This window comes from Acinonyx jubatus, chromosome A2 (assembly GCF_027475565.1).
Source record: "Acinonyx jubatus isolate Ajub_Pintada_27869175 chromosome A2, VMU_Ajub_asm_v1.0, whole genome shotgun sequence".
Taxonomy (NCBI): Eukaryota; Metazoa; Chordata; class Mammalia; order Carnivora; family Felidae; genus Acinonyx; species Acinonyx jubatus.
In genome coordinates, this window is record NC_069383.1 from 116458732 (window position 1) to 116512596 (window position 53865).

The window sequence follows — 53865 nt, forward strand, 5'->3', positions numbered from 1 at the left end:
AGCACTGAGGAGAAGAGATTGAACAGTGAAGTCCCTCCTGTTTTAACAGACATTACCAGTAAACACTGCCATCCTTGCCTCTTATGGATCCCTCCGGTGGGGAACTTAGTAGATGAGCATGGTCCTAATTATCAACTCATTCTCCCTGCCTCCTTTCATCCCTGCCCCTCCTTCACTCCTTTTTTCCTTCACCCCCTTTTCCTCTCTTCATCTTCCCTCTCTTCCAATGGCTTTCCCTCCTTGATTTATTTTTCTTTCTTCCTCTTCTCCCTGCCCCCACCTCTTTCTGTTGTGGCAACTGAAATGCACCCATACCGGAGTGATTGCAGTCAGCTTCTTACCCTTTTGACAAGAAACATTACAGAGAATTGACACAAAAGACCCCTTACAACTGGACATTAAAGCAGAATATCTGCAGAAAAATGGTGGACAGTGGGGTGGGTGTAGATGGCAGGGACCCTGTGTGAGGGCTGTTCTTAAAGAAGGCACTTGTAAAGGTAGGGTCGTAGGTGCTAGATGCTAGAGAGAGTACAAGCTCAGTGTTTTTGTGATCCTCTTCCAGAGAAGACTTGCAGGAATCCAAAGATGTCTTTCTTGAGGAATGTTCAAGAGTCAAATGGATGTTGATGTAATAACCAGCCCAGGTTGTCTTCTGGATGCTTTAATCTGCTGCTCTGTGAAATGGGAACAGTGGTCTTGGCTCCTTTCCATATGTTAGAAATATTATGAGGGCTGATGGCATGGGAGGTCTAGGAGAGCATCATGGTGTGGAGGCCAGAGGCCTGGGCTGAGGAGCCAGAACACTTGGGTTTTAGTTCCAGCTCTGCTATTTCTTGGTTTGTCATTATCAGTATGCAAATAGCTTCTGAAGATCTCCATTTCCTCATTTGTGAAATGGGAAAGCTGGGTGTCTCAAAATGGGATGCATTCCCTCAATTCAAAGCTACCTCACCCCCACCCCACTGGCACTCTTGGCTATGTGTTTCTCAAAAGCAGGGCCTACCATAGAATCTGGCAAGAAGCAGTTACTTGGAAATGTTGTTGAATGAAGGGATGAATAGTCACAGTTGGGGACCCCAAGTATGGTTGTACACAGGTCCAAGGGTAGGGGGACACCACTCATGAAGGCTATGATGAGAATCATGTCCCTGCAGTTGGGCAACATGGTGGCCTGCTTCCAGTGGACAAGCATTCAGTGACTGGAGTTGCCAAGAAGAGTGTGAGGCTCTTGGAAGATGTAATGTACCTTATGCCCCTGTGCCTAGTTTCATTTCCTGGGAGCTGCAAAACAACCCACGTGGGTCTTCATCTCTCTCACCTTACAGAAGCACAGGCCCGTGAACGCCTTCTGGGATAGCAGCAGTCATGGGACTCCATGACCTACAAAGAGCCTCCGGCAGGACAGCCAAATGAGCAGACCACTTTTATTGATAAGCCAGAAGAGTTTATGAAGTAATCCGACTCTTCAGTTCCTTCGGTTAGAAGCTGTATTTTGGAAGTTAAAGGGTCAAAGAATCCCTCACTTTCTAACCAAGGAAAAAATTAACAGCCTCGTCAGAAAGCAAATCCTTTTTTTTTTTTTTTTACCGAGTGCATTTAGAAGAAAACTCAATTTTCTTAGAAAATACATAATAATTAATTTTAATTAAATGTTTCAATGTTTATAATTTAGTTTTGAGAAAGAGGCAGAGTGTGACTGGGGGAGGGGCAGAGAGAGAGGGAGTCACAGATTCTGAAAGCAGGCTCCAGGCTCTGAGCTGTCAGCATGTAGCCCAATGCGGGGCTCAAACTCACAAACTGCAAGATAATGACCTGAACCGAAGTTGGACACTTAACCGACTGAGCCACCCAGGCGTCCCAGTAATTAATTTTTCTATAAGTTAATCTCTGTGTCTTTTCCATAAGTTCATCTGGGTCCATCGGTGTGGTACCCATGGAAGCCTCTCTCTGGGAAACCCTCTTAAAGCAAGGCCTCCTGCAGAATTTTGTATTGAGGCTTAGTTGATCAGTTAACAAATTCATAGCGCCCCCTGGTGGAAGTCGCTGCTCTAATTGACCATGGAATTCTTGGATTTGGCTGAATGGGAACTAGAGCATTCCCAGTCACACTGCTGTGGTTCCCGCTCCACCTCCGCCCCCACCTTCTTAATTTTCTCTGCATTTTTACGTCCTTTTTGTGTTCGTTTCTCACAAAGTCACGGTGATGCTATCAGAGAACAAAGGATAGGGGTACAGAGGCCTGGACCCAGAATTAGCATTCATTGAAGGTACTTTCTGGGACTCGGCATGTGCCATTGCTATTCTGAGGCCTTCCATTCCTCTGTCAAACATGAGGGAGAAGGTGATTTCCAAGGCTCTTTGTAGCAGTGTAATGCAGTTTGTTAAAGCTTGGGCTTTGGGGTCAGGCTGGTCTGGGTTTTTGGCTGAGCTTGGAACTTGAGGCAAATTACTTCATCTCCATGACCTTTAGCTTCTGATTTGTACAGTGGAGCTGATGATAATGGCAGTCTTGGGGGTTATGTTGAGCGTCAAACAGGAGCATCTTTGCGGAGGCCTGGCTCAGGGCCTGGCATGTTCATTAGCACACTCAGTGGCTATCTTCATTAATGCCCTCGTGATCCTCCAAAGGTTTGGTCCATGGGATGGCTACGGAAGGGAGCAGATCAATCTCTAAGTGAGAGCTGAAATAGTGGCATGGATGTTGTCTCAGTACGCATTTTGCATTTGGAAAGATTCCAAAATGATTTTGTTTATACCTGTTTTTCAGTGGGCAATAATTGGTCCCAAGCCAGCACCCCCAGAGCCTGGGGCCATCCTCAGCCACGTGGATTTCATCAAGTCCTGTCTGTGAATGAAAAGGCAGGACGGAGACCAGAGTCAATGGTGGAGGAAATTATATCCTGCCTGAGTGCATAGTCGGAGCTTGGGGAAGGGAGGTGGGTGGGTAATGATGTTTTCTCCTTTCACAGCCATGATTCTGCTCCCTGTTCAGGAGCTGGGCCAGGCCATTCTGGTCCATGTGCTCAGCCTTCTCCTTGTGCACACCTGTTCCTTTTTCCTTCTTTCTTTTTTACTAATACATGGAGCACTTACTGTGTGTCAGCCTGAGTACCTCACAGGAATGTATTCGTTTCATCCTCCCAGCTGCCCTGTGAGCTAGTTACTGTTACTAAGCCCCTTTTACAGATGGGGAAAGTGAGGCTCAAAAGTGAATTCCATGACTTGCCATGGCCAACCAGCTGGTAAGAGGCAAGGTTGGACCAGAGCAGGCTTCTCTGGGTCTTCACGCTCTACTGCTTTTTCTTGATCCTGTCTCCACCTCCTGTGTGTGGCTGAGGGCCAGACCAGTCAGATTCTTTATTACCTGGAAACTCTCCCCCAGTATGGATTATAATATCACCATGAATCCTGGCATCCACTGGAAGAGAACCACCAAGAGGGACCAGGTTGGGGCTCTGACTGGATACTCAGCCGTGATGTTTGTTATTAGGAGGGCAGAATGAGACCAAAGATGTGTGTGTCATATTCATTGGGTACTCGCCAGGTTCTGTTGTGGGCCAGTTCTCCATGGGCCTCTGGTGTTTCTGCATGGTTGCCAGCAGAAGCCCTGTTTGTGCTTTATTCAGAAGTATCTTTTCCAGGATGTTTGTACAGTAGACATCCTTGAGAGACAGAGCTAGTGTCTTCCTCTGGAACAGATTACTTACTAGCCACTATAAAATATTTGGGTTTCTTAAGCATGGTGGTGCTCTCCTGTAATGCAACCCATGGCATGAATGGGGGTTACCTGGCCCTCTTTATGTGGTCCTGTGGGAATTGGAGCTCTGGGAACTGGGGCAAAAATGCTGATTGTCTGGCTACCACTATTTGTGGAAGTAATAAAGTCCTTTGTCTCTGATCCAGGAATCTTGTGTCTTCTGCCAGCAGCCATGAAACTGGCATGCTAATTGAGGCACCTGGGTGGCTCAGTCTGTTAAGTGTCCGACTTCTGCTCAGGTCATGATTTCGCAGTTCATGAGTTTGAACCCCAAATTGGGCTCTCTTCTGACAGCTCAGAGCCTGCAGCCTGCTTTGGATTCTGTGTCTCCCCCTGTCTCTTTCCCTCTCCTGCTTGCTCTCTCTCTCTCTCTCTTGAAGATAAAAAAAAACTGGTATGCTAACCTGTCAGCTTGCAGGTAGGGTATACTTCACAGTTCTTGAGAGATTCTAGGTTCATTAGTTGGAGGAGGCAAAGATTTAGGGTTTCAAAGATGAGTCAGCCACAGCCTCTGTCCTTAAAGAGGTGGAGAGTAAAAGACACATGAGAGAATGATACGGGTCCTAGAAGGTGAACACTTTCTGAGTAGAGAAGGGAAAGACTCTTGGGGACACCGCCTGTGAGTGTGGCCTGAAGGAGGCGTGGGATTTTGATGGGTTCAGAAGCTGGGCAAGGGAGTTCCAGGCAGAGGGAACAGAAGGAGCAAAGGCACAGAGGTGTGAAGGCCAAGGGTGGGTTCAGGGGATAGCAATCATTCCAAGTGTGCTTGAGGCAGGGATGCTGGGCTGGATGCTTTGTCGGTCCCTCTGGAGTCACCTCCACCCTCTCTCCCTGGCTGTCTGCTCTGGCTGGGTTGGTCCATGGGAGGTACCAGCAGAAAATCAGCAGGTAGAAGAAATGTGAGGTCAGGGTGTGGCTCCTATTTGCTCCCTGCCTGTGAGGTTACCTTGGGCCGCTCGTGCCCATCGACAAGGTTGCTGTTCCTCTTTGGGGCCTTTACCCAAGTCTCTGCTTCTAGATTTTTACAGATTTTCCCTGTCCTCACCCTTTCAGGTCTAGTGGGTTGTGATAGCTCTGTTACCACTAGCCAGGTGACCACACGGAAACTACCTGCCTCTTTCTGTGTGCTTGTCCCTATTAAAATAAACACTTGTTGCATGATTCTGACTCAAGTGAGCCAGGCTGCCCTGTTGGGACCTGACTAATACAGTGGCTGACAGGGGCTGAGATGTGGGGTTAGCCTCTGGAAGGAGTACCGAAAACCTGTAAGATTGGTCTAATGTCACCTAATAAGCCTGCTCCATTCTTCTTGTGAGACCCAACTCAGGTGTCCCGTCCCTGGCAAGACTCCCAGGATCTCCATGCCTCCCCTTCCAGGGCACTGACTGACTAACTCTGTTTCACTTTCCTGTCTCTATCCCCTCTGACTGTGGGTATCTAACTGACTTCTGTGTCATTCATTCAGTGAATGAATAAATATGTGGGTGGATGATGCCTGGAGAGAGGGATGAATATGATCCTGTGCCATTGAAGGTTTGGGGACCAGGGAGTGATGTGAGCAGCCAGAAGCACAGACATAGCCCCTGCCCTCCAACAGCTTCTAGCCCAAAAGGTGAAATACAGCATGGATGTGTGAAGTCTCTAATGTTAAAAGGCCACATCTGCAGAGGTACTCCAGGCACTCATACAGTGGGATAGGAGGTCAGACAGGAGGGAGCTCACTCTGCTCTGGGCAGGGAGATCAGGAAAGGCTGCCTGGAGGAGATGAGGTGGAGCTGGGCACCAAAAAATGGTGTCTCAGTCTGCTCAGGCTGCTATAACAAAAACATAGACTGGGTGGCTTAAACAACTGATATTTATTTCTCACAGTTCTGGACGGTGAAAAGTCCAAGATCAAGGCACTTGCAGATCTGGTGAGACCCATGGCAGAGAGCAGAGAGAGGAAGTTGTGGTGTCTCTTATAAGGGCATTAATACCATGGCCGAATCAGTTTCCAAAGGCCCTACCTCCTAACACCATGTTGTTGGGGGTTAGGATTTTAACCTGTGAATTTTGGAGAGATACAAACTAGGTAGGAGGGGCCAGACTTCAAGTGGCCTTGAAGGCCACACTAAGGAGTTTGGAATTTACCTTGAAGGTGCCAGAAAGCCAGTGAAAATACCCCAGTGGGGTTTCTTACTTAAAACAAAAGGGAAAACCAATGAAAGAATCATGCTTTCTTTTAGTAAGGCATCAAGAGAAGTGTCTGGAGGAAAGAACATAGATTTCAGAGTCAGGTAGACCTGGGCTTGAATCCCAGCCTCCCTGCTTGCTACCTGTGTGACTGTTTTTTTTTTTAATATATGAAATTTATTGTCAAATTGGTTTCCATACAACACCCAGTGCTCATCCCAAAAAAATGCCCTCTTCAATACCCATCACCTCCCCTCCCCTCCCTCCCACCCCCCATCAACCCTCAGTTTGTTCTCAGTTTTTAAGAGTCTCTTATGCTTTGTCTCTCTCCCACTCTAACCTCTTTTTTTTTCCTTCCCCTCCCCCATGGGTTTCTTTTGTTTCTCAGGATCCACATAAGAGTGAAAACATATGGTATCTGTCTTTCTCTGTATGGCTTATTTCACTTAGCATCACACTCTCCAGTTCCATCCACGTTGCTACAAAAGGGCATATTTCATTCTTTCTCATTGCCACGTAGTACCCCATTGTATATATAAACCACAATTTCTTTATCCATTCATCAGTTGTTGGACATTTAGGCTCGTTCCACAATTTGGCTATTGTTGAAAGTGCTGCTATAAACACTGGGGTACAAGTGCCCCTATCCATCAGTACTCCTGTATCCCTTGGGTAAATTCCTAGCAGTGCTACTGCTGGGTCATAGGATAGGTCTATTTTTAATTTTTTGAGGAACCTCCACACTGTTTTCCAGAGTGGCTGCACCAGCTTGCATTCCGACCAACAGTGCAAGAGGGTTCCCACTTCTCCACATCCTCGCCAGCATCTATAGTCTCCTGATTTGTTCATTTTGGCCACTCTGACTGGCGTGAGGTGGTATCTGAGTGTGGTTTTGGTTTGTATTTCCCTGATGAGGAGCAACATTGAGCATCTTTTCATATGCCTGTTGGCCATCTGGATGTTTTCTTTAGAGAAGTGTCTATTCATGTTTTCTGCCCATTTCTTCACTGGATTATTTGTTTTTCGGGTGTGGAGTTTGGTGACCTCTTTATAGATTTTGGATACTAGCCCTTTGTCCGATATGTCATTTGCAAATATCTTTTCCCATTCCGTTGGTTGCCTTTTAGTTTTGTTGACTGTTTCCTTTGCTGTGCAGAAACTTTTTATCTTCATGAGGTCCCAATAGTTCATTTTTGCTACCTGTGTGACTTTGGACAAGTTACTTCACCTCTCTGAGCCTCAATTTCCTTTTCTAGAGAATGGGGCTTGTAATAGGTACCTCCTAGGGCTGCTGTGAATCGATGATCAAATGAAGGCAGCATGACTGTCCTACTGCTTTTTGTATGGTAAGTGCTCTAATATTATCGTCATTATTTTTTTTTTTTAATTTTTTTTTCTCAACGTTTTTATTTATTTTTGGGACAGAGAGAGACAAAGCATGAACGGGGGAGGGGCAGAGAGAGAGGGAGACACCGAATCAGAAACAGGCTCCGGGCTGAGCCATCAGCCCAGAGCCTGACGCGGGGCTCGAACTCACGGACCGCGAGATCATGACCTGGCTGAAGTCGGACGCTTAACCGACTGCGCCACCCAGGTGCCCCTATTATCGTCATTATTAATTAGTATTCCTACTGCAGCCTTTTGGGTTTTTTGTTTGACAGAACTTGGCCTTGAGGGTCATGTGCATTGTCTGTGGTGGTGTTGGCAGCTGTGTTTGTGGGTAACAGAAGGAGGAATCATGCAGCCACGGAGCTTTTTTTTTTCTTTTTTCTTTTTTTTTCTTTTTGGCCTGAAAGAATGAGATAGTGGAATATTAATACCGCTATCTGGGGGCTTGACGCTGGGGCCTGGCGGGGGCTTGTTTTTACAGCCTGAAATAGTCTGGCATTTGCCTTTCCAGCCGGCAGGCTGCCAGGCCCAGGAGTGTGTAACCACCCAGCCTAACAAAGCAAAACTATTTTTACCTTGGGGGGGCCCAAGAATGCAGCCCCACCCCGCCCGGCGGCCTGAGTCAGTCGCCAGCAAAGGCTGGTCTCCTGTAGGCGGCAAAGGCAAGCAAACAGCTGGGTCCCTGGGGGACCAGTGTCCCTGGCAGGCAGGCCAGGTGTCCCAGAGAGTCCTGGAGTGCCCCGCCCCCCGCCTTCTTCTCTCAGCTGGGAACTAGGAGACCAGAATTCTCAGAGAGTTTCTGAAGTCATCGCACAAGAAGCAATAGGGTTTAGTTTAATCCTCTACTACGATCTGCATAAAAGCAGTACTGCTAACAGTAATGACCCACTGTCTGAGATTCTACTGGATGTCGGGCACTGTGCTGCCTACTTTACATGCACCATCTCCTAACGTCGTACCTCTGTGAGGAATGGCCCCATTTTTCAGATGTGGAAACTGAGGCTCAGGGAGGTTAAGTGACTTGCTCAGGGTTAACCAGCTGGGAAGTGGTTTGGCCTCAGACTTATTGGCTGTACCTCAGATGCCCCTGTGACCCGGCTCGTTGCCTGTCCAGGCAGGAGAACAAGAACAGGGAGGAGTCAGGGGGCCTGCCTTAGTCCTGATGTTACCCTTGACCTGGACAGTGAATCTGTGGCTTCTTCATGCCTTGGAGTTCCTATGGGGGTAATCATGCCTGTGCTCCTGGCCATGAAAACAAGGAGGATGGAAACAAGGCCTATGAAAACAAGGAGGATGGAAAGAGACTTTGGAGAGCCACAACAGCATATTAATGCCAGCCCATGATGCCCACACACTCGAGGTTGAGTTGTCACCACACCAATTCTCCCCTGAGTAAGGGGGAGGTGAAGGGTCAGAATCCTGCAGAGCTGAATCCTCCGCAGGTTACCTTAGAGGAAGCTTATGTTCCCTGCTTCTCTCCCTGCCCCTGTCCCCACCTCTCTCTGTCTAATTCTCCTCTCTCTCTTCCTTCCTTCTGTACTCACCTCTTGGTAGGATGTAGCAGAAAGAGCCTGGTCGATGTAGCAGAAAGAGCCTGGTCTTTGGAGTCCACCTTTGTTCCCTCCTCTTCTCCATCTGTCTAACTCTCCCTGTCCTCCAGTGTCCAGCTCCAGCCCCACCTACTCCAGGAAGCCTTCCCTGACTTCCTTTGCTGCCCAGAGCAGTGTGAGGGTACTTTTCATCTGACCTCCTGTCTCACCTCCTCTATCTGTAAATACGGGGTCTCTTGGGCGAATTGGATTGTCAATGTTAGAGACATTTCAAGGGTCCAAGCCAAGCCTTCCCAACTGGATCAAAAACTTCTTGAGGGTAGGGGCTGAATCTTGTGCTTGTCTACATCACTTTCTATCCCTCCCCTGCCCTCAGATCTTCAGTGACATCCTCCTGCACACAGGATCCAGTATCCATCCACCCACCCATTCAGCAAATACTCAAGTGCAATGTTAGGGGTATGGCGACACAGTGGCCAGGACCCAGAAGTCTGGCTAAGGAGGGAAGCAGTCACAGCTACCATAGGATGTAAATCCTATGAAGGAGGAGGCAGGAAGGTTTGGAGCACCAGAGAAATCCATAGTCAGGTCATGGCTCTGCCACTTCCCAGCTGGGGGAGCTTGGGTCAAGTCTGATCCCTCCCTGTGCCTCAGTTTCCCTATCTACAAAGTGGAGATAGTCATAATTCGCGGTCACAAGGTTGTAGTGAGGACTAGATGAGACGGTGTGTATCAGGCACCCGGCCCTTTCCCCCTTTCTATCACACTTCTACTTGGGCGGGGGGCGACTTTGTGGAAAGGCTGTTTCTGCACCTCTGGGTACCTGTTGCTGGGTACCTGTTGCTGGGTACCTCCAAGCTGGAGCTTGGAGCCTGGGAGTTGAAATGATCAGGTTGTGTACTAGTTTGGTCTTAAATATGCTCTGAATCACCCTTCCAATCAGTCGACCCTTTTCGTTTCTCTCCTGCCTCTGGTCTGTACCGTACGTTTTGGTAAGGGGGCAGTTTCTAGCAGTCTGCCTTCCCTGGTCCAGCCTCCAGCCTCACCCCGCGAGCAGACAAACCACAGCCCAGAGAAGGGGCACAGAGCCAGCCAGGTCACATTTAACGTTCGGATCCAAACTCTGGTTCAACTGATTGCTTTTGTTCTCCTGATGGCAAGATTGCATGGGGCCTGACTGCTCGTATCCCCTGACCGCCCCCCCCACCCTCCCCCCCAGATTTCCAAAGGACCCCCACCCCTCCCCTGGCCTGTACACACTATTCCAAGAGGTCTCATTTCCCATGTGTTGTCGGAATACAAATACTAGAACTTGTCCTGGGCCAGACCTTTTGTTCCCTTTCCTGCAGACTTGTTGACGGGAAAATTAGCTGTTTAGTAGGAGACAAAAAAAGAGGGAGGGTGTGTTGCCAGATTTGGGGTTTCTCGGTCCTGAGCCTAAATACGAAGCTTTTTGAGTTGTGTGTTCTGCTTGCACTCTGTCTTTCTTGTAAAATCTTATTTCCTTGACCATTGTTGAAGTGGGACACACATTATGATTAAAAACAAAAATAAAACCTTGTTTTCATAGCAGCAAAGGCTTATATTTAGTTAGAAAAATATCCTTTTGAAATTCAATTTCCCCTGCTCCCCGGTGGTGCAAGGGGAAGGAAAAAAGTGGAGAAGTCCGAAACATTTCCCCAGTGTCCTGAACTTGAAAAAGAGCAGAGTGGGCTTTCCAAATCGAGGTCTGTGTCTGTTTCCCTCCCCCGGCCCCAACGTGCGCCCGAGATCCGGGTCTTCAGCTTCAGAAACCATCAAGTGTTACCTCGGAAAAACACTGTGTGGTTCTGAGGCTGTATGAGTAGGCTGCCTGATTTGCTGTGAACAAAAAAATGGGCAGTGTTTTCTCTCCATGCAGTCAGCTTGAAATGTCAGTCAGGAAACCTGCCTGAGGCGTGTTGGGGATTCTAAGGAGTTTGCATGTATAACTAACTCCAAGGGAATATTTTCAATGTAGAGACAGGTAGTGTGGACTGATGGGGCAGGTGGGGCAAGTCAGGGGAGCGTGTCCCTGGCACTACCTCTGCTACCCACTCACTGTGACCTTGAGGTGGACACTCAGTGTGACCTTGAAGAGAGCATTCACTTAGTGTGACCTTGGGAAGCCCATTCATTGTGACCGTCAGAGACCGTTCACTGTTAACTTGGGGAGACCATTCAGTGTAACATTGGAGGGACCACTCACTGTGACTTTGGGGAGACCATTCATTCATGTCACCCACTGTGAACCTGGGGAAGTCCTGGACTGAAACACTGAGGTGTTCACATTTTCCCCTGAGCCCGGCATCTGTCCGTAAAATAAGGCAGTTACAGCACTTCTGTTTTTCCTAATCTACCCTGTGGAAACATGCACACATGTGCAGGCATGTGTCAAGGACTTTTTTTTTTTGTAAATCACGATGCTTTTTGTAATTGCAAAAAATAGGAAACAATTTGGGAGTCCATCAAGAGAAGCGTGGTTGTTGGGGCGCCTGGGTGGCTCAGTTGGTTAAGCGTCCGACTTCAGCTCAGGTCATGATCTCGCGGTCTGTGAGTTTGAGCCCCGCGTCGGGCTCTGGGCTGATGGCTCAGAGCCTGGAGCCTGCTGCCGATTCTGTGTCTCCCTCTCTCTCTGCCCCTCCCCCGTTCATGCTCTGTCTCTCTCTCTGTCTCAAAAATAAATAAACGTTAAAAAAAAAGAATTAAAAAAAAAAAAAAGAGAAGTGTGGTTGAATACATCACAGCACATTCCTACCATGGAAAGCTGTGACATATTGGAAATGGATTGGGCTGGGATGCCATGGGCAATTCCCACAAATGTAATGTTGAATGAAAGAAGCCAGGCACAAGAGAGGCTTGCCGTGCTCTATGCTATAGCTGCCCCCCTGTCGTGCCCTCCCCCCTTCCCCCCCCCTCCCCGCCTCAAATCCAGCCACTAAAGCCTTAACTGGGGCTTGGTATAATGCCATGGTAGTTGGGGGTGGTGCCTTGAGGAGGTGATTAGCATTAGATGAGGTCATAAGGGTGGGGCCCCCCATCATGGGATTAGTGCCCTTATAAGACCAGAGAGCACCCTTGCACTTGCTCTCCGTGCCCCCGCCCCTCACCATGTGAAGACACAGTGAGTAGCTGGCTGTCTGCAAGCCAAGCAAAGCACTCTCCCAGAGCCCACCATGCTGGCGCCCTGATCTCAGACTTTCAGCCTCCAGAAGGGTGAGCAAATACACTTCTCTTGTTTAAGCCACCTGTCTATTGTCATGGCAACGCCAGCTGGCTAATGTAAGTACCTAGTATAAGAAGTTCAACAACTTCCAAGTATATCAAGCTTAACAACACACAAAACCAAGCTGTGGCCAAGTTAGGGGAGCGGTTACCCTTGGGGCAGGGGCAGGGCCAGGGGCAGGGGGGTGAGTACTGGAGAGAGGCTTTGGGATCTGGTCGTGTTCTGTCCTTGATCTTACTGTTGATCACACGAGTGCCTTTACCTTGTGAAAATTTATCATTCATGCTTGATATTTGTGCATTTTTATGATATGTGTTATATTTTGGTAAAATTTACAAGAGAAAAGAACTCATCCAAAAAAAAAAAAGAATGATTATCAATAAAAAGAAAGGCTCATGACTCATATTTCAGTCATTCTCTGTGATTGGTATCTACCCCAGTGCCTGGACTCATAAGTGTACAGTAAAAGAAAAATTTGTTACAAAATTTACAAAAATGAACAGAGTAAAAACAGAAAGCTATGTGATACATTTTGTGTTTACTAAAAGGTATGAAGTAATATTTATAATATAATCTCATTTATGGTTTAAAAAATTCTAAGTGTATGTACAGAGATGTGCAGATCTAGATATAAATTTTTACATGGACATTTTAGGAGGGGAGTCACTAATTTTTAACTTTTAATCTTTTGTGGGTTTGATTTTTTTCACAGCATTAAGGTATTTCTTTTGTAGATATAAAAAAGAATAGTGACAAGAAATAAAAGGGGAAAGGAAGTGAACAGTTTGGAGCAGATGATGTCTGAGGTCCCCTCTTCACGCTTTGGGGTCTATGATTAATGTACACCTTTGCACCCAGCAATATTGATGGTTTCCGTTGTGTGGCACTGAATCTCCATTTATGTGTGTGTGCATGTGTGTGTGTGTGTGTAATCTAGATCCAAGGCATTCAGCCTTGTCCATTCATGTAGGTGTTCTGCGTTTTTGCTGTACATTCTTTCTGTAAGTCAAGTTTGACATCTGGAAGCAAGGTGTAATGGATGTGCCATAGGATGGCCATTCAGGGAGCAATTCCCAGCCCGCGCCCCTCACACCTCAGGAGATGCCAGTCACAAGCTCATATCCATCAATATGCTCATATCCATATCCACCCTGTGGAGAGTGGTGTGGAAGTATGGGGGAGAGAACAATTGGTTCTGCCCAGGGAAATCAGGGAGGGCCTCCCGCAGGAGAGGGCATCTGGAAGTGGTCCTTGGAGGATAAGTAGGAGTTTGACAGCAGATAATTGAGGAGGAGGATGTTCCAAGTGGAGGGTACGGCACACGCAAAGGCTTGGGGTCATGATGGCTTGGATGTTGGGGTCAGGTAGGAGGGTAGTGTGACCAAGAACTCATGACATGGGTCAGTAGAAAGTGTGAGGGTTAAGGCTGGAAAAGCTGTTTGGAGCCACACCGAAGATTTGGACTTCATGGTGATGATAATAGGGAGCCATAGATGGTCTGAAGCAGAAGATTTATGCACATTGAACTGAGGCAGGAGGGAGCTTTTGATCCTTCTGTTCTTTTCTCTCTCTTACCCTCCCTTCTAGAGAGGGAGCCTCTGACCAGTAGGAATAAAGACAGTCTTGGTAGACATTATAAGTTGGCAGGATTATGTTGGGAGAGGCAGTTGACACAAAGGTTTGCCGCCTTGTGGATGTTTTATGTGGAGGAATGGAGGGCCGGTGAAGCCACGCACATTCTGAGTCCAGAAGCTACGCCTGTGACTCAGGGAGACCTTGAGACCCTGGGGTGAGTGTGAACAGGTGGAGCAGAGGCAGGAGAGCAGAGAGAAGGGGCCCACGTGGGCTCCGTATGGTGAAGACTCACCGGGAGAAAAGAGTGTCCCCTTGTAGCATCCTGTGGACCCTGAGTGTGCTCATGCTTGGCTGGTCATCGATTCCCCCCACTGTGACCTGGCCGTGGCTGGTCCCCACAGAGCACGTGCTCCTGAGTTAGAGCTCCTCCCCCTGGGCACTGACGCTGCGCAGCAGGTGAGAGGAGGCGGGGCACAGCATGGGGGCTGGTGGGGGAGGGACAGAACCGGGAAGTCCCTGCAAAGATTCCGGAGGAGAGATCGGCAGGAGGCATCCACGGTGAGGAGAGGCAGGAATTGAGGATAACTAGAGGGTTCCAGTTTGTGGCTGGCGGCGGTTGTGCGGTGGGCCAAACAGAGGCCAAGGAAGGGAGGGGCTGGCCGGGGAGGAAGGTAATTAATCAGAGTCATGGCAGCACATCTAGCTTAGGGCTGTGTCTCCAACTGACAAAAGACAGGAGGCCCAACATCAGGGCAGAGAGGAGAAATCATTTCCGCCATTTTTGCCTTCACTGGGAGCCCCCTTAATGGGGCTATGTCTGTTATCACTTGTGGCTCCAGTACCCATCAAGGTCTCTACAGGGAGTTAAATCTTGTTGATGATGATGATGAGTGAAAAAATGCCCAGTTCCTAGTCCCAATCAGCTCCTAGCTCCCTGTGTGGCCTTCAGAAGTCACTTCACATCTGGGGACCTCAGTGCAAAGCATGAAGCACATCTTTCCTAGAAGAAATCCTAGACTATGACTTGCCGTTCACTGCCATGTGACCGTGGGCAAATCCCTTCCCTTAGCGTGGCCTCAGTTTCCCCATGTGTTCAGTGAGGAGGTAGGGCAAGGGGATTTCAGAGGTGCCAGCACAAGTTCATGACCCATGATAATCACCCTCTCCTGGCTGCTTCCCTTCCTTGCTGGGTGGTGGAGGGAGGCACAGGCTGGACCCTGAAGCACTGATGACAGAAGCATCCCTCTGTGTCCTAGTGCTGGGGATTAGTGCTGTCCCCAGACCTGGGAAGGCTGGTGGTGCCTCACAAAGCAAACTGAATTTGTGGTTGAAAATTTAAGTGACCAAGAGGACTGACCTTTTCAAATTCCAAATTGGGTTTGGAGACCAACAGATTGGATTAGTAGGAAGGGATGGAGAAATGGACAGATAGCTCCACATGTGTGGACTAGCTGGCGGGCAGCCTTGCTCAGAATGAGATGAGCATTTCTGACTTTTGCTGAAAACAGACCACTCTGTTCTCCTTGCCTGCCAGGAACCAGGAATGAAAACCTCCCCCAGTTTTTAGCCCAGATAGGACAACAGCCAGGCCACAGAAACTGGTCCTCGGCTGTATCTGAAGCAGTCTGGCTGGTCATCACCTTGGTCCTGCTCAAGAGCCCTGTGAGTTACGTCTTTTAGAGTCATGCCACAGACTGGATCTTGAGCTGTCATCAGCCAGTTTTCCGGCCCCATGGGGACAGAGCTTTCCTTATTTCCAGCTTCTGGAAGCCTTAGTTCAGCATTTGAGCCTCAGGGTCAAGTGAATTCTCTCCTGCCGTCCCTTAATGAGGTGCTCAGAGACTGGGCTCTTCTGTTGTTGAAAATGTGAAAGTCTAAAAACAGAAACTGATATTTAAAAAAAATTTTTTTTAGTTTATTTTTGAGAGAAAGAGAGAGAACAGGGGAGGGGCAGAGAGAAAGAGGGAGAGAGAGAATCTCAAGCAGGCTCTGCTGTGTCAGCACAGAGCCCCACATGGGGCCTGAACTCATGAACCGTGAGATCATGACCTGAGCAGAAATCAAGAGTCAGATGCTCAACTGACTGAGACACCAGGGTGCCTCTGATATTTAAAAATTATTCATGGCTTGCTCTCTCACTCTCTCTCTCTCTCTCTCCCTTTCTCCCTCCCCAGATGATGGAACAAACTCATCTTTGGAGAAATCTGCTCAGAAGTCCAGAAATAGGATGATAAAGTCCCTTCATGATAATGGAGACTATGATTTCCCCAGCTGGGTTCTGGGAAGTCAGTCTGCCTGGTTCTAGAGACCTACAGACAGGGCCTTGCTAATGTCCATGAGGGGAGGGGTGAGGAGCCGAGGCCTAGAGGAGGTGAAGGAAGGGGAGAGCATCAGACCAGGGTGGCACAAGTGTGTACCCAGCATATTAGTGCAATGGTGAGCATTCCTTGGCCACTTCCAGAAAGACCTGGGCGGGATGCTTGTTGAAGTGTGACTTTCCTGTTGTCAAGGTGACAGAGGTTCAGACGATTATCACTCAGCCAGAAAAGGGCAGGGTGGAAGGGTGACCTTCTAGAAGGCTGAAGAATTGCAGGAATTGCTCCTCCATTGTTTTCCTAGTCAGAGAAGAACACCAGGTAGCCAGACTTCCAGGGACCAAGCTGTTTTCTGATGGGAAGACCACGTCACGGTGGTCACCTTCCCCCCAGCTTCTTACAGTGACACATCACAATGCGCACAAGTGTTCGTAGTTTCTACCTTAGGGCCTTAGTGCCAACAGATCTTGCTCGAATCCTGGGTTTGCTGCATGTGAGCTGTGTGACCTTAGTTAAGTCACTCACCTTCTCTGAGTCCCTTTTTTTTTTTTTTATCTATAAAGAGAATATTATCTACTTTATGGGTTGTTGTGAGGGTTTAGGTGGGAAAGCACCCATGAAAGCATACCCCTTCATCGCTGGCATTTGGGAGGCATCAGAAGACCTCAGTGTCACTGTCTCTGCAGTCAGGTGCCTGTGACTTGAACCCAAAAGGATGTGCCAGCTTCCCTGGCTCTCAGGGAGAGGGGGGTGTTTGGGTGCAGCGTTCCAGGAACCTCCCGCTTGGGCAGACTTCTTATTTGTGTCAAGACCATTCTCTTCCACTCCATCCTTGGTTCCGGCCATGGGCACTGCTGGTCTCCATCCAGCCAGCCTGCAGATAAGCCAGGAACAATGTTATCGCAGCTGCCAGGCCCTTTGGGCAGAATTCCTTTGTTGGGCAGTCTTGGCTCCTGCGGGGGGTTCTGGGTGGATCCGGGTTTAGACAAAGTGCTGAGAGGGTCTGGGGCAGGGCCTGGCTCCTAGTAGATGCTCAGTGAGTGTTCACTGGATGACTAAGTGATGGAGAGCCCTATCAGATGGGGGGCGAGACCTTCATCTGGAAAGGGCAAGACTGGTTTTGGAACCAGTGCTCGCGTGTCACCGCGTGGCAGGGGGGCAAGGCAGGACGGGAGTTAGGAGGCCCCAGGCTGCCTCCTGACTTTGTGGTCCTGGACAGCGCACTTCATCTCTTCAAGCCTTTTGAAAACATAAATAAGATGTTTTCTTATTATGTTAACATAAATCTGCTTCTGGGCATATACCCAAAAGGTCTGAAGGCAGGGTCTTGAAGAGATATTTGCACACCACCCCTGTTCACAGCAGCGTGATTCACAGTAGCCCAGAGGTAGAAGCAACCCGGATGTCTGTCAGTGGGTGAACGGATAAAGAAAACGTGGTCTGTACATACAAAGGAACATTATTCAGCCTTAAAAAGGCAGAAAACTCTACTATGTGCTACCGTGTAGATGAACCTTGGTGAAATGAGTCAGGCACAAGAGGACAAATACTTTATGATTCCACCCTATATCTGACGTACTGGGGTCCTCAAATTCCTAGAGACAGAAAGTAGAACGGTGGTCGCCAGGGGTTGGCGCAGAGGGGAATGAGGAGTTGGTGTTCGAAGGGGACAGAATTTCAGCTGAACATGAAGGAAAAGTTCTCAATATGGCTGGTGGTGATGGTTGTAGAGTGTGAATATACTTCATGGCACTGAACCATACACTTAAAAATGGTAAATGGGGTAGATTCCCTGTTACGAGAAGTTTTCCACAATAACCTTTTTAAAGTGCTTTACAACCATCACCACCATTGTGACAATACCTTGTCTTGACTGGAGTTGAGCCTTTGTGCTTGCCTACCTGTAAAAAATGGCCGAATCCTGAATAATTTAAAATTCTGGGTGAACTCCTGATGCCATCAACTCGTCAGCAGATGGTTACGCATCTGTATTTGAGTGTCCTAGGGTTACTCAGCCTGGGGCTGCCACCAACTGAGGCAACAGCTGTAACTCTAAAATGCTTTCCCAATTCTCATCGTGGTTATTGCTCTCACCCCCATAGGACTGGTGCCCTTGAAGGAGGAAAATGAAAACCCATGGGTTGATAAGAGAATGACCCCTCTACAGTACCTAGCTCACTCTTATGTCTTCATCTTGAGCCCAAGAAAGTGTCCCATTCCCCCCATGAAAAGAAAAATCTAAGACAGATGGTGAGGTAATCACATTAAACATCTAGTGGTTGTATCTTAAAATGACTCTTGTATGAAAGAAGTTGGAATGCTGGATTTACCCTGAGTGGGTTCCTTATGTCGGTGTTTTTAAAAATGTAGGCAACCTGAATTGGACTTACTTGGGGCTCTGGTAAAAAGAGACACGCAATCCAGGGTTCTACCTCACACATACTTGATGCGGATTTCTGGGGGTGGAGCCTGGGAATTTATATTATTTACAGACCACTTCCTACCGACTAAACTAAGAAACAAGAGCCCAGGGCCAGCCCAAGTGAGTTTATTAGGAAGCCTGGGAGACACAGCAGAGACCCCATTTTGGTGGGAGAAAAACAGTGGTGGCCAGCAGGGGCCTGAGGTTTAGTAGTAGGGAATTGGCAAGCAGGGGGCTTGGCTAACCGATAGTTTCTGATAATTTCTTTAGTCTCAGAAGACGCAGCTTCTGCTCCCTTTTTGTTAGAATCTACAGATGGTAGTTTCTTTCTCTCTCTCTCTCTTTTTTTTTTTAAATTTTGAGAGAGAGAAAAAAAAAACAGAGTGTGACTGGGGGAGGGGCAGAGAGAGAGAGGGAGACACAGAATCCAAAGCAGGCTCCAGGCTCCAAGCTGTCAGCAGCACAGAATCCGATGAGGGGCTTGAACTCACAAACCGGGAGACCATGACCTCAACTGAAGTCGGACCCTTAACCAAGTGAGCCACCCAGGCCCCCAGAGATGGTAGTTTCAATAGACGTATTGTATGCTGGAAAGGCAAATCTGTATTCAGAGTATCTGTTTCAGAAGAACAAAGTGCTACTCTTCCATGATGGAAGTGGTTAAATGTAATCAACTGGCCACCAGCCAGCTGGCTAATCACCTCAGAGAGTGGTGCCATATTGGGACCAGTGTTGCTCTTTGCTGCTGGCAGACTGAGCATTTAGCTGTAGCCAGGCCAGCACTGCTGAGTGGAAGCCCACGCACAACCTCCAACCCTGTCACTCTGACCCTCCAGGCAATGACAGCAGTGGCTGGTGCCCACAATTGGGTCATGTCATCAACTTGATTACTGAAGTCCCCCTCTGCTGAAGTTGGTGAGCAGCAACATGGGACATGGGATATAAATCTCTTCATATTCCTTATGCATTCAGAGAAATCTATCAGTATACCTCTTCCTCAAACCTCCTGTCACCAATTTTCCGGTGATGTTCCTCCCAGAGTTCCTGACCATCCCGTTAAACCCTTTTCCATAGCCCCTTGGTGTAGACCCTTCCCTTGTGGCCCTTTCTTCTTGCAGGCAAAATGCACAGCCAGGTGCATTGTTAACAGTTCTTCCCTGTCACCTGTCCACAGAATTTCCCATCACCTGTCCTCCAGGGATGCTCCAAAAAGGGTCATTTGGGCTTTGAACAGTTACACCAGCTCTGAAGCCATTTCTGTTAACATTGTATTACTGCCCACTTTGTGTAACTGTCATGCTTCTGCTTGAATCTTCAGAGAGGCTCAATCAAACAGAAGGAAGCTTTACAGTTTACTCACTAGACAGATACTCCTTTTGGTAAGTTGCAGATGGTCCCCCATTGTGGACCAGCTCTCAGCACGCCTGCTCATCAGTGAATATCCTGAGAGTCAATTCTGCCACCTTCTCCCCCATGACAGCTGTTTAAACACTCGAAGGTATTTGTTAAACCCTTCTATTTCTCTTGCCATCATATTCAACTGCAGTCACACAAGGTGACTTCTTGACTTCCTTCTAAAGCCTCTACCGCCCTGACATGTTTCCCTGAGCCACAACATACCCTCCAGACCCAGAGACCATCCAGTAAGGTTACATAGACTTTGTTTCCAAGAATAAACAAGGTTCACAGTCAGAAATGAATGGGTGGAGTCAACTCTTGGACAGCTCTGTTCGTCCAGCGAATGTTTCATGAGTACTTACCATGAGTAGAAGGGACAGTGATGGATCATACCCATGGACCGCTGAGGACTGGTTCAGGAAGAAGAGCTCTAAGGAACCCACTTCCTGACATCAATGGCAGTGCTACAGAATGACTGTAAGAAGCCTGTCTTCATGCACACAGTTCATGCCTGTCTTCTCCTACCCAAAGCCCCTTTGATACAAGCAGGAGGTGGGAACCAGTATTAGCTTTATGCTGGCCTGGGTCCTAGAATTAGTGAAGCCTGTTCCCGCTGACACCACGAATACTAGGTGGCAATGGGTATATTATTTGCCGTCAGTCACTCTAGCACATGGTTACAGACAGCTTTCCTGCCTTGATGGTTAAGCAAGATTAGAAAGGTCTAGTAGTTGCTTTATTCATCTTCCATGTATTTTAAGAGATGTTTATTAACATGTGCAGCAAGGGACTATCACCCTCTTTGGTCTGCACTCTCATTCTTAAGATACAGCTCATGGTTATCTGCATTTCTGCAGGCTCCAGATTTCTGGTGTCTTTAATACTCAACTCTATTTAACATTCTGTTCCTTCTGTTTGCCATTTAAATAATTTCCTATAGTTTCTTTCAAATGCTGCAGAGGGATTTAGGCAAGCATATTTTGTTGCTTATAAAGTACTTGAGGTGTAATAGTGGTATATTATTTTAGTTAAGCCATGAGTAGTCTGTCTATCTATCTATCTATCTATCTATCTATCTATCTATCTATCTATCTACTTATCCATCCATCCATCCATCCATCCATCCATTCATCCATCTATCCATGTATCCATCATCTATCTATTGTGTTTAGGCTCAAATACACACACACACACACACACACACACACACACACACATACAGACACAGACACAGACATAGATACACATACACAATATGTTTAGAGTAAAATATATGCACGCCCAGGCACACACATTCATGGTAATCCTGTTACTATGGAGTCAGTTCTACAAGCACTTAAAAACTGCTTACTGTATAAAGGTATTAAAAGACTATATCCAGTAGGGCACATACAGTGTCCATAAAAAAAAAAGACTATATTTATTTTTCAGGATCTGGGTCTTTCTCATGCACATGCAGTAATGAAACTTACATAACTCTCAAATTTAAGAAATTCAGTGCCCCTGCCAACCATAAAAACCTATTTGAGTCATCTGCCTGTGTTTAAGAAGCATTTGCCAAGTTGTTGCTACTGCTTCTTTACTTTTATTACCGCCACTAGCATTCTGTTGGTGGTAGGCAGTGCGTGATGAGGGTGAAAGAGGCACAGAAAGAGACCAAAGGTATTTTGTGGGGTCCCTTTAAGCCATCAGTGTGTACATTGTGGCCATCCAAGACAGGCCGTTGACAAGTTGGTGACAGTGCATCCCTTGGTGAATGCAGTAGTCAGTCTTCACTGAGGAGAATCATGGTACAACCCCACAGCTGTTGCTGGCCTGGGCAAGCGGGGTATGGGGTGCTTGCTTTGCCCTACGGAACAAGGCTTCCCTGGCCAGAGGTGTGGGGGGTCATTGCCAAGGATGTGGGGCAGGTGGCTCCAGCTTACAGCTGTCTGCTTCTACCTCCAGGAGACCCAGTCTAGGTGTTCATTGTTTAGACTCATCCAGAAGAGAGGAGTGATCCTCTAAGCATTGGGTTGAAGCGGTTTCAAACTCCAGTGCAAAAGGCTCTGGAAGAGACTTTGAAAAACCCACAGATACTTCACAGGGGGCTAGGCTGGTGTGGTGAGAGCTTTGGCCATGCAGCCTGGGTTGGAAGCTGGCTCTGTCTGCTACGTACTGCATGGCTCCACCTCATGATCCGAGCCTCACTGCTTCCCCAGTGAGAGGAGGAGGTCAGAGCTGGAGACTTCAGAGACCCCACCTGTATCTTCTCTCCCCCTAGGGGAGGTAACCTCTGTGTGCTCTTACATTTCTCTGTATCCCTTCCCCTGTCACCCCACGACACTTAGAAGCCTGCCTCCAACACATGAGTAAGCTAGCAGAGTGGTCAAGAGCTCCGACTTGAGAGTCACACAGATGAGGGTTTGAATCCCAGCTCAGAAAAATGGGCACCAGTGGCTAGAGGCACTGCATAAGAGCCTGGCAAGTAGAAGTTCTTGTGAGTAGGAGCTGCAAGGACCCCTGCAGATTGGGTCCAGAGCAGCAGCTCTGAGGGACACTGTGCTTCCCCGAGATGTTTCCCTCTGTTGTATTCAAATCGGGTAACAATGGGCCCGGCATTCTGGGAGGGCCCGAAGGTGGTCCCTCAGATCCCAGCGGCCTGAGCCCACTGGGAGGGCAGACACCTCCTTGGCTGGACATCTGCACCATGGACAGGGATCTGAGTGAGGACGACAGTAAGTACAGCCGGGAGACCTGGGGCGCCAACTTCTGTGGCCAGCGCTGACCAAAACTTTCCCTCTGGCCTCCGTGCTGTGTCGGGTTCTGGGTCTGTGTTGCTGAGGGCATCCTTCCTTCCTTCCTTTTGCTTGTAAAGCTTATTTGCAGCCTGTTGGCTGTTCTTCCATTATGTGCCTCTCTCTGGACAGTGGGGGAGGATGGTAACAACCAGGAGAACTCTTCTCCCTGATCGCGGTCCAAGTCTCATGTTCTTCAATCTTCCTTTCTCTGGCTGACAGGCCCCCCACCCCCGCCCCCAGCTACATGTAAGCCAGAATACCTCACTTGGGCTCCGTTCTGAGATGAAGTTAATTTTAAAGAAATGTCATGGATTGTCTTTACTTGTGATCTTCCTCTAGCAAAGAGCTGCTTATTCATTACTGCTTGAGGAACACAGTCCTCGTGACCCCAAGGCTGTCATTCCTGGGACAGAAACACAATGCAATCTAAGGACTATTTAAATAGATGAAGAAGGAAATGGCATTTTAGGAAGAAATGTGGTGTGTTTTAAAAATAAGAGGTTTTTGCTCCTGATCTGGAAGGAGCAGTGTGGTAGAGTACCAGATTGGGGGTTGGGAAGGTAGGGTTCAGGTCCTGACTCTGCTGTGTGATCTCAGGCAAGTCATCTAGCCTCAGTTTCCCCATCTATAAAAGGAGATGGGTCAGGAGTTCTTAATTTGAGGAACATGAAGGTGAGGGCAAAATGTTGTATGAATGTACTTTTCTGGGGGTGGAAAAGTATTCTCACAATTCATTTGAATCCTCGAGAGGCCTGTGACACTAGTAAGTACGTTTCACAGTTCCTGAACTTGCTGACTTTGAATGTCCTGCACAGGTCCAACACTGCTGTCTTTAATGTAGGCACCTCAAAGCTTTAAGTTTCAGAGCTGAGGCGAGATATGAAATAAACCCATGTGAAATCTTAGAATTTAAATTTTTGTTGGAATCCCTTTTCACATTGAAGTTGGAGACTGTACAGAGATGTTTTAGCATGTATTTGAGCAGGATCTGATCTCTGATATATTGGAAATCGTGTATCCATAGTCTTATAAGCTTCTACTAATATTAAAATGCAATTTTTCCTCTTTAAAACACTGCTCATTAGCAGTCTTGCAATTTATAATCAGAGTTTCTCTTAGTAGCAGTGGGCTTGGTCAGATCTGGATTCACATCCAAGCTCTGCCTCCTGATTGCTGGCTGATTTTGCTCAAGTCACTTAACCTCTCTGAGCTACATTTCCCACAATAAAAATGGAGATCATGTCATCTTGAAGAATTGTAGAAGATTAATTGGATGAAAAGTGCCTACAACATTGCTCAGAATAGAGTAGGCATGGAATAAATGTTGACTCTAGAAAAATTATCAGATTATGTGTCCCAGGGCTTTAAAATTAAACTTGCTATTAATGAAAAATATTATCATCTGTAGTGTTTCTGTTCTGGCATCATGACTTTTGGCAAGCCAGGTGAGAGTAGGGTAAACTCTTCAGTTCCCTTAAAATTCTAAACACTCTGATTCTGTCGTAGGGTCCAAACCTCCATGCTGGTTTCCAATATAATTGAAACTTTAGGTCTACTGCAAGGTATGGGATTATCCAGAAAAGTTTTTATTTTTTAATTTTGAAATGTTTATTTATTTTTGAGAGAGAGAGAGCGAGAGAGAGAGAGCAAGTGCTCAAGTGGGGTAGGGGCAGAGAGAGAGGGAGACACAATCAGAAGCAGGCTCCAGGCTCTGAGCCATCAGCACAGAGCCAGATGCGGGGCTTAAACTCATGAACTGTGAGATCATCACCTGAGCCAAAGTCAGATGCTTAATCAGCTGAGCCACGCAGGTGCCCCCAGAAAAGTTTTTAGAAGCAACACTGATGAAATCTGAAACTAGGTCAATATTTGCCCAGGTTTCAGAAAGGGAGACTGCTATGGGACTTATGTAATTTAAATGTCCCTTCTTAGGTAAGAGACGGCTGCCCATTTATCCCAATTGAGTTTCCCTCCCCAGTCATGAAAATGTTGTCCCCTCAGTTTTTGAGTCTGTAATGTGGGCAGCTTCAGAGAGAGAATATCTTCTAACAGTGACACACTTTGGGACCAAAGTGGGCATGGATAGAGACGTTCTGGGATGTGGCACCCATGTGGCAGTCACCATGAAGACCTCTTAGCACTGCCACCGTTGGCTGCTGAGACACCTCTGACAGCATTCTTGGCTGGAGGCAGCACCTCCTACCACTGGTTGGGACACCTCCAGTGATGGGCTGGTCCCCCTTCCATTGCCGAGGCCATCATGAATTCTTTCGTACATTGAGTTGACATCTCTTTCCTTGTAACTTTTACTCTTTGGTCTGGATTCTACCCCCCAAGGCTACTTAGAACATGTCTCTTCCCTGTTTAAAATAAGAAGTCTTCAGAGTCTTTTCTTTTCTAGCCTGACCAGGTCCTGTTTTTCCAATGGTCCCAGATGTAATTGTGGTTTCAATCTCTCTTCTCTTAGAGGGAGACATCCTAGCCCTTCCCTTATTCTAAAAACCGTATCTCTTATAATAGAACTTATTTTATTACATACCGAGCTCCCTCCCAGATTTGGTGTGCAAGAGCCTCTTCAAGTAAGATAAGGTCCCCATAATTTGAGGAGGGGACTGCTGTGATTCTGGACAATAGGACCTAGGTGGCACCTCCTTTCTTCTGGGCACTGATAGCTGGGGAGTGCTCGGAGCAGTGATCTGAGGCCATCAGTGGCCCACTTCCCTTGGTACCCAGGCCAGCTCTGCTCCCCAAAGGCTTATTCCTTAGTGTTCCCCCCACCCCAGCTCTGAGTTGGAGACTAGAGACTGTGTTAAGCTCTCAGGATATCTTGGTGGGAAAGATGCTGGACTCCTGGCAGGGGCCCAGCTTCTAGGAGCTTTGGTGACTGACTGTGGGGCCTTAGCGTATGTCACCCATCCCTTAGGATGGAGGCACGGCCACCAGGATGCAGGTGCTCCCTGCCAAGTTGGCCCTGTCCTCACAGGGCCCATCTGGTCTTTCTTGTAGGCTGTCCTGTTTCTGGAAGGGGCTTGTGGTTCCCGCAACTCCTAATGGAAAGATAGGGTGTCCCCTTTGGGGAACAAGGAATAAAAATCTTTAATGAAATCATACTGCAGCTGAGAAAGGGTCCCAAGGACCCTCCCAAATCATTGGCAGAGCCTTCTCTTATCCATCTTCCCAAGTGCTCCTGTCAGCAACCAGATTCCCTGAACCCTCTTGTAGGGAAAGAAGACCAGGGCCATAAAAAATAAAGTGACTTCCCCCCCAGACCACACAGTAGGCTAGCTATTTGTTGCTGTGCTCATGGCTGGGGGAATAAGGATGATTCATTGATTTGCCTTCCAAGTGTTTAAAGCCTCGTGGAGGAGGCAGACCCCAGATGGACGTTCTGCAAATAACTCTTGGAAAGCCATTTGGCAGAAACAATGGTAGAGAGTGGAACAGAGTACTGAGGGGCATGGGGAGGGGGAATCACACCCGGGCAGGCTTTGCAGGAGGTCAGGTCTGGGCTGAGCCCAGCCAAAGGGGGTGAGGGGTGTGTGTGTCATGGGCAGGAACAGCCAGAACAAGAGCTGGGAGAAATGGCATGCTGCCTGTGCCAGGGGGGAATGCACACATCAGTGTCCCCAGGGGACGAGGCCGCACTTACAATCCCACCCCCACGTGGCCCTATCTTGGCATGATGACACTTCGACAAAGCAAGAGTTCCACATCCCAACTAATCGAAAATTCGTTGTAACATTTGCCGGGGTCTCTCCTGACGCACCAGAGGGCCCTGCAGAACACCAAGGAAAATTTCTCCCGGCCTTCTCCCTGTTTCTCTCGATGCTGGCCTCGCTCCCATGGTGGGCTCTGTGTTTGATCTCCCAAATGTGTTCTCAGTGGCTCCCACCTCAAAGCTCCCACACCCCTGACTCCTCTCTGGAGCCCCAAGCAGGCTCTTCTTTTCGCTTCCCCTTTCTGCTCTGTTCTTTATCCCCACCCTCTCCCCTTCCGCAGCAACTGTTTTCCTTCCTCTCACCCTGCTCTGGGCTGTGTGGGGAGGCTTTTCCCCTCAGGACTGAGGAGACTAGAATCTTTTCTTCCTGTCCCGTGGGTACTCTAGGGCCATTTAACACAGGACCTTCTCTGCTAAAGGCAGGAGCTTAGACATTAGCTGTGGGCAGTAGTGAGCCACTGCGGTGTTTAAGAGATGGCATGGCCCAGTCAGGCCCTCCAGTCTTGCTACAAAGACTTTTATTTTTTATTTTTTTATTAAATATTTTTTTAAGTTATTTATTTGAGAGAGAGACAAAGTTGTGTGTGTGTGTGTGTGTGTGTGTGTATGTGAGAGAGAGAGAGAGAGAGAGAGAGAGAGAGAGAGAGAGAGAGACCCAAGCAGGTTCCACGCTGTCAGCACAGAGCCCAATTCGGGGCCCAAACCCACAAACCGTGAGATCATGACCTGAGCTGAAACCAAGAGTCGGATGCTTAACCGACTGAGCCACCTGGGCACCCCCACTATGAAGACTTTTAAATAATAGAGCCAAGTATTTGTTCTTCTTGGCAAAGCAGGATTTTTTTTTCTGTCCTTTCTCTTGTGATCACCTCACTCTCCTGTTTTTATTATTTTCAATTGTGATAAAATACACATCACATGAAAGTTGCCATCCTAAGCATCTTTAATTGTGCTGTCCAGCGACATTAAATACAGTCCCATTCTTGTGGGAATATGATCACCACCATGCATCTCTCAAGTCCTTTCATCTCTAACCCCTTTAAACAACAGTCCCCCACATACCTCTCCTTTTTGCTGCCAGCCAACCCCATTCCATTTCATGTCTGTGTGGATTTGACCACCTGAGTCTCTCTTGTCCCATCTTAAGTGTACAGATCACAGTGCAATTTTGTGCATCGACTGTATACAGGAAGGGGGGCGTTCCCTGTCTTAAAGGGTCTCCCGCCCCTGTTGGAGGCGGCAAGGGCCGAAACAAACTAAAGCAAGTTTGCAATGGGGAGGCGTGTGAGTGGAGACATGGCATGATTTCAGTGCTTTTAAGATGATTAGTACTGGAATCTAAGGCAGAAGATGTGGACTCCTTTTTTCCTCTGGAATAAAGGGAATGGCATTTTACAAAGTGGAAGTTAAAGAGGTTGTCCACTAATTATACCTTGCTCCACAAGAAAAATTCCTTTTGACACAAAAGAAAAATAACTGGCGGCTGGTGAGCACTACCTTAGAGATGCTTTGCAAAGCTTTCTCAGCAACCACTTGATGACATTTGCACAGAGCAATAGGGTGTTCAGCTAGGTGGAAAGGACATTGGCTTAGCATTAGGATCTAAGTTTTTGTTTTTAATTTTTTTAACATTTATTTATTTTTCAGAGATAGAGTGTGAGTGGGGGAGGGGCAGAGAGAAGGAGACACAGAATCAGAAGCAGGCTCCAGGCCCTGAGCTGTCAGCCACAAAGCCTGACATGGGGCTCAAACTCACAAACTGTGAGATCATGACCTGAGCTGAAGTCAGACACTTAACTGATTGAGCCACCCAGGTACCCCAATGGTTGTTTATTTTTGAGAGAGAGAAAGAGAATGAGCGGGGAAGGGTCAGAGAGAGAGGGAGACCCAGGATCCGAAGCAGGCTCCAGGCCCTGAGCTGTCAGCACAGAGCCTGACGCGGGGCTCGAACTCAAAAATTGTGAGATCATGACCTGAGCTGAGGTCGGAGGCTTAATTGAGCCACCCAGGCACCCAGGATCTGAGTTTTAAGTACTCTTTATTTCTGGCTCTGCTATGAGTGTGTGAGCTTGTTGCCCCATAATCACATCTCTGAGTCTCACCTCGGTCTTCTATGAAGCAGGGAAAACAGTGGTTGTCATGAAATGCAAAAGAGATCATGCCCGCACCATCCCTTTGTGAGCCACGGGACACAATGCATGTATTAGGGTGGGGTGGCCGCGCTGGAACTCGACCCTGACCCCATGGAAACAGTGACACGGCTGGGGACCCCCTTCGAAGTGCCCCACACTGGGCGTCACACAATGACCTGTGACGTCCACGTTCCTGTTGTGCCCTTTGAGATCTGCACAGGAAATGACGCATCTGCCTGTAGGTCAGCCGGAGTCCTTTATTTTTGTACATAACATAATGGTGAGATTAATTTAGCTCTGACGAATTACTACTGCCCTGAGAGGTCAGGGTGGCTCCTGGTTGATGGATGGAGCTGTGAGTTTCCCACCTCTCATTCTTCCCCTCTTCCTGCCTCTTTGTTTGGTTCCAGCTGGACATAGCAGCCATATGGCATTTTTCTGTCTTCTAGCACTGGAGAGTATGGATGCCCCAGCAGACCCCAGACTTCCGGGTGGGCGGGGGGCCTTCCCCGGGGAGAGAGCTATGAAGGTCTTGCCTTTCTTTCTGTGCTCGACATTTTCACCTCTTGTCCCCTGGCTTAAAGGAGCACAAAGAAAGAGGAAGACTCGCCCTCCTCAGGTCCAAGGCATTGACGAAGCATTTATTAAATCCAGGCTCCGGGCCATGAGCTGTGTGCATGCTGTCTCATTAGATGGGCACTAATATCGTCTGCCCTGGTTCACAGCCAGGGTTGGGGGGGGGGGTTGATTTCTGCAAGGATGGGTGGCTGGCACAGAGTCACGTAGTGCATGACTCAGACATATCAGAGCCCAGGTGTCCAACCACCAATTCTGACTCCAGACACTCTTGGCTACAGTCCAACCCTGACATTCACCCTTAATTCTGATAACTGGGCTCACAGGAGCTGCAATGACATGCGTGGGCCCTGACGCCAGACAGGTTCAAATTCCAGCCTCCTTCTTTCTGACCCCCTCCAACATACCCACACAGGTGAGTGTCAAGGGCAGCTCAAGGGCCAAGTCTGACCCGCTGCCTGTTTTTGTAAAGTTTTGTTGGAACAAAGCCATGCTTACTCAATTGTGCATTATCTATGGCTGCTTTCGCCTGAGTTGAGTAATTGAAACAGGCCGTATGGCCCACAAAATCTATAGTATTTACTCCCCGGCTGTTTGCAGAAAATATTCGCAGATCCCTGGTGGCGAAAATAGCTTAAAATGCTAATAAAGTTAGTAGGAGCAAATACTGAGAACCAAGGTATGAATAATAGTTCCTGATGAATTTTCATGTTGGGGATTTCAGGACACGTTGGCATACACCATTGTGCAGGCCTGGGATGGTGTCTCCTTGCGTCACACCCAAAACTGTCCAAGGTCTCTCACTGGTTCCTGCGCAGAATCATTTGCTTACAAAGTTTAGCTTTCTTGCTCAGAAAGACACTCTCCGTATCTGGAAACACTCTCCTCTCTCAGCTTCCTTTGTAAATTTCCTGCAAGGAGAAACCTTACAGATGCATATGCATTTCTTTTTGTCAGAGGGCTGAGACGTACTCTGAGGGGAGTGGTAGAATGAGATGCTTCATTTGTCTTAATGACACCCCTCCTCCCTCCATTGTTCTCAGCCCACTTCCAAATAGCCTCCCCTGCTCCAATTTACAAGATCTGTTTCTTCTTCTGGACTCTGTTTTTATTAAACTTGAAAGGACAGGACATATTATTTTTATTTTTGTAGAGGGAAAGAGCTATTAGGCTTTCAAGAGCTGGAAAAAAAAAAAAGGAGGGATCTAGGGGGTAAAACAGATCAGCTGTTGACCTGAGTGTGTTCAGTGACTTCATGCAGAGCAAATTTCTTTCCACAGACCACTTATCAACTTGCCCTTTTAAAGTCAACTTCCCGTAATCAAATTGGCCACTGGAAAGACAGAGCTGAGTCTCAGGTTCTTGTCCCCCAGCATGAGAGCTTCAGGGAATACGTTTGAGGGGTGGCCAGGTGTGCTGGAGCTGGAGCAAGGAGCATTTATCCTGCTCTGATTTCACTGCTGTGTATCCTACGAATACTGGAGTAACCTCTCTGAGCCTCAGACTCCTCATGTGAAATGGAGTTAGAAGTCCTGCCTTCTGTATCTCCAGGTGAGAGAGTGGGTGTAGCAACAGGTATGGGGAGGTGCTTTCTGAGTTGTCTAGCATTTCTTGGAGTCAGTGCTTATATTATGCTTTCTTCTGTGCAGTCTCAGGACTATGTGTGTGTCTGCCATAGCCTGGCAGATCAAGCTGAGGTGTTTGGTTTGTTTTTTTTTGTTTGTTTTTTTGTTTTTTTTAGTTTACTTAAATTTAAATTGGGGCACCTGCATGGCTCAGGTGGTTAAGTGTCAGACTCTTGATTAAGTGTCAGACTCTTGATCTCAGCTCAGGTCATATCTCACGGTTTCTAAGACTGAGCCCCGCATCGGGCTCTGTGCCGACAGTGTGGAGCTTGCTTGGGATTCTCTCTGCCTCTCAGCCCCCACCTCAAAATAAATAACTAAATATTAACAAAATAAATTTAAATTTAAATTTTGAGAATTGAAATGCCATTAACATACAGTGTTACATTAGTTTCAGGTATATAAGGTGAGGTTTTAAAAGCAGATATATAGTGAGTGATTCTTCCACAGGGGTTGCCTCATGGGAAGTAGGTGGGAAGGACGTGGGCTTTGGAGAGCAACGAGCCTTGGTTTGAATCCAGCTGCATCACTCACTGGCTGTGTGATCTGAGGCGAGCCACAGCCTTTCTAAGTCCATTTCCTCATTGGGAGAATGGATAATATTCTGTGTTGGTTTGGGTCATTCAAGAAGCAGATACTAAGATGGCAGGTCCCTGGGAAACGTATGTGGAAGGAAAAGAGGAGAGGAGAGAGCAGGTGTGGGCAGGGACCGTCTGCAGGCTAACCGCAGGTTGGACCCCTGTGAGAGGAGAGAGGAGGGAAGGAAGGAGCCTCAGACCATGGTGTGGCTCTCGGAAAGTTTTGCCAGGTTTGTGGGGAATCCCAGATTGCCTGATGTGGGAAAAAAAAGGCAGAAGGAAGCCGTTGTGGGAAAAAAAGGCAGAAGGAAATGGCAGGTAAAATTGAATTTCCTGATAATCTGCAGCCCATTGATGAGTACTTGAGGCAGGCAGAATATGGCATTTCTCTAGGAACTCCCTACTGTCTTGGTGTTGATGCTTTGCTAGCGGGGAAAACAACCTTGGCCTGGAGGTAGTTAGACCTCCCACACTTCTGTGAGTCTTCTTTGGCATGTGAAAATTCTTTTCGAAATTCCCCTTTGACTTTACCTTTCCCAACTCCCAAGTATGTGATCAGTCTCTCCACCATCCCGGGGCAGCTCTTCCTGCCCATGGGTCCTGTCCCCATGCTTTAATAAAATCACCTTTTTCACCGAAGACATCCCAAGAATTCTTTCTTGGCTGTTGGCTCTGGACCCCACCATGACTCCACTGCCCATTACAGGAAGCTGCACAAAAAACAAGTCCAGACCCCAGCGCCTTAAAACAACAACGATGTTATTATAGTTCATGATTTTGTGGGTCAGGAATTTGGGCAGAGTCAGCTGGCTGATTCATCTCCTCCTTGTATCATCCATTAGGGTCAGTTTAGGCTGCTGTGACAAAACACCATAGACTTCCTGGCTTAAACAACATGTATTTCTCTAGTTCTGGAAGCTGGGAACTCTAAGACCAAGGCACCCTTAGACCCGGTGTCTGGTGAGAGTCCACTTCTGGCTTGTAAACAGCCACCTTCTCACTGCATGCTCACTGGGGAGAGAAAGAAAGATCCTTGGCCTCTGGGCTCTGTCTTTTCCTGGCAGGGCACTAATCCCACCACATGACCTCATCTCAACCTTATCACTTCCCAAGGGCCCTACCTTGTAATACCATTCAGGGTTTCAACATATGAATTGGGGGGACATGCAATCCATGACAGGGTCACTCAGTGGTATTCAGCAGGAAGCTGGTCTGGCCTGGTGGGTCTGTGGTGGCTTTGCTTGGATGCCTGGTGGCTTGGTAGGATGGTGGAGTGGCTGGCAGGCTGGGCTCCACTGGGCCCCTCTGCGTGTAGGCTTATAGTCTGCCTGTAGTCCATGTGGTCTCCCCAGGAGGGTAGCTGATATATACACGGAAGTTCAGGGCTCATGAGGGAGTGCTCCAAGAGGGATGCTCCAAGAGAGTGCTCCAGGAGGGAGTGCTCCAGGAGGGAGTGCTCCAAGAGGGAGTGCTCCAAGAGAGTGCTCCAAGAGGGCGTGCTCCAAGAGGGAGTGCTCCAAGAGAGTGCTCCAATAGGGAGTGCTCCAAGAGGGATTGCTCCAAGAGGGAGTGCTCCAAGAGGGAGTACCCCAAGAGAGTGCTCTGAGAGGGGGTGCTCCAAGAGAGTGCTCCAAGAGGGAGTGCTCCAAGAGGGATTGCTCCAAGAGGGAGTGCTCTGAGAGGGAGTGCTCCAAGAGAGAGTGCTCCAAGAGGGAGTGCTCCAAGAAGGAGTGCCCCAAGAGAGTGCTCTGAGAGGGGGTGCTCCAAGAGAGTGCTCCAAGAGGGAGTGCTCTGAGAGGGGGTGCTCTGAGAGGGAGTGCTCCAAGAGAGAGTGCTCCAAGAGGGCGTGCTCCAAGAGGGAGTGCTCCAAGAGAGTGCTCCAAGAGGGAGTGCTCCAAGAGGGATTGCTCCAAGGGGGAGTGCTCTGAGAGGGAGTGCTCCAAGAGAGAGTGCTCCAAGAGGGAGTGCTCCAAGAAGGAGTGCCCCAAGAGAGTGCTCTGAGAGGGGGTGCTCTGAGAGGGAGTGCTCCAAGAGAGAGTGCTCCGAGAGGGAGTGCTCTGAGAGGGAGTGCTCCGAGAGGGAGTGCTCCGAGAGAGAGTGCTCCAAGAGGGAGTGCTCCAAGAAGGAGTGCCCCAAGAGAGTGCTCTGAGAGGGGGTGCTCCGAGAGGGAGTGCTCCGAGAGTGCTCCAAGAGGGAGTGCTCCAAGAAGGAGTGCCCCAAGAGAGTGCTCTGAGAGGGGGTGCTCCAAGAGAGAGTGCTCCAAGAGGGAGTGCTCTGAGAGGGGGTGCTCCGAGAGGGAGTGCTCCAAGAGAGAGTGCTCCAAGAGGGCGTGCTCCAAGAGGGAGTGCTCCAAGAGAGTGCTCCAAGAGGGAGTGCTCCAAGAGGGATTGCTCCAAGAGGGAGTGCTCCAAGAGGGAGTACCCCAAGAGAGTGCTCTGAGAGGGGGTGCTCCAAGAGAGTGCTCCAAGAGGGAGTGCTCCAAGAGGGATTGCTCCAAGGGGGAGTGCTCTGAGAGGGAGTGCTCCAAGAGAGAGTGCTCCAAGAGGGAGTGCTCCAAGAAGGAGTGCCCCAAGAGAGTGCTCTGAGAGGGGGTGCTCCAAGAGAGTGCTCCAAGAGGGAGTGCTCCAAGAGGGAGTGCTCTGAGAGGGGGTGCTCTGAGAGGGAGTGCTCCAAGAGAGAGTGCTCCAAGAGGGAGTGCTCTGAGAGGGAGTGCTCCGAGAGGGAGTGCTCCGAGAGTGAGTGCTCCAAGAGACAAGAAGTAGAAGCTGTGGTCTCTTCATGTTTCCCCCAAGTTCCCTTGCTTGAAGCAGCCTCAAGCCTGTGAAGGTTCAAGGGGAGGAGATAACAGATACACCACATGAAGACAGAAGCAACAAAGAAGTGTGGCCATCTCTAATTCAGTACCTGTCTCCTAGGGTCGTGGAATATGATCATGTTTCTATATGATCATCTGTCATGGGGGACTGGCACAGAGTAGGTACCCAGCAAACAGGAGCTGCCATTCTGAACGCTTTTCTCATCATTATTATTATCGCTGCTACTATCACACCCCCACCCCATCCCCGCCTGCCCTACAGATGTGTTGTGTGTCCCATGGTGCCAGAGTGAGATTGGCTTGTTAAACTGTCAGCTTTTTTGTAACACACCCACCCTGGCTTGTCAGCTTCCAGTGAAGTCACCACTGACTCCCCTCCTCCCAGAAGCTCAGGACTGCCTTACTTCCACAGGTGTGGTGGACCTCAGTTTTGAGGCCGAGAGTCCTTTGGCGCCGCCAGCTGAACTCCTGGAGAGACTGCCCAGCTATGACTGGCTTTTTCAAAGAGGTGGTAAGTCTGGCGGGTCTTGGTTCCTACAGCCTCTTCCTGGGGCTTATGCTGGTTGCGGAGACCTATCTGGAACAGGCCAGCGCTGGGATACCGCCCCTTTCTCCTGGGGGGCCCTGGGAAGCCTCTTATCACCATTGGGAGGGACAAGGAGCACATAGGGACATCAGCCCTGTGTCCACAAACATTCCATGACCATATCCACAGGTATTTAAGACTGGAATCATGCTGGTTTGAGAACCACTCTTCTTGCATTAGATACATTAGCATTTCCCTTTGTCTCATTCAACCTCCCTTTCAACCAGTCTATTCTTCCTTCACCCTGCAAATACCTGTGCCTTTGAGCTAGGCTGTGGAGCCCCTGACTCCTCCCCTCTCCTCCAGGACAGCAGATAATGTTCCCACCTTTGGAGGCTCCAGGGAGACCCCTGGAGCAAAGGTGCTGGTCCTCGTTCCTGGAGCACAGGTGAGCTGTGGTGCCATCACACAGGATCACGTGCAGTGACCCTCACATCACCCCCACCCCCACTGTGCCAAGAGCCCTCCTCGCGGATTTTAGGGTCTACAGATCTCAACCCTGACAGTGCATCAGGATCCCAGACCTACTGGATCAGATCCTCCAGGGACAGAGGCTGGGAATGTGTACTTGACCAAGCAAGCTCTTCAGGCTGTTTGGCTACCAAGCTGTGGTCGAGAAGCACAGTGTTGACCAGGGGTTGGGAACTGCAGCTCCCTGGGCCAAATCCAGCCGCTGCTTGCTTTTGTAAATCAAGTCTTATTGGAGCAGAGCCATGCCATTTATTCACATACTGTCCGTGGCTGCTTTTGTTCTACAACAGCACAGGTGAGTGATTGAGGCAGACTGTATGGTCCATGAAGCCTAAACTATTTAGTCTCTAGTCCTTTGCAGAAGGAGTTTGCTGACTCCCTGGACCCAAGACTCTGGACAGAGCTCTGGCTTTCCAGCCAGCTTTGTGCAGAGAGAAGGTGGAACCCCCTGCTTTCTGGGTCTGGCCACTTGGCTGGGTGGCTCCTGGGAATCTCCTGCCTTCAGGGAATCTCCTGGGTTCTCCTGGCTGCACTGCTGCCTAGAGTGCCTCCCCTTCCCCTCCCTGGCCGCCCACCTTCCATGCCCAGGGCAGACCCCGCTTCCTCAATGGAGTGCTCTTGGCCATTCTGGGCCCCACACCTCCTGCATGTGCGCAGGCCCCTCTGTGCACCAGACCAGAGGCACTGGAGACATCACTGTGCATGAGACGGGCTTACTGTTTAGAGTCAGGCTGCTGTGGAGAAGTAAATGAAGATATGAGGGAGGAAGAAGGAGGGGACTTCTGCTTCCTGGAGGTCTTGGTGGGGGAGGGCTTTGCTAGGAGGGGGCATGGCAGCTGGGCCTCAGGGAAGAGCTTTCTAGGAGGAGAAGGAGGCATCCAGAGAGAAGGCCAAGGAAGGGGCCATTTGTTGTCTTCCTTTCCACCCACTGCCGCGCTGGCCCAGCAGGCTCATGGTGGGTCCCTGTGGGCACCACGGCCTGGTAGTTCTTGGCAGGGGCTTTCTCATGAACACTGCTCATAGCTCCTCTGGCTGAGGGGGCAAGGTCCCCACGGGCAGGAACATGGGAACGTGGTCTGGCCTAACTTTGCCTCCTCCTAGCTGTGTGACATCGTCTCCAGACCTCAGTTTTCCTCATCTGTAAAATGGCGTGATTCGTCTTTAAGTACATCTGTGTGTGTGTGTGGGTGTGTGTGTGGGTGTGTGTGTGGGTGTGTGGGTGTGTGCATGCTAAGATTCTCTAAGCTCTTCTCCTGAGCCCTGCACTTCAGCTACAGCAGTGTTGCTGTCCTGTCCTCTAGAAAGAACTGCCTTGCTCCCGCTGTGGGCATCTGTTCACACAGTTCCCTCTGCCAGAGGTTCCTTCCCCAGATGGACCCCCGAGTGCCTCACCACTACCGTGGCCCACGGCCTGGCCCTTCCCTTCTCCTGACCTCCATTTCCATCTGCATCAAGAGGGAGCTGGCTGGCCCTGATGAGCCTGCAGGCCCTTTCCAGAGACCCTGCTTCTGTGCTCTGTCCCCAGCAGAGTCCCCTTGGTGACAGAGGAAGTGGCCCGTGAAGCCCTCCTCAGCTTTGTGAGCTCCAAATGCTGCTATGGCAGCACAGCCGCCGGTGACCTCATCATCCAGGAGCTGAAGCAGCAGACATTGTGCAGGGTAAGGGGGCCTGGGCCTGGCGGTTGCCTGGGGAGGGCTTTAGGCTTTGGGGCGGGGGGTGGCTTGCGTGAGGTCGAACGGGAGAAAGGAGTCTTGGGGGGTCAGTGCATGTGAATAGCGGTGACACTGAAGTGCCTTTTGCCACTCCTCTGGTCTGTAGTTGTGCACAATGACACAAGGAGTCATTACCAGTCTTCACTGCAAAGCTCAACTGCACGGCATCATGGGTGGCACATTACACGTATGTCCTATGAAGTCCCACAACTGCCCTGCACAGTAGATCTTACTGTCACCAGTTAAAGGGGAGGAATTGAAAGTTTAGAGAGGTAAAGTTACTTGCCCCAAATTTACAGCTAGAAGTGACAGAGCTAGGACGTAAATTGGGTTCGCCGTCACCAAAGTCCATGTCTTTAAATACATGAGTAACCCGCTTCCGGGAGAGGTGGGCCAAGAAAGGCCCATCTACTCCCCTTGATCCCGCCAGTCACATCTGTGCCAAGGAATCGTTTATTCATGACCCCTGGGCCCGAAGCTCCAGGGAAATCTTATGTCTGTTACTGAGACCACAGTGGGCACTTATGTCCCCTTCTGCATCGACAGGGCCAAGGAACAGCTTTTAAGTTCACATTTTCTAGTGCCACTGGCACAGCCATCCTCTGGCAAGTGCACCATCACACAGAAAGCATAGAAGCCTCACAGGCAGTGGTTAGAGCAGGAGCCTAGGGGAAGAGGCCCCTGTGTAGCTGTGTGATCTTGGTCAAGGCAACTGACCTCTCTGAGCCTCTGTTTTCTCCAGTGTCAGAGGAGGAGCCAGGTGATGTCCAAGATCCCTTCTTGTTTTGTGATTTTGTGGATGAGATCAAGAGGGAGGACCTTGACATCAGGCAGAAAAATTCCTCCAAAGGGGACGCTTGAGGCAGCAGATTCGACTGGCCTCCATCTGTTAAAGGGCAATTGCTGTCCCACAGCTTGCCTTATAGAGCATTTCTGGGTGTAAAGAAATGGGAGCTGAAATCAGCCTGTGAGCCCATCGGGGGAGATTTCCTGGGGCTGACTGACCTCCCTGCAGGCGTCCAGGGGCATCTGGAGCAGAAATCATCTTTGCCAGCTGTTCAAAGCAGCCTGTGGTGCTGGGTGTGGGGCCTTTCAATTTCCCAGGGAGCCTCGGCAGGTGGAAAGCTTCGTCTTTTTTCACAATGCTGTCTTCCTAAAGGGCATGACTGTGAACATGCTGGTTTTTTTTTTCTCTATAGTATCGACTAGAGACTTTTAGTGAATCCAGGGTAAGCGAATGGACATTTCAACCCTTTACTAGTAAGTGAAATCAGTTTACTTGGGAACAGATATGGCAGGGGCTGGTGGAAAATATCAGGATATGTCTTATCCACTAACCCTGAGTGAGATGCTCTTCTGCTTGGAGCCCTGGTTTCCCCATCCTCTGTAAAATGAGAGGGTGGGCTTTTATCCAGACTTTCCAGTGTGGAACTTGGGAAATAAATCCTTCCTGTCTGGAAGTGGTTTGCAGAAGGGCCTGAAAAAGTCTAGGGTTTGCCTTTGGCCACACACTGCTGCCACCACACGGGGCTAGATCACAAAGGCAGCCTGTGTGGTTGGGTTTCCGCTTGCCTTCTAGGCCATCCCCAGTGCCTCCTTGAGTCTTGAGGACCCCATTCACTGTGCCATCCTGCCTGCTGCTGAACCCCACTAGCTGCTGAAGGTTCTCTCTGGGAAGCCCTAAGCGCTTCCTTCTCTGCTGACCACTGGTTCATCCTTTAAGACTCAGCGCCTGTGTCACCTCTTTTACGAAGCCTTTCAGGATTTCTTCACCTGCTGACCCCTTATCCAACAGGAGTCAGTCTTCTGAGTTTGCAGAGGCTTTATGCAACTCTTGTCCCAAGCACTTTCCATATCCTATTACATTGTATCATCATTGTAGCTGTGCCTTATCTCCTTGAACAGAGGAGGGGAAGGAGAAAGGACAAGAAGGTGGGGAATAGTCACCACAGTGATGGCAGTTCTTGCTTTTGATCCCTCTATCATGTGCCACCCCTGTGCTAAGCATTGCTATGCCTTCTGTTTAATTTCACTACCATCCTATATGGTAGGTGCCATGTATTTCCCCCATTTTGGAGATGAGAGAATTGCAGGTCAGAGAGGTAAATTAACTTGTCTGGAGTTGCGCAGCTGGGAAGCAGAAGAGTCAGGAGTCAAACCAGGTCTGTTCGACTTCAACACTTGGGTGCTTAACCACAGACTCTGAGGGGGCCCTTAGCGCAGGATCTTGCCTAATGCTTGGCATCAGGTGAAGGCTCCATCCTGTTTGGTAAATAAATGAAAGCTTGTTCTTGTAGCTGTTCACTGGCCTTACAATGATCCCTTTCTGTGTCAGACCAGTCAGTGGATGGGCCACAGAGAGGGACCTCTCCCAGGCTTTGGGACATCAAGGTCCAGGTCCCCCCGATGTTTCAGGAAGACACGAGGAAGTTCCAAGTCCCTCATTCGTCACTAGTCAAGGTAACGTGATTGTTGGAATCTTTGCCCTTCTCTCTGAGTTGGTTTCAGACTTCATAGTGCTGATCTTAGGAAGTCACTGGGTATTTCCTCAAACTTTATTTATTTATTTATTAAAAAAAATTTTTTTTAACATTTATTTATTTTTGAGACAGAGAGAGAGCATGAACAAGGGAGGGTCAGAGAAAGAGGGAGACACAGAATCTGATACAGGCTCCAGGCTCTGAGCGGTCAGCACAGAGCCCGACACGGGGCTCGAACCCACAGACAACGAGATCATGACCTGAGCCGAAGTCAGACGCCCAGGTGCCCCTAAACTTTATTTTTTAAGAAAAGAAAATCCAGAATGCAGACTGGTGGTTCATTCCTTGGCTATTAATCGGGCTAATTCTAAGGAAACCCAGTGCAAGGAATATAGACCCATCCAAAATTCCATGCAAATTAGGGGCACCTGCCTGGGTGGCTCTGTGGGTTGTGCAGCCAACTTCGGCTCGGGTCATCAGCTCATGGTTCGCTGCTGTCATCAGAGAGCCTGCTTTGGATTCTCTGTCCCTCTCTCTCTCTGCCCCTCCCCTGCTCACTCTCTCTCTCTCTCTCTCAAAAATAAGTAAACATTAAAACATTTTTTTAATTCATGCAGATTAGAGAATAGTCACATAGCAAAAGGATGATTCCATTTACTAACCTGTCACCAGCTTTAAACAGTGAACATTCACATTCCTAGACCCTCAGTGTGTTTTTATTTTTGCCCGACCAGTAAACAGTAAACGGCTGAAGTGCTGAATGAAACTGATACAAAATAAAGTTCAAACTGTTTGGATTTTCAGCAGAGTCATTAAAGGGACAGAATTGGACTTCCGTCCTGTCCTATGAAAATGTAATTGAGACCTGCAATGAGGCCAACATTGTAACGTATTTTGTAACATATTACAAAACCACACACGTGATATTTCCTATTCTGTTCTCATCTCTTTACCTGCCTTATTTTCACTTTAGAACTTGATTCAAGCTCGTAACCTATGAGTTTTCATAGTGTCACGTGATGACCAGGACTTTGAGAGGTCAGGAGGAGGTTCCATTCTTTTCTCAGGAGTGGAAAAGCTATTTTGATTTGGTGATTAAATTCCAGTAGCCAGCTCTTTGCCTTGCACAGAAATGCTGTGCAATTTTTATGGCTTCTGTTCCAAAAGACCTCTCAGCTACCCAGTGGGCCAAGGATGTCGGCCTTTGTGGCATAGCCTGGGAGCACGGAGTTCAGAGAACAGACTGGGCTGGGGCTCTGAGGAAATGGTAACATGACCTCCTTGGCTTGGCATTCAAGGCCCTTTGATGAGGATTCAATCCTCATCAAGTGAGAATGGCTACCTTTGCGCCCTGGGCCTTACTGGCTGCACCTCTGTTTGGGCTGGTGACATCGTGGAGTGGGTGTGGGGCAGGTAAAATCAGGAGGTGCTGGGGCTTGGGAAACTGGAGCCCAGGAGAGGTTTTCACTTTCAGGAATGCCACAAATGCCATGGGCGCGGGCGTTACAAATGCAGCGGCTGCCACGGGGCCGGCATGGTGAGTCCTGTGTGGCCTCTGGTGAGTAAGTGATGATGTGGGAGGAGGCACCACACGGGGACAGAGGGCTCTGCCCCGGATATGGGGCTCCCCCACTAACAGTGCGACCTGAGGCAAGTTGTCCTCCCTTTCTGGGCCTCCATTTGCTCACCTGCAAAATGGGTAAGTTGGATTGGGCGTCTGCTACTGGCCTTTGTTCACTGCAGTGGTTTATGGTTTATGATTTCAATTCTTTTCCTTTTTTCTCATTCATTTACAAACATTTGTTGAGACTGAGTACACGCTCTGTGCTGGGCCCTGTAAGAGGACCCCCGTAAGAGGTGGGCCTTCCCACTGGGAACCCTCTGTCTTTGGGTAAGACCGACAAGCGACCAGCACTTGCAGGATGGGGAGATGAGTCTGAAAAAGTGACGTTCATGGGAGCTTCTAGAGGCAAAATATAGATGGGGGCCTTGTGTTTGTGTCCTAGAGAGCATGATACATTACCACAAACTGGGGGTGGGGGGGCTAAGACAACCGATTTTTATTCTCTCACATTTCTGGAGGCTGGAAATCCAAAGTCAAGGTATCCATGGGGTTGGTTCTTTCTGGAGGCCCCGAGCCACATTTCCAGCTTCTGGCAGCTGCCCCCCAGTCCAGTGCACCCTGGCCGGTAGGTGCACCACTCCATTCTCCGCGTGTGTCCTGGGGCTCCCTCAGAATGTGAGGACACCAGGCGCTAGATTTAGGCCCCACCCTCGTCCAGCATGACCTCATCTGGACTAATTCTATCTTCAAAGACTATTTCCAAATAAAGGCTCATTTGGAGGTTCTGGTAGCTATAAATTTTGGGGGGTGGTGGTGGGGGAGATACTGGTCAACCTAGTACAGGTCTGTAAGCACACTGCCAGGCTCTGGTGCCATCAGCCTTCGGGGCTGCTCACCACACTGGGAGTCAGATCATGCCCCTTATGTGTCCTCAGCTCTCCCCATTTGCTCCTGATCTTTTGGACACATATTGACCACTCGTCACGTTAAGCCATGCCTTCCTCCATCCTTCCCTCTGCCCACCTGCCTTCCACCCTCTGGATGCCCACCTTCCACCTGCTGTGTGCCTTCCTCTGCCTACTCACAGGCCACCTGTGGCGCCCGCCTATGCCCTCCTACCTGTCTCTGTCTCCTGTGCCCTTGCTCCTGCCATGCACCCCCTTGCAGCCTTCGTGGAGCCCCTCCCTGTGATCTTTTGTGTTCCTCCCTCCACCCCTGCTCCCCTTCTTCCCTTCCCTCTTCCCTGGAATGTCTCCAGAGGCCTTTGTGAGCCAACTGTGGGAACGAAGCCAGGGGGCCTCTCCAAGACTGAGCTCCCCATTCCCAACTCCAGGCTCCTCAGCCAGCCCGCCCCTCTTCCCAGTCCCTCTGGCCATGGCTGTTCGGTCAGGGCAGAGTCTCAGGAGTCATGGGGATCAGAGAGGAGCAGGAGAGGATGATGTCTCAGGAGACACACAGATGTAAGGCTGTAGCATCTTTGAAGGCAACAGCTGGTGGGGCCCAAAGGTACAGTGTTCCCCTTCCATCTTACAGATGAAGGGGCTGAGGCCCAGGGAGACAAGCGGCTTGTTCAAGATCACCGGGTTGGGATTTGAACCAGGTCTCAGGATGCCCTTTGCCCCCTTCCCTGGGAGGCCAGCAGGGGCTGAGGCTGTGGTGTGTCCGCAGGTGAGGTGTCCCTCCTGCAGTGGAGCCAAGCGCAAAGCCAAGCAGTCCCGGAGATGTCAGATGTGCTCAGGGTCTGGCAGGCGGAGGTATGAGCGGGTCTCCCCGGCACCGAGGTGAAGAGCGGTCCGTTACCAGCTCTCTTGCTTTTCATTGTCTGCCCTTCTGGAGGGCAGTCACGTACCCTGTCTTGTTGCTCCTGTGCCCCAGAGCTGTGTGTGTAGTAGGTGCTCAGTAAATATTTGTGGAGTGGGTGAGCCTTCCTCCAGGCTTGATACTTCAAGAAGAGACTAGAACTCGTCCAGCAGTCTGTGGGTAGAGACGTAAAGAATGAAGTGCTGCAGAGAGGAAGGGAGGGAGGGTTTTAGGAGGGGAGACTTCTTCCCGCCCACATGGTGGGGAAATGAATACAGGAGACCACTCGAACCAGATATCCTTAACTCTCTGAGGATCGGGGCCTAGGCAAATTCTTATTTATAACTCACTGCAGGGCCTGAGTGCAGGAGTCAAGGGAGGTTGCTTGATTGACTGAACAATCAACAGAGTTCCATCTCTGTTCACTCAGGTTTCTTTTATTTACATGTGAAAGAATCCTAATTCAAATGAGCTTAACAAAAAACCCTGCCCTTGTGAAAGAAAAGTCCAGGATTATATTTCTGGGATGGCTTCAGGTACAGCTGGATCCAGGTGCTTAAGCAATGTCACCAGGACTCTGTCTCAGTCCCTCACCCGGAGGGTCTTTGTGTTGACTTCATTCTCAGGCAAGCTGTCTCTTGTGGTAAAAGAGGGGACAGCCAACAGCTCCAAGCGTAGTAGCCTCAGTAGATAGGGATATCCCTCTCCTGCTAGTAGATAAGGATATCCCTCTCCTGATAGTTTCAGAAACAGTTACAGGGCAGATCTCATTGCACTCAGCTGGGTCATGTGCTCATATCTGTGTCAGCCACTGTGGCCATAGAGATGGACTGAACTGACTGGCCACGCCCAGGTCCGAAGCTAGTCATAGAAGGGGTGGGGGAAAGCCCACAATCCATGTGGGCTGGGTGGGGAAAGGGTGGTCTCCAAAGGGAAACTGGGGCACTGCCACCAGAAGCAGAGGTCTAGATGGTGGGGAGTGGAAGCCAGTGGTGTTTACCTTAGTCCACCTCTATGAGGAAGGATTTGGGGGTGGGCATGCTGGAAGCCGCCAGGACCCCGTGACTTACGTGAGTGGTGCTGACCATGTGCCCCTCTCAGGTGCAGCACGTGCTCAGGGAGGGGAAGCAAGACCTGTGCCACCTGCAAGGGGGAGAAGAGACTGTTGCACTTCATCCAGCTGGTCATCATGTGGTATGTGGCTGTGGCCCCATGGGGGAGGCCAGGGGACATGGCCTGGACTGGTTTCTGCAGAGAAACTCCACTTGGTTGGGGCTTTCACAACGCAGGGTTCTGCGCTGGGAGAAAAGGGCTTTAGGCCACTTGGGAGGGGGGAGGTCCCTGGGGAGAGGCAGGGTGGGTGGCTGGATGCTGGCATGCTCCACAACGGACAGACCCGAGTTCAAATTCTGACATTGCCAGTTTCTAGTGCAGCAGCCACTCAGTGCCTGGGCCTTCCCTTCTGGGACTAGAGTCCCTGTGTCTTAAGTTCCCATGTCAGGGAAGGCTTCCCATGCGCTATGGGTTTCCCTTGTTGGGCCCCTAAGGGCTTCACAGGCAAGGACAGAATGAGGTAATAGAACAGAACTGTCAGTACTTCAGTTTCCCACTGTACAGATGAGGATGCTGAGGCCCAAAGAGGCTAAAGAACTTTCCCAAGGCCCCACCGGTAGTCATGCAAACCCTCCAGCCCACATCTGTCCGATTCCAAACCTATCCTCTGCACTTCCAGGAAAAACAGCCTGTTTGAGTTTGTATCTGAGCACCGGCTGAATTGCCCCAGGGAGCTCCTTGCCAAAGCCAAAGGACAAAGCCTCTTTAAGGATGAAAACACCGTGGTAAGGAGGGATTCGAAGACCCTCGCATGGAAGCTGGGTTCGCCCTCCCCTCCTGTGTGCGCTGCGTTCACTCGGAAAGACAAAGACGGGCTGGGTGATGATGGTGCTTGCTGCCAAGCAGGAGAGTGACTGCTGGGGCCTGTGGGGCCAGTTGTCCCCTGAATTTCACATGCTTGACCCTGCGTTTCCTCCTCCTCACCCCACACCCTCACACAAGCCTTGAGACCCTCTGCCCATACTAGGCACTGTTCTAGGCCCTGGGGATACCGTGGAACAAAATGCTCACCCTTGTAGATCTCTCATAGTCCGGTGAGGGAGAAGGTAATAGTATTCCACCCCAATGTTAGATGGTTGTAAGGGCCACTGGGCCACTGAAAATATGCAGGCAGGAAAAGACACATGGAGGGGTGTGGTTTCAGCTGGTGGCCTGGAAGTGACCCTGGGCAAAGACCAGAACGGTGCGGTGGGGGAGTGGACCATGTGGACTCGAGCCAAGGGGTCCAGCAGAGGGAGCAGCAGAGGGCAGTGGGACAGGAGGGACTTGAGTCGGGCAGAGCAAGCAGCTAAGACATGAGAGGTGTCAGCAACCAGATCAGGGAGAGTCCAGTAGGACAGGGGTTGGCAAAATCTGGCCCTGGCCTTGCTTTTATAAATAAGGTTTTATTGAAACACAGCCATGCCTGTCTGTTTACTTATTGTCTGTGGCTGCTTTTGTGCTGCAAGGGCAGAATTGAGTAGTTGAGACAGAGGCCCTATGGCCTACAAAGACTAAAATATTTACTGTGTGGCCGTTTGCAAAACAGATTTGCCAACCTCTTCTGTAGGTCTTGGCAGGGAACTTGGCTTTATGGGATATCTGAGCAGGGTCATCCTGTTTTCTCTGAGAGAGACCAGGTGCTCAGCCTTTTTCTCTTCTTTCTCTCTCTCTCTCTCTCTCTTTCATTCATAGTATGTAGCCTTTTCAGATTGGCTTCTGTCACTTTATAGTATGGATTATTTTTTATTTATTTTTTTTTAACATTTATTTATTATTGAGAGACAGGGAGACACAGAGCATGAGCAGGGAAGGGGCAGAGAGAGGGGGAGACACAGAATCCGAAGCAGGGTCCAGGCTCTGAGCCGTCAGCACGGAGCCCGATGCGGGGCTCGAACCCATGAACTGCGAGACCATGACCTGAGCTGAAGTCGGATGCCCAACCGACTGAGCCACCCAGGCGCCACTGTGGTGTGGATTTTTAACAGTTGAGGCACAAGTGACATACATCATATTTGTTTCAGCTGTATAACGCAGTGATTCAATATTTGTATGTATGGTGAAGTGATCATCACAATGTCTAGTTAACATCTCTCACCACAGTTACAGTTTTTATTTTCTCATGATTAGCACTTTTAAGATCTAGTGCCTTAGTGGCTTTCAAATATACAACACAGTATTATTAACTATCGTCACCATGTCACATCCTCAGGACTTACTTATTTTATACCTAAGTTTGTACCTTTTTACCACCTTCTCCCATCTCACCTTCCCCCGCCCCGGCAACCACCAGTCTGTTCTCTATCTAGGAGTTTGTTTTTTAGATTCCACGTATAAATGAGATCATATGGTATTTGTCTTTCTCTGAATGATTGATCTCATTTAGCATAATGCCCGCGACGTCCATCAATGTTGTCTCCCACGGCAAGGTTTCCTTCTTTTTTATGGTGGCATAGTATTCCTCATCCGCCTTTCTTCGCCCCAATCTGACTTCCTACGGGCTCAGTTCAGGCATGACCCTTCAGGAAGCCCCACCCCAAGCCCGAGTCAGCAGCAAAGGTGTGCTGGGTGAGAGTGGGCTGCAGGAGAAGGATTGCTCTCTGTCCCACAGCCCCGCTTTCTTGGTTGGAATTCCCCAGGAAGTCAGGGGCACCTGGAGGTTCAACAATTCCCACCCACTCACTTCCTGGCCTCGGGGGCCCTTCCCTATCTGGGCTTGCTTTGTGCCCCGTGTGAATCAGAGCTGTAAGGCTCCAGGTGCTGACACCCTGGGTCAGGGCAGCAGGTCGGCTGTGTCTCTCCCGCAGGTGTACCCCATTGTGGATTTCCCGCTGCGGGAGATCTCTCTGGCCTCCCAGAGGGGCATTGCGGAGCACAGCGCTGCCCTGTCCCCCCGGGCCCGAGTCCTGCAGCAGGTGAGTGGGGTAGGGGTCGGGGGCTGTGGGGAGGCCAGGCTTCTGGGGCCAGGCTGGGGCTCCTGCTGGGGGGGGGGCCCTTCCAGACAAGGGTGGGAAGGTGTCAGTTAGGGGAAGGGTGGAGGACAGGAGCCCCAGTTTAGGAAGGGGGTCAGTACTGGAGACTGACCTGAGACTCGTGTGACTGGAGGGCAGAGAGCAGAGCACTGTGGGGCCTCCACAGAAGGTGGGACCACTGGAAATTGTGTAAGATTAGGATTCTTATCTTGAGAGCAACTGGAAGCTATTGTAGGGTCTCAAGCAGGAGTGTGGCAGCGAGATCTTGATTTTAACCTCGTGGGTTAGAATCTTCAGAGAGGGGCAGGCGGGGAAGTTCAGGATTCAGGGCTTACGCAAGTCTGGCACCTAGAGTTCTGCCCTTCAGGGCAGGCACTTTTCTAAATCCAAGGCCTGTCTTCTCCCGCCTCCCTTGGGGAGCGGTGGAGGCCCCCAGGGTTAGGTTGCTTTCGTGCTGTGTTGGGATGGCCACTAGGTGGCGATGTTGCCTCTTGCAGCTTTGAATGGTCCCTGCAGCCAGCTGCTTGATGAGGGTCCCTGGAGGAGATGGAGGTTTGGCCCCTGGAATGGCCAGGGCCGAGCTCCCTGAGTCTAATAGGCTTAGATCCAGGTTCTCCTGTGTCCTGACATTCTCCTGGGCCAGCTACTTCCTCCTCCCCGAAGTCTGGTTTCTCACCAGTGAAAAAGAGACGTTAACACTCCTTCAGAGGGTTTGCTTTAAGTGCTTGGAAACTGCCGCTCAAAATGTCCCTTTTTCTGGTCCCTCTGCAATGAGTATCTCCCCTTCCCTTTCTTCACATCTCCCCTGTTTGCAGGGGAGAGAAAGATGCATTTAATTAAAAAGTAATGAATCCCATCTCGGAGCTGGATTGGGGGCACCGCAAACTCAGAGACCTGCCACGGCCGGGTGGTAACATGAGTGAGAGAGCCGTCTTCTCCAAAGGAGCCAGCCACGACTCGTCTTTGTGCAGGCACAGGGGCAGAGATTTTGGACCCTCTGAAAGCCAGACTTTTATAGGAAACCTTCCAATTTTTCAAGATTGAGAACAAAACTTTAAAAATGCTAGGAATACCATATGGGCTGACGGGCTGGCTTTGGCCTGTGGGGTGATGTCAGCTACCCCTTAGTCTAGCCTGAACCCACGAGTTTTCCATTAAATCAAAGGAAGCTCAGAGAGTGGAAGCAATTTACCTAAAATCACACAGCTTCTTAGTGCAAGAACCCAGGAGTAGAACCCACTTCCTAGCTCCAAGTCAAATGTTATTACTCACTGCACTCAAGGCACACCAGCGGCTCTTTGAAAGCCAGTGCAGGTTTACGGGGTTATCAGCGAAGGGGGATCTGGGGCCAGACACTGCAGGACCTGCTTGTCATCTCTGGCACATACACGTGGCTCTGAGCCACGCTCTCCCCTTCTGAAGGTCTTGGTGTCCTCATCTTTCAAATGAGCTGGGTTGGACCCTGCCTTAGGTTGGGCTCTGCAGAAGCAGCTTTGAGATGACAGCTTGTGTGCAGGACATTTGTCAAGGAAGGGCTCCCAGGAGGAACCTGTAAAGGACTAGGGGAGCCAGCATGGGAGGGGCAGGGGTCACACAAGGGTGAGGTGTGGCGAGGGCCCAGCCACCACCCTGTCCCAGGGGACCTCTGTGCGTTCATTACACCTCAGCAGCTCTGTGCCTGGAGACAAGGGAACTGGCCTCTTGCTGTTTAGCCCCGTCCAAACATTGGGCACAGCTTCGCAGGCACTTTGTGCATTCTCTGTGAGACATGTGCTCCGTAACTCAAGGACAGGGCTCTGAGGAAGGACAATGGGCTGTGAGCAGCAGAGAAGAGGCAGATTTGCAGGAGCATGGGTAGGACAAGAACCTTGTTCATGGAGGACCCAGAACATCGTCTCTGTGGGACTTTGCTCTTGCGGAGCTCATATTCACGGTGTGGGTCACATGGAGAGCCCCCAGGATTGAGGTGTCTACTCTAGGAATGGGCCTGTCAGCTTGTGACACTCGTGATTATCCTGAGATTCTTTTATTTCTGAGACTGATAATTTGAATCCTTTCTGGGCCCTTAATTTTGACAGCTGGGGAAACTGAGGCCTGAAGAGGGGAAGTGACCTGCCTGAGATCACACAGGATGTTGGTGGCAGGCCTGGGTCTCCTGCGGCCTTCCCCTAGAGCGTAGTCTTGTCTTGGGCAACACAAGCCCTCTGTGAACCAGTCCCGGAGCAGGGAAATGTAAGCCAGGGGCAGACGGGTGTGTCGTGTTAAAAGGGATTAGCACTGAGAGAAAAGGGCTCTTGTGAATCCCTTCCTCAAATTGTCCTTTGGTCCTGCATCTGGAGACAAAGTGTCCGAGGATAGTTTGTTCAGGTTTGAGAAGTTAGCGAGTGGAGTCAGCCCGAGGACACACCCCTCATGACACCGTGCCCGTGCCCCGCTCTTGCTCTCAGACTTGGAATCTGCTCATCCTGGGGGCATGACCAAGGCGTGTCAACAGATCCGTGGCTGATTACAAGGTAGCCACCTGATGGCAGCTGATGTCCTAACCAATCAGTAGCCTCAAACCTGAAGACCTTTTGCATCAGAAGCCAAGGGAGGCAGGAGAGGGTGGTATTGGTATTGCTCTCCATTTGGTTCTGGTAGAAAAGCCTGGAAATGAGAGCGGCCCTGACCATACTGCCCAGGCGTTTGGAGCAGTGATATGGGTTCCCACCTCCTCTTGCCTGTTGGTTCTCATTTTGTGTCCTCCATACCAAAACGTCAAAGAGGGGTCTTCTACCTTTTATTTCCAAAACTACCACTCAGACAACTTTCTGGCTTCCGGGAAGTCTCTGGATCTCATTCGGTTATCTCAACAACCCTGTGGCATAGGAGCTCTCACCCCCATTTCCTAGAGAAAGGAAGTTAAGATGGCACAGAAAACTTCATGGAAGATGCGCTCCTTGACTCTGAGTCCCCTCTTCCTGCCGCAATATCACACTGCCCTTCAGCCGCCCCTCCAGTGGAACAGGGGTCCTTTTTTTCACAGCCCCCCTCCCTGGCCTGTTTCTCCTTCCCTGAAGGCCTCTGGACCTTCACCTACAGTGAGAGAGCTGGAGCTATTCCCAAGGAATGGAACATCCTGAAGGAGGAAGGTCTAACCCTGAGCCATCCACACCACTTCCCTCTGGGTTTGGGATCCCCCAAGATGTGAGTCTGGGACAAAGAAGCAGCTTGTGCTGGAGAACGTTGGGGTTTTGACACAGAGCCTGGCCTGCAGTACATCCCCAAGGAAGCTTAGCTTGAGTGATGAGGAGTGACTTTGCTGTGTCCTCTGTATGGAGCTGTCCCAACACAGCAGCACCTAGCGCTAATGGGGGTGGATGTTTCAGCTGGACGCCCGTGTTCTCTCCCAAGGTGGTCTCCCACGTTCTATGCAGGGCCCTGCAATTCTGGAAGGTTGTAGAGTAACTGCTCAGCAGAGGGGCCAGAGAATGGGACACTTCAGGACCGCTCTGCTGGGGGAAGTGAGTGTCCCAGGCTCTCAGGTACAGGCCACGTGCTGGGAGGAGTGTAGAGCACTACCCACACGGACCTTGACCTGGATGATGTTCCCAACCTGAAATTCCGTGAGCCCATGGGCCTCAGTTTCCCTGTTTGTAAAAGGAGGGGGGTTATTTGAGAAGGACCGCTTTCAAAGGGAGGTCAGAGCAAAACCATGGTGGGAGAGGGAGGGTCCTGTGAAAATAGCCTGAAGCAGACTAGCAGACTTTGGAATTTCTTTGGTGTCAACGTTTAACCTTATATTTTAGTTCAGATTGTGTCGTGGACTCCCTAACATCTCCATGGTTGTTTTTTTAAATTAAACTTATTTATTTACAGAGCATGGGGGAGGGGCAGAGAAAGAGGAGAGAGAATCCTAAGCAGGCTCTGCGATGCCAGCACAGAGCCTGACATGGGGCTCAAACTCACAAACTGGGAGGTCATGACTTGTACGGACATCAAGAGTTGACCGCGGAACCGACTGAGCCACCCAGGCACCCCTCCATGGTTGTTTTAATACAAAAATGTTTAAAATGACTTTCTCTTCCATCTTTCTCTGCCCTTCCTCCCCATCTAAAAATTAATGCTTCTGGAAGATGTCCTGTTTGGCTGGTGGCTTTCCATACACCCTGGGACGTCCCTGGGGATGACTCCCTCCTCCCCCCCCCCCCCCACTTTCTGAAACATAGAATCAGATAGTGGCTAAAGCTGAGAAGTCGGTTTGGGCCAGAGCTCAGTGTGTTTGAAGGAGTGTAGTATGAGGTACATCTAGAAAGGCATATGGGAGCCAAAACGCCAACTCCAGAGCATAAACTTCATCCCACAGAGTAGTAGGGAGCTACTGAAGATTCTTGAGCAGGCAAGTGACTCGAACGCTGAAGTTTTTCTCGGCCCGTTGTTTCCCCAGCGCCAGACCATTGAGCTGATCCCCGTCACGGAAGTCCATTACTGGTACCGGGGACAGACATATGTCTACTACATCTATGGCACTGACCACAGGGTACATGTGGTGGACTACCCGGACCGGTACTGCTTTGGCTGCACCATCATCTGACAGGGCACAGCTGTCTCCACGGCCTGCCAGTCTCGTTTGCCATGGAGCACAGCCGAGGTCCCCGAACTCACTCATCGCTGGCTCCATTGAACCATCTTGTATAAACCCTGGTGTGTCCTTTCAGACAATTCGGCTTATCATCTGTCAAGCCACAAGTCTTCCCCAGAGCTCGCCTGGTGGAATCCAGCACGCGTTTAACCTACACACGTTTCTTCACAACACATCATTGAAATGGCCGGGGCCATGCCTCCGGTCTCGAAGCCAGCACCCTGATCGAGCGTGCAGTTTGATTTTGCTTCTTCCTTGACTTGCTTGCCTCAGTTCTGTTGTGCCACTGTCAGTGCCTTTGGCCCAGCTGAGTGTTACTGAGATGTTTAAAGGTCTCCTACAGATTGGCTGCCTCTTAATGCATACCAAAGAGTGCTCTCGAAGCATCAAGAACAAAATTTAGGGGTGCCTGGGCGGCTCAGTTGCGGAAGCATCCAATTCTTGATCTCAGCTCACGTCTCGACATCAAGGTCGTGAGTTCAAGCTCTGCGCTGGGCGTGAAGCCTACTTAAAAAAAAAGAGAAGAGAAGAACATTTACACCCCATTCTGTGGGCTAGGAATTCAGCTACCGTCACAGCGGAGATGGTTTATCTCTGCTCTGTGATGTCTGAAGCCTCACGGGGAAGATTTGAACACTCTGGTGCCTCAAAAGCAGGGGACTGAAATCATCTGAAAGCTGGTTCACCGAGGGGTCTGGCTGCTGATGGTGGCCGTTGGCTGGGACGTCCACGAGGGGCCATGAGCTGGACACCTACATGCGACCTCTCTGTGCAGCCTGGGCTTCCTCTCCACGTGGCAGCTCCAGGGGTAGGCGCCCCGCACACACACCCCAACTGAAAAACTAGAGATCTGTTTCCAGGCCAGGGGACAAAGCTGCTGTATTGGATGGTGACACGGTGCATATGTGAGGGTCGGCTTTGGAGCGCGATTTGGGGTATATGCGGGTTCTTACATCACCTGCCCACCTTAGAACCTGCTCACGTGGAAGGGTGTCCTGTGAACCCAGTCACGTGCAGCAAGGCTGGGTGGGTATGGAAGATGCTCTGAAGACTGAACGCCCAGGCTGTTTTGGGGGCCAGGCGGGCCGCTGTGCAGCTGGTTGGGGGTAACCAGAGGCCCCTGTCATACTGTTCCATCCGCACCCTACCCAGAAGGGAATCGCTACACACCGAGAGGGTCAGTCTGCGCCCTCTTGATCCCCAGGCCCCTGCTGGCCTGCAGCCCTTGTCCACCTCGGTGTGCGAGGATGTGGACATAACAGGCCTGGTTAGAAGAAGCTTGGGATGTCTGAGACCACCCCCCCCCCCCCAGGGCACTGTTGACAGATGGTATGCAGATGAGCACTTCACCTTCACCTGTTACACCCCACCCCCCGGAACTCGCTGTGTCCTGTTCAGTTACTCCTGTCGCCCCTTCCCCACCAAGCCTGGCCGAACTACATACCGGTGGGGGTCTTGCTAACAGGGAGCCGCAGCCCTGGGAGGGGTGGCCTGCTCGCTTGGGACCACCTGGCAGACAAGGGGAAATGCAGAAGCAAAGGGCCGTGAGCTGGGAGACCCTGAGTCACCTGAACTGGCAAACCTTCCCGGCTCAGACTTGGCCCCTGGATCCAGCTGCCCCCCGCCAACGCCACAGGCTCCGCCTATAGGGGAGGCTGAGGCCAGGATGAGGTGCACCCCTGGGTGGTGGTGCATTCTGCCCCTGTGGACGGACTACTACGGGAGAGTACTACAAGCCTCCCTTCCTCCTCTTCCTCCTGTAGCTCTGTCACGCTCAAGTCTGGGAGGCCAACACCTCTAACCCTGCGGTTCCTCCAGCTTACCTCTGTGGGCCTCAGAGGGGATGCTTCTGGGGGCGTTTGTACCAACGGAGGGCATGGGCTTTGTTTGTTGCAGTGATTGGAAGGGACACGGTTGGCATTTGGTAGACAGAGTCCAGGAAGGCGGGATGTCTAGCAATCCGTATGACGAAGCCTGTGTCACATCTTACACAACTTGCAGATACCCCACTGACATTCACAGAGAACCTGGTTACACAAAATCTCAGCAGTGGCTGAGATTGATGCAGTGGTAACTCTTATTTAGCGTTCGGCTCTGTTCTTTGATTTTCCTGCATGTCTTGTTTGAAGTTGCTTCTGGATCTCTTATTACCCTGAAGTCCAAAGGAGTAACTCCCTGACGACCCCATTACTGCTCCTCATGCAGTCCTGCCTGAGCGTCCACAAATTCACATAACGTGCATTAAAATGTTACTTTCTTCTCATTCCTCTGCAATAGTTCAGTTTGTGCATTCAATTGCTTTTTTGTTTTCTGTTTTTAAAAACAGGGTAGGTAAGTGGTCTATACATGAGTGTCCCTTTTAGGATAAAAAAAAAGTGTCCAGTGACCAGTACATACTGTTGGTGTGTGAACCCAAAGAGAAAATCTAGCTGGAATAAAGCGGGTCCGGAGAGACACTGTTCCAGTCGAGTACCGGTGGGTTACTAGCCACAGGGCCCTTAGTTCCCGTGGTTCTGGCAAA

General features: G+C 49.8%; 1 protein-coding gene across 5 annotated transcripts; it reads left to right on the top strand.

The window, feature by feature from the left end:
* Positions 1-6802: 6802 nt before the first annotated feature.
* On the top strand, positions 6803-53607 carry SSUH2 (ssu-2 homolog). Of its 5 annotated transcripts, none has more exons than XM_053219021.1 (12): positions 6803-7275; positions 34459-34557; positions 34939-35020; positions 36629-36761; positions 38015-38075; positions 39151-39275; positions 40770-40832; positions 42528-42640; positions 43761-43853; positions 44392-44497; positions 46559-46666; positions 51150-53607. In XM_053219021.1, the coding sequence occupies exons 3-12, from the start codon at positions 34950-34952 to the stop codon at positions 51294-51296; spliced, it is 1020 nt and encodes a 339-aa protein (XP_053074996.1). In that variant the 5' UTR covers positions 6803-7275; positions 34459-34557; positions 34939-34949; the 3' UTR covers positions 51297-53607. The 5 variants fall into 5 exon arrangements, with proteins under 5 accessions (XP_053074996.1, XP_053074993.1, XP_053074994.1 ...); XM_053219018.1 differs by lacking the exon at positions 6803-7275 and adding an exon at positions 22221-22539; XM_053219019.1 differs by lacking the exon at positions 6803-7275 and adding an exon at positions 22224-22539 and having other exon boundaries at positions 36632-36761.
* The last annotated feature ends 258 nt before the right edge of the window (positions 53608-53865 follow it).

Bases quoted from the DNA above. Each gene is read 5' to 3' on its own strand.
- SSUH2 (XM_053219018.1), top strand. From the start codon at position 22,377: ATGTTTCCCTCTGTTGTATTCAAATCGGGTAACAATGGGCCCGGCATT. The intron at 35,021-36,628 runs GTGAGCTGTGGT...CTCTGTCCCCAG, and splicing joins TCCTCGTTCCTGGAGCACAG to CAGAGTCCCCTTGGTGACAG. The intron at 39,276-40,769 runs GTAACGTGATTG...TTTCACTTTCAG, and splicing joins CTCATTCGTCACTAGTCAAG to GAATGCCACAAATGCCATGG.